The sequence below is a fragment of the Pinus tabuliformis genome, chromosome 4_2, assembly GCF_031772625.1.
Source record: "Pinus tabuliformis cultivar Carrire ecotype Pingquan chromosome 4_2, CPIR1, whole genome shotgun sequence".
NCBI classification, from domain to species: domain Eukaryota; kingdom Viridiplantae; phylum Streptophyta; class Pinopsida; order Pinales; family Pinaceae; genus Pinus; species Pinus tabuliformis.
Genome location: NC_142304.1, coordinates 1,141,808,652 through 1,141,880,740, shown reverse-complemented (window position 1 = coordinate 1,141,880,740; position 72,089 = coordinate 1,141,808,652). Strand labels below are relative to the sequence as shown.

Here is a 72,089-nt window from a genome sequence, read left to right as displayed (position 1 = left end):
AGTAGCTCAGTTGCAAAACACCTCTAACGCCATCACACTCGATCACGTCTAGCTCCAAAAAGGGGAGATTCAAGCAGTTAAAGGGAGAAATCGACCAACGAATTGGATGGTAATCGTGGAGGAATACTGTGGCAGAGGCGTGGCTTGATCAGAGGCATTCAGAGGAATCGACATTGGAGATATTTTTTCATGTCAATCATGACACCTCTTGTTTTCCATGTTTTGATAATTTTCCATTTTCAAGAAAAGAATCAAATCTGTTATGCAATCATTAGGACAACTAGGTCATTTCCATGCTTAGATAGCTAGTAGTTCAAAAAGCTGGATCATTTTGATATATTTTGTAATTGTTGTTTGAGCCCTCTCTCCCAATAAAAGGGAAGAGGAAATTCATTAGAAAGGTTCCCAAATTTTGTTCTCAGTGGTTCTGAATTATGTATTTTCAATGACTCTGAATTATGTTTTCAAAGAGAGGTTCCAAGTTTCGGTTCAATTTCTTGTTCCTGAGGTGGTAATTGCTCTAAAATTTTACCAGTTTGAACCTGTGATATGGGCTCCATTTTTGAAGATTAATGAAGAAGATATGGTGATTCCAAGCATAGGAATGTGTATTATGTGTTCTTCCTCTATATGTCACATCATGTTTGTTTTCCTTCATCAGAAATTGTGTAATTTGTAGTTGTTGGATTCACTCATAAATCATAAACTTACTTATGTTATGTTGCAGCAGACAATACATATGAGATTGCAGATTTACTATGTTATATTATAGCATAAATTAAATGTGAAATATCGAGTTGGAACTGTTAAACACACACATGGCAAAGACAAAATAGGAAAGATAAACATGAGATTGCATTTCTTATTCACAATGATACATATTTGTAATACATAGGAGTGACCCTTGGTTTCATATTCCAAGTGGTCCCTTGGACTCCTTTTGGTTGTTCAGCTTCCACACCAACCTTTATAGGATTAGGTGTCCAACATTCCCCCCCTTAATCTGAAGGGTTATGTATGAGTCCAAGAAGAGAGTTGTAATACAAAATGTGCAAAAATGCATGGCAGCACTAAGTTGAATGTGCTCTCTAAAATGTTGGTATGAGGGGTGGCGGTTTAAGGATGACCACCAACACTGGAATGCTTAGTGCAGTTCCCAAAACTCTTCCAAATCTAGCATGAAGCTCAGGTCTTCTGCCAGAGGAAGTGCTCCTGATGTTTTGAAGAGGGAAACCTTCAACCATGAAAGGGAGGTCTCACCCCGCATAAAAGGGAGAACCTCAACCTGAAAATGGAGGTCTCAACCTGTGATGGTTTAAGGATTACCACCAACTCTAGAATGCTTAATGTAATTCATGGAACTCTTCCAAAATTGGCAAGAAGATGAAGTCTTCTGCTAGAGGAAGTGTCCCTGATTCTTTGAAGATGCATCACCAACTGAAGGCATGCTCAAGGGCATCTTTGTCTCTGGCTACAACTCTAAATCTAGTGTGGCAGGTTGTGGCTCAGGCTCGCTTGATGTGACTTTGAAGCTTGGAGATGACCATCATTTCCCCCCTATCAGATACAAGGTGGGATGATGGAGAAAACTCAACTGCAAGATTGTTCAATACTCTAAAATAAGTTCTGACATATGACTAGAATATATTCTTGGCTGTTGATGCCCATTGCCAAGAAGCGATCCATCCAAGATGAATCTTTGTTCTTGCATGAGGTTTGTTTCTGAAGCATATGTTTGAAGAATGACTGGTTTTATGACAGTGCTTACATGGATGAAGATCAAAACAGTGATATTTAATATGGCCAACTCGGTCACAATGTTGGCATTTCACAACTTGTTGTTGCTGTGGAAGAGGAGCAAAACCTGGAACAGTTGAAGATGAACTGCCATGAAGAAATCCAGCACTCTGAAATTGAATGGGCTTTGAGTAATCTGGAATATGAAAGGACACGTCCTTGTCATATCCAAGACCAGTTATGTGCTTGTTGTGGACAAGCTCTTCCCAAGGTCTGATGATGGGCTTGGGAAGTGAAAACTGAACTTCTGCATCTGCATGTAACTCTGTTGCTTTATTGGGCACTGGATCTGAATCAACTGTAACATTATTGTCTTGCTACTTATGGGAGTTTGTTTCAATCTTCTGAACAGAAACAGGTTCAGAATGATGACTCCACTGTTGTAATTCTTCCTGTTGTAGTTGAGATTCAAGCTGCAAAAACTCAATATTCTCATGTGCATTTTGGAGACAAATTTTAATATTGGAAAGAGAGGTTTTGTTGATCTTAACCATCTCATCAATAGTGGAATGTATTAAATTATTCAGTAGTTTCAATACATCATCTATTCGATCCATTTCAAACCAATATAATCAGAGAAGTGATGTTATCTTCAGCTACAAATTGACCTATAAAATGATAAATAGTTGCAACTATTAGATGAGTAGCAGGATACCAATATCACCAAGTCACTGTAGCAAACAACCCAGTACTAATTTCAACGCAGCAAATGATGCTTCAATGCACTTGGGAAGAGATCCTAATGCACTACAGGGTCTCAACGAATTTATTGGAAATGAAAACCAAGAACAAATGAGACCTCGAAAATGAGGCCATCGAGTGCCACACCAATGTAGAACGGTCAATCGACAATATCTAGAGGCCCGAACTCAGCTATACTGGGATGAAAGAGCACCAATAATATGTGCATGTGCCCACTTACAACCTTATTCCTTCCCTACGTTCGCATTGTTTTCTTTTCATTTTTGCATCAACAGTGCGTGATCCATTTCAATTTTTTCATGTGGATCGGAGCTGATGTTGATGAGTTAGTGTTGATCCTTGGAATCCAGTAATTATTTAAAGATTTTATGTCTCGACTAATCTGTGCTGCAAGGATCACTAGGGGCCCAGCATTTACCAATAATTTGGATTAATTGGAGTTGAAGTCTTAGATCTCGGAATCATGACTGCCTTCATGAAGGGAACGCAACTGAGGGATATGATTCGAGCCATTCGTACATGTAAAACTACTGCTGAGGAGCATGTTGTTGTTAGAAAGAAGTGTGCAGCTATACGTACTGCAATTAGTGAAGATGATCAAGATTATAGGCATCGCAATCTGGCCAAGCTCATGTTCATTCACATGCTTGGTTATCCAACGCATTTTGGGCAAATGGAATGCCTAAAGTCTATTGCATCTACTGGCTTTCCTGAGAAACGCATAGGATATCTTGGCCTCATGTTGCTTCTTGATGAAAGACAAGAAGTGCTTATGCTGGTTACAAATTCTCTCAAACAGGACTTGAATCACATGAATCAATACATAGTCGAGCTTGCACTGGGAAACATATGCTCAGCTTAAATGGCCCGTGAACTTGCCCCGAAAGTTGAGAAAATTCTTCACAATAGCAATCTGAACATCCACTAGAAGGCAGCTTTATGCTCTGTGCGAATTATATGGAAAGTGCCAGATCTTGCAGAGAATTTTATGAAACCTGCTAGTTCTTTACTCAATGAAAAACATCATGGAGTTCTAATTGCAGGAATCCAGTTGTGTATGGAACTTTGCAAAGCAAGTGTTGAGGCCCTTGATCATATAAGAAAGGTCAAGAGTGTGTTTTGCATATCTATGTAAATTTCAAAAGGAGCTAGAGCTACAGATTATATCCATTATACAAAGGATTTAGTCTGTGTTCTGAAGAATATGGTCACTAGTGGGTACTCACCGTAGTTTGAATGTTGGTGAATATGAGGGAGACAGTTCATCCATAGTGCCCAACCCCATTCCCATGCCTTTTTTTTCTCCACTCCCTGAAGTGGTGTGGAATTGGAACCGAGGCAGAGATCTCACTGTGTTGTCTTTGCAAGGGATTATCACCTATGGGTCCCGTGTACTGTTAGTCGCTTCCAAATGGATGACAGCTCAGGTTGATAGGGACTTGGCGATTATTATTTGGGATGAATCAATCTGATAAACAAGAATTTCACTGGAATTTCTACACTTGAATCGAAGACTACGTGTGTTTCGTACCATCAATCTATCAGCAGCCTGAGCACTTAACCCAGAGAATCAGTAGAGTTGGTGGACAGAAAAATGATAAATTAAGACATGCAGATTTCAAAATACAAAGAAACCCTAAAAACTGTTAAGTGTGGCATTACTACAGAAATATGGTAGACCAACAAATATGTAAAATTAGGCTCACAGTAATTATACAGGTCAGAAATATGCCTGCAGCTCTAATACCATGTTAAACACACACATGGTAGAGAGAAAATAGGAAACATAAACATGAGATTGCATTTCTTATTCACAATGATACATATTTATAATACATAGGAGTGACCCGTGGTTTCATATTCCAAGTGGTCCCTTGGACTCCTTTTGGTTGTTCAGCTTACACACCAACCCTTAGAGGATTGGCTGTCCAACAGGAACCCTTAAAATGTGCTCCATAATTTTTTCACTTCATTTTCTTATTATTTCATGATTCTACTAGGATTTTCTACTTAGGATTCTGGGTTTGTCCAGCCCTTTGTACTTAGTTCCTTCCTTATATTTCTCCTTCCCATTTTTACTGCAGCGACCTGTTAAGTTGCATTACTGTGTGTAGTCTACCAGACATGAACATTTATTCTTGGTAATGATCTATATTGTTGATGTGAATATTTGAATTTTCCTATGAGAAGGGAAATTGAACCAAATTTAAGTCATTTTATATTCATCTCTTCAATGACAATGAATTATCTTCAAGAGGCACCAAGATGTCTTAGGCACTAGGCTCTCCTCAACCCAGGGGTTGTGTCTAGGAGCTAAAACATCTTATGGTTCCATTTGCAAGGACAAATAAGAATATTTTTCCCTAGGTATGACATTTGTACACCCCTTGGTTAGGTGAGCATAAGGGGGTGTGGGTTAAAGATCTCTCACCTTGGCGACTCCACTATTTAATTTTGTGTTTCATCATCTTGGCTTTCAAAAGGCCTCATACTCGTTTTGACACTTCTCTAGAAGGGTTTGGAAAGAGATGGCCCCTGTTACTCCATATCCTGCAATATCTTTTCCAAAAATGTTGACTTCCAGTGCTTAGAAAGCTAAGATAAACTGCTATGATTCCTCTTTTGAAATCCTTGGGATATTCAGAAGTACACTTCCAACTGTTTAGCTCATTTCCCTCTAAAGTTAAATCTGAAGAAGATTATGTCAGTTTTACTCCTCTCATATTCCCTACCTTCCTAGAACCTGAAGAATTCAAAGATATCCTCATAAATAGTCCCACTCATAGCATTGCTAGCACTCCATCTCAGCTCCATACAACCATAATCCATACATCACCTCAACTAGGCCATGTGGTAAATCTTCTACCACCTCCATTGAAAAACATGGTTGTCCCTGGTTTTCTACTTAATAGATATGCTCCACTCAAATTTCCACAGCCTCTAAATGGGATGCCACAAGATTACCTTAAAAATATGCCAAGGTTCACTGGAGAGGATGATATCTCAGCCCAAAAACATATAGAGGCTTTCTGTCCATTTGCTGAGAATATGAATGTAGAACATTTGGATGTAATATTGAGACTCTTTTTTCAGTCCTTAGATAGGGAGGCTAGGAAATGGCTCAAGACTCTACCAAATTCTTCAATTAATACCTGAGAGGAGAATGGAGAACACTTTCATGTAGAAATGGGGTGAGAAAAGGGACTATGGCTATATCCTTACAGAATTTAATGCAATGAAGAAAAATCATAATGAAGATGTTTCGGAAGTTATAAAAAGGTTTAATAAATTATATAATAGTATTCCTGCGAAAATTAAACCTCCACAAGTTGCAGTAAAAGTGGTTTTTGTTGGAGCCTTTGAACTAGAGTTTAGGTTTACCCTCAAAGAAAGAAAGTCTCGTACTCTGGAGTTGAAGCAAATTTCGCCTCTACTAGAAAGTGGAAAGGGAAAGTTGAATATGGTCATAGAAGGAGAGGAAAGGAAGAAGCCAGCTCTTCAGGCCATGTAAAGGAAACTCAAGAAAAAAAGTTAGAGGATATGAACAAGTTGATAAGGAATTTGTCTAACAAATTGGTAAAACTGGAGTTGGAGAACAAAATCCCCCTTGACAAAGTCAGCCGACTCCTAACAGAAATTTTAATCCTCAATAGAGTCAGCCACCTTTGCAACTCTTGCAAAGGGAGAGAAAGGATCAACAGGATCATATTCAATCTCCTTTGTACCTAGAAGAAGATCCTAAAGAGAATATTGAAGAAACCATAGAAGTTCAAGAAATTCAGTTCTCTTCTCTCTCAGAGGGAGAAAATGAAATAGAATCTAATGAAGGAGAAGGGGATGATTTAGAAGCCCCACTAGATGATGATGAGATAGACAGTTATTGTAAGCAGTCTGCTAACTTCATGCAACCCAGTTGCATAGGAAATATGATCTTCGGTCATCTAGGAAAAGGTCTAGGGGGCAAGATCATAATGAAGAAACTCTTCATCCTAATTCCCTTAAGCATCAAATAAAGGGAAGAAAGCATTCAACCCTGTCCCACCAACTCCGAAAGAATCCTCCCATCCCATTAAAAATGTGTTTGAAGCCTCTAAAATAGAGCGATTTCCCCCACCGATGAAGCCAATCTGTAATGAGGATAAAGCACCTATAAAGTTTTCTAAAATTGATAAGAATCACTCTACCTTCAGTCTCTAAAAAGAGTTAGAAAAAGTCAAGATAGTTGTTCCTTTGACTAAATTATTGAAAAAACCCTGTTATAAAGTTCAAGTGTCTCAATTTGTTCACCCACCACTACCCCTTTGCAAGATAGACTTAACCTTAAAGAAGAGAGGCTTATGGTTTTTTTGGACCCCATGTGGAGGAGAAAGACCCTTCCACTCCTCCATTCTGTCAGTTTGGTAATTCATGACTTGCTACTACATAATTGTATGCTTGACTCAGGAGCATCTCATAACTTAATGTAATTATATATGATGGAACAGTTGGGACTGAAAATAACAAAACCATACAAAGATATATACTCCTTTGATTCCAAAAGAGTAAAGTGCATGGGTATGATCAAGGATCTAGTGATCAATTTGGCTCAAATTCCAATAAAGAGTGTAGTAATGGATATTTAGTTGCTGACATCACTGCAAGATTTGGTATACTTTTGTCCACGTCGTGGGGAATGAAGCTTGGGGGTTCCATTAAACTGGATTTAAATTATTCTACCATTCCCATGTTTGGTGGAGAAGAGCATCGATTATACGGGGAATCCATATTTTTGAAGACATGTACAAAGGCAAAATGTTCCAACAATGCTCTTGTGTATGGTAAGGAGACATATTTTTCTTGTCTATTATTAGAAGAAGATGATCAAATCATGGGAGACACCCAGGTGGAATGTACAACTCAGCTGATAAACAATCATTGGAGCATGACAAGGTATGGAAATTATATTTTGATGGTGCTTATTCTAGGGAAGGAATGGGGCAAGTGTGTTATTGGTATCTCTAGGTGGTAGCTTGATCCCTCTCTCTTTCAAGCTAGAATTTGAGGCCACAAACAATTTTGTTGAATATGAAGCTTTTTCGTTGGGGTTGAAATTTTCTAAAAACCTTAACATCGGGTGTTTGAATGTGTTTAGGGATTCAAAGCTGGTGGTGAAACAAATAAAAAATCAGTGTCAAACCAAGCATCCAAGATTGAAGGCCTACAGGAACGAAATGTGGGAATTGATTGAAAATTTTTTCTTAGCTTTCAATATTCATTTTTTTCCCAGGGAGCATAATAGGATGGAAAACTCCTTGGCCATCATTGTTATCAATTTTAAGCTTCACCAAAATCCCTTGCTCATATAAGAAGTCGATGTTAGGTACAGGTCATTGATACCAGACAAGTTGAAGTACTGGCAGGTATTTGAAGATAAAGAACAGATCAAGCGCCTCATGGATGTTTTTTGGGAATTCTCGAACTCGGTGATTGATCAGGAGGATGAGGAGATGACATGTGAACAACATGCCAGTTGGGATGAAACCATTGTTGGTCACAAGATATTGCAGCTAAAGGGGAATACCATACCTAGAGGGTTGGTCTCGTTGGAAAGGATTTTCAACTCAAATGATGTGGCTACTAAGAAGATTGAACAAGAGCTTGAGGAGGAGGTGGAAGATTGTAATATTGGCACCAAAGGAGATCTGTGAATCATCAAATTAGCTAGATTTCCTAGGGAATACAAACAAAGTTACCTGGGCCTTTTCAAGGAATACATGGATTTATTTTCCTGGTCATATGATGATTTGAAGATGTTTGATCCTGGTTTCATACAACACAAAATTCCTTTAAAAACTGGAGTGAATCCATATAAGCAGAAGCTCAGGAAGATTAATCCTCTGTTACTTCCATCAATTGAAAAGGAGGTGAAGAAATTGCTACAGGCTAAGATTATTGTGCCTTTGAGGTACTCCGATTGGGTAGAAAAATTGGTTCTTGTCCGGAATAAGAATGTGGAAACAAGGTTGTGCATAGAATTTAGAAAATTGAATAAGGCCTCACTAAAAGATAACTATCCTTTGCCTAAAATGGATTATATGTTGTAGAAAGTGATAGGGTCCGCCCAAATTTCCATGATGGACGGTTTCTCTAGATACAACCAAGTCATTGTACACCCTAAGGATCAAAAGAAAACAAATTTTAATACACCATGGGGAATGTTTATGTATGCAAGAATGCCTTTCGGCCTCACAAACGTTGGAGCTACTTTCCAGAGTGCGATGGATATAGAATTTGTTGGAGAGCGGGATAAATTCATAGTAATCTATCTGGATGACATAATTATTTTCTCTAAATCAAATGAAGAGAACCTCAATCACTTATAGCTCACTTTTTCAAAGTGCAGAAGGTATGGTCTGTCCCTAAATCCAAAGAAATCACAGTTTGCTTTAAGTGAAGGGAAGTTATTGGGCCACATTGTGGAAAAGGAAGGAGTGAAGATTGATCCCAAAAGGGTGGAGGCTATTAATAATATTCCTTTACCAAGGAATAGAAAATAAATTCAAGTTTTCTTGGGCATAATAAATTTTCTGAGGAGATTCATACCAAACTATGATGAAATTGTCAAAGAAATCATAGAAATGTTGAAGAAGGATAGCGAAGTAAAGTGGACCATCAAAGCACGAGAGTAATCTCTAGAATTAAAAAAGATTGTGTAGAAGCCTCAGTCTTATCCAACCCAGATTATCAGATACCTTTCTTTATTTTCTCTTTTGTCTCTCCTGACATAGTGTCAGTTGTTTAATTGCTGAAAAATAGCGAAGGACAGGAACAATCGATTGCATTTTTCAGCCAAGTGTTACAAGATGTAGATTTGAAGCATAATATCTTAGAGAAATAGGCTTGCGCTTTGGTCAAAGCTCTGAAGCCCTTTCGAATTTATGTTTTGTAGTCTAATATAATAACTTATGTCTGTTATGAAAGACATTCTAGTGTAGAGAGATAGTGAAGGTAAGAGAGGCAAGTGGATTGCCAAGATTCAAGAATATGACATGGATATCAAACCCACTAAGTTGATCAAGGGGAAAGGATTGGCTAAAATATTGTTTGAGGCTAACTGTCAGGCCCTGGGTATGAATTTGTTGACAGATAAGGAAGGTGGAAGCATAAGAGAAGAGGAGAAGAATAATATTAAGACCTCAACACAGAGAATTCAGATGAAGTACCTTGTCTCACAATGGTATAAGTATCTCATTGATTATTTACTTTTTTCTGAAATTCCCATTGAATTATGACAAAGTTAAATATAGGGCCTTGAGGCTACAAGTGTAGAAATTTGTTATCTCAAATGGCCAGTTGTATTGTAAGGATGAAGTGGGAATTTTTTTATTATGCCTGGTAGAAGAGTAGATTCACAAGGTGATTGATGAATTTCACAGTTGTGTTTGTGGGAAACATTATAGATGGAGAGACACAACCCATAAAATCCTCAAAGTTGGTTTCTATTGGCCCAAATTGTTCGGCAAGGTGCATACATATGTTTGGGTTTGTGAGAAATGTTAGATTTTTTAAAAGAAGCAAAAGTTGGTACCCCTCCCTTTGATCCCTATTTTTTTAGAGGAACCCTTCAGGTAATGGGGGCTAGACTTTATTGGAGAAATATATCCATCATCCAAGGGTCAGCACAAGTGGATACTTACAGCCACAGATTATTTCAAAAAATGGGTGGAGGCCATCCCAACTAAAAATGCAACCGATGCAGTGGTCATTAAGTTTATGGAGGAGAATATCCTTGACAGATTTGGTTGTCCAAGGAAGATTATCACTGACAATGTTCAGTTGTTTAAGTCAGCCAAGTTTATTAGTTTCTGCCAAAAGTACAATATCATCGTGAGGCACTCCACCACCTACTACCCGCAAGGTAATGGACTAGTTGAATCTTCAAATAAAACTCTAGTGAGGATTTTGAAAAATACCATATCTGAAAATCAGAAAAACTAGGACTCACAACTGAAATTCTCTCTATGGGCAAACTGGGTTACTACCAAGAGGTTAACTAGGAAGTCTCCTTGAGTTGGTATATGGAAAGGATACAATTTTCCTTGTCCAACTAGCCATGCCAGTGGCTAAAATTTTACAGGATGTTGAGGAGGAGCCCAATCCTTTGACCAGGAGAATAAATCAGCTAGTAGAACTACAAGAAAATAGCGGATAGGTATCTTAGAATTTGATTGAATATCAGGAAAAGATGAAAGCTCTTTTGACAAAAGGGCAAGGGACAAATCCTTACAGCTAGGAGATTTGGTGCTTAGATGGGATGTTAGGAGAGAGGATAAAGGAAAACATGGGAAGTTTGATCCCTTGTGGTTTGGACCTTTCAAGATATCTGAAGCAAAGGGAAACAACACCTTCTTGCTGGAAAATTGATGGTGAGGTGCTTGAAATACCTATGAATGGGCATTTTCTCAAGCTTTATTTACAACATTAAAGAGGTCCATTTTCACCCACTGTATATACCGGTGAGCCATTGTACATACCAATAATGTTTTAAGTTCTTATTGTTTCTGTTTTTTCTTTTTATGTACTTGAATCAAATAACTCCATGCCCAATGGATGGAATGCATTAATCTACAATTTCTCAATGCATTGCTTGCAATACATTGTCCCCAATTGGAGTCGATGTTGTCACCTATCATACCATCTTGTCTTGTGTCAAATTGTCTTATTTTTATCCCTGGTACAGAGAAGGATAGGTGTTATCTAAATATGCTAAAAGGAAATGAGAAGGAAGGTTGATATTTAATCAAGAGCTGAAATCAAATGGTAGACTGGAAATTTGAAGGATGATATCCAAAGACAGACCCGAAATAGAATATCGGAGCAGGCAATCGAAAGGAAAGCACATCGGAACCTAAATTTTGATGGGTCAATCATTTCAGAACTTCAGGGATCAGAACCTCGTAAATCTTTAAAAATTGAAATTTTGTTATAAGCATCGAAGTGTGAGGAGAATAGAAATACAAAGGAGATCATCACAAAACCAAGGACCCCAAGGACCCTTTCTCTCTCCTCCAAGAAGACACATGGCTGGAGATAATTGGCTTCAAGAAGATGATGAGACAGATGACATCAGCGTGACGTGGTCGTGTGGTGGACACATGGTAGCCAATGTTGGCATTTTTAAAGGCCCAATGGGGAAAATCTAGGTATCTAGGTGACACTTGTCACCGCTAATGAGGCACCACGTGGAGATGATGACGTCAATGTGATGTCATTTTAGAGGTCAGTTTTTCAAAAGATGGAGTTCTCATAACTCCTGTCAAATTTTTTTTATCAAACGTGTAGATTCAAAGAAGGGGCTTCGATGTAAAGTGGCATTTGGTCATGAGGACTCAAAGGAATAAGGGCATAGAAAGGGTGGAGCACCCAAGTGCTATGAAGAATATCAGAGGTCGGATTTTTCAGAACCCCTTTGAAACTGCATTTTGAAAAAGTTCCGATGAGAGGGGCTTCCGATGTAGACTCGCACATGGTCGTGAGAAATCCAAAGAGCCTAGAGAGGAGAGAAGATTTAGCACCTAACTGTTATGGATCATGAAAGGGTGTGGATATCAAAACCCCAATCCTAATTGATATTTGAAAAAGTTCTAATGGAAGGGGCTTCTTATATATGATCAACACATGGTCATGAGGACTCAAAAGAACCAAGGGCACGGACCAGGGCCAAGCACCCAAGTGTTATGGAGCTCATCAGGAGAGGGATACATCGTAACTTTGTTATAATTTCAAATTCAAAGAAATTCCAATGAAAAGAGCTTTGATGCGTTGATGGCTCATGGTTGTGGGAGACTTAAAGGAAACAAGGGTAGAAGAGAAAATACAAAGGGAGATAGGACCCCAACAGGAGCTCGAAGGCTTTAGCACCCAAGCGCCAAACCACTAGTCACGACACCCGGTTCTATGGCAGAATCACAATAAGAGGGCTAAGAGAAAAGGGGATAAGAGCATCAGAATGTTAAAATTTCGTGATGTTCGTTTTAAATAGAGTTACGATGGATGAAGGCTCCAATACTTCAACCCTTAAGCGCTATATCGATGGTCATAGGCAATGGTTATATGGTGTATAATAAATAAGGGGCTAAGCATAAAGGGGGCTAAAGGCATCGAAATTTCATGTTTTCATAATGTCATGTTAAATGAAGTTACGATATATTTCGGCTCTGAAGTTAACTATGGAAATGTAACGGGATGTATTAGGCCCCAATGGCATAGCACCAAGGTGATAAAGGATGTATGAGTCTGTAGATCAGTTGTAGAAAACCTCTAACGCTACCACACTGAATCACATCAAGCTCCAAAAAGGGGATATTCAAGCAATTAAAGGGAGAAAGCGACAAGCGAATTGGCCGGTAATTGTGGAGGAATATCGTGGCATAGGCGTGGCTTGATCAGAGGAATTGACATTGGATATATTTTTTCGTGTCAATCATGACACCTCCTATTTTCCATGTTTTGTTAATTTTAAATTTTCAAGAAAAGAATCAAATATGTTATGCAATCATTAGGACATCTAGGTCATTCGCATGCTTAGACAGTTGGTAATTTAGACAGCTATAGCATTTTGAGATATTTTGTAATTGTTGTTTGAGCCCTCTCTCCCTATAAAAGGGAAGAGGAAACTCATTAGAAAGGTTCCCAAATTATGTTCTCAGTGGTTCCGAATTCTGTCTTTTCAGTGATTCCAAATTTTGTTTTCAGAGAGAGGTTCAAATTTTTGGTTCAAATTCATGTTCCTGAGGTGGTAATTGTTCTACAAATTTTACCAACTTGAGCCTGTGATATGGACTCCATTTTTTAATATTAAAGAAGAGGATATGGTGATCCCAAGAATATGTGTAGTATGTATTCTTCCTCTGTATATCACTACATGTCTGTTTTTCTTCTTCAAAAACTGTGTAATTTGTAGCTGCTAGATTCACTCATAAATCATAGATTTACTTATGTTATGTTGTAACAGACAGTACCTATGAGATTGCAGATTTACTATGTTATATTGCAGCAGAAAGTACCTATGAAATATCGAGTTGGAACCCTTAAAATGCGCTCCATAATTTTTGCACTTCATTTTCTTATTCTTTCATGATTCTACTGGGATTTACTACTTAGGATTTTGGGTATGTCCAACCCTCTGTACTGAGCTCCTTCCTCATATTTCTCCTTCCCATATTTACTGCAACAACCCGTTAAATTGCATTCACTATGTGTAGGCCACTATACATGAACATTTATTCTTGGGAATGATCTATATTGTTGATGTGTATATTTGAATTTGCCTCTGAGAAAGGATTTAACCAGATTTAAGTCATTTTATATTCATATCTTGAGTAGGATTGAAATGTCTTCAAGATACACCAAGATGTCATAGGCACTAACCTCTCCTCAATCTGGGGGTTGTCTCTAGGAGCTACAACATGTGGGATTAGTGAGGCGAGAGAGAATAAGACATGTAAATAAGACCTAGAATAGTGATCTCACACTCGTATAATATCAACACAAGCCAATAGAATGCACAACATCCAATATCAAAATGCATACCTTGAAGTGACAACAAAGTAACACTTATTTCTAAGTGCGACAATTGAAACGTCAATGTATGACACTTAAAATACAAGTTACGACAGGAATTCAAATACAACCAAAGAGTGCGCTAAGTTGTGGGAGAGCATCTAACACATATTATTATGATATAGGCGATTAGTTAATGAAAAAGAGTGTGCTAAAGTTGCCTCTAGTGATGTGCCAAAGTGTGACACATGCAGGAGTACAAACAGTTAAAAGCAACACTTGTGATAGTAAGAAAAGTGAAAACGACACTTACAAAAGCTCGAAAAAGTGAAAGAGACACATGCTAGAGCGAATAAAAATCAAAAGCGACACTTGTTAAAGTGAAAGAAATCAAAAGCGTCAGTTGTGAAAGTGAAAGCGACACTTGCGAAAGTAAAAGTGTTCAAAAGCGACATTTGAGAAAACTGACTAGAATGAAGATTACCAAGAATGAGAGAAATATTGTCAAGTGATATTGCGCATTGAATGTCAGCATAGATTGTGCAATGTATTGTCTACGCAGTCACTGTCCACAGGGACTACACAAACATTGTAACTAAACATTGCATAGGCATCATATCTAGAGACTACGCAAGCCTTACTTTCAAGAACTGCACAATTGTTATTCTCAAGGATAGACATTGGTTCATTAGGGGAATTTTGAGGTCTAAAATGGGCCTCCTAAGAAAAATGTACAACCAAAATAAACTGTATAAGAACCAATAGGATTCAAGATGATTATGTCAACCATGGGGGATGATTCACCATTTTTGGAGTAAAAAAGTAAAAAGATTAAAATATAATAAAATAATAAAACTACTTTTTCAACTTATCTCCTTAAGGTTTTACTCAAATTTCGAGCGAGAGTACTTGTTGGATGCAAAATTTAATTCCTCATCCAAGGAGTACACAGGTTGCATATTTTTGATGGACCCTACTACACGAAAAATGATAAATACATGAAAAAATGTGATTGCAATCACATTTTTCATGTATTTCTCATTTTTTGTGTTACTAGTAGGGTCCATCGAAAGCATGCAACATGGGTACTCCTTGGATGAGGAATCAAATTTTTCAACTCAAAATTTGAGTAAACCCATAAGGATATAAGTTGAAAATACGAGTTGAAATTATAGTTTTTCCTTTTTTCCCTCTAAAATTTGATGGTGTAATCTAATATTATTTTATTATTTCCACTATTATTTTATAATTTCCTTAGGAGGCCCATTTTAGAACTAAAAATTCCCCGAATGGCTGAGCTTGCTAGCAAGGGGTGTGCTTATGGATATATCAAGGACTGAGCATGTGTAAGCAAGTGGTTTCAATAGTTAGAATCTCAGCAGAAGATTTTGACACTTAGCGGAACATCAACCAATCATGAAGCAATAGTGCAGAAATTTGAAATGACAAATCATAAAGTCACGGGTACACTCCAAAATTCAAGTGTAAGAAAAATTTTGGAGGGTGTTTGTCACAACGACAACAGTATCATAGCCTTACATCCCTTAATAGCTCTAACTAGCACTTACTTTACAAGTAAGATCAAAACTTTAATGCATGCTTTGTTAAACAAATTCACTGCCAAACCATGTCCTTGTCTGCTCATTCAACAATATATCATACATACTTTATGCTCATCATTCAATTACTCAACGACCATGCTATGGTTAACAAATATATTAGTAATGCTGGAAAGGAAAAGGAAAAATTGGTCAATGTTTCCTATTATGAACTAACTCAAGCAGAAAATGAGGTGTTAAATAAAGGACTTAGGTTTGTCATTTCCCCTAAACACATTCCTACTAAAAACATCATCTGTGGTATTGAGGATAGTATTCAAAATGTAAATGAAGTCGATAAGGAACGTATCCAGAAAGACTGTGCACTCATTTTAAGAAAACCAGGCCTCCCAAACATAATCTTAGTCCCAGCCTTTTGATGGCTCCCAAGAGGTTAAGAAATAATGACAGTATCGCTATTTTGGAAGCAAACAAAGGTGGTGCCATGGTGGTTATGAATAAGTAAGATTATGACCAAAAAATGAAGGATCCTCTCTATAATAGTGGTTGTTACAAAAATCTTAAGCATAATCCCATACACAAAATTATTAACGAAGTAAAGCTAGCAATTAAAGAATCTAATCTTGATGATAATCTCAAGAAAAGATTGACACCATAGAATGAGATTACCCCAAGAATCTATGGCCTTTCGAAAATATGTAAAGAAGGAATCTCGTTAAGGCCCATTGTGAATACCATTGGCTCTCCCACCTATTTTTTGGCTAAATACATCGTTGGTATTCTTAGTCCTTTTGTTGGCAACACGAGTTCCTATATTAAGGATTCCAATCATTTTGTTGATTTGATTAAAGATGCATCATGGGAACCCGATGATCTTATGGTAAGTTTTTATGTGGTTTCATTGTTCACCAAAATCCCCCTTGATGAAGCAATAGAGGTTGTCCAAGGTGTGACAGACCCCCAAACCACCAAAGTTATTGAGATATGTCTTAGATTTCATTTTTCAGTTTTCAAGGAGACTTATTTGAACAAACCACTAGAGTAGCAATGGGATCTCCATTATCACCTTTTGTTGCTAATTTATTTATGAAGATGTTTGAAAATAAGGCCATCAATACCTACCCCTTGAAACCAAAACAATGGAAAAGGTGCGTAGATGACACAAATGTGAATTGGCCCCATGGAAAATTTGAACTGAACAAATTCTTGGAAGATATTAATGGAATTTCTATGGACATTAAATTCACTATGGAACTTGAGAGCAACCATTCCATCCCCTTCTTAGATGTTCTTCTCACTAAAAAATATGATGGAAGCATGGGATATCAAATTTTCAGAAAGAAGATTCACACGGATAGTTATCTCCATGTCGAGTCCCACCACCACCCTGCTCAAAAAATGGGGATCCTTAATATGCTTATCACTAGGGCATTAAGATTATTTGACAAGGATCATATTTAGCAAGAAATTGAACACCTCACTAAGATTTTCCATGGAATTGGATATAGCTACAAAGACATCAGTAGAGCCATCAAGAGAGCAAAAATAAAATCCCCCTCTCTCGATTCCCCAACCCTTAATGAGAAGGAATTTCTTCTGTATATCGGTGGTACTACTAATAAGATTGCCAGAATCCTCAAAAGATATGGAATTACCACTTCATTCAAACCCCTTGAGACCATCGGTCATAAAATGAGGTCCGTGAAAGACAAAGTTGACTCATTGCAGTTCAAAGGTGTCTACAAAATTAATTGTTCTTGTGGATTATGCTACATTGGAGAAACTAGTCGATCATTCAAGATAAGGTTGAAGGAACACGATGCGGATATTAAGAAGGAAATAATATGATCCTCTGCCCTTGCTGAACATTCATATAAAAACCGAACATCACTTTTTCCTTGAAGATACTAATATCATCACAAAATAATCTCACTATTTCAAACGCAAACTCAGAGAAGCTCTTGAAATCATCAAACATCCTAATAATCTCAATCGAGATGGTAGCATTGAAGTTAGTTGAAGTTGGCTTCCCCTAATCTCTAGCAACTAGTCTCATCCTTTCACCTCTTGTTTATATTTTCTTTCCCCTCTCACCTTCTCCACTCTCCTCATTCCCTCATTTTCCTTATTTCTCCCTCTCTTTTTTTATCCTTTTTCCTTCTCTTCCTTCTTTTCTTTCCCCTATCCCCCTTTTATGAGAACCACCACTTTCCCTTCCCTCATTCCTTTCCTTTCTCCCTTATGGTTTCTCCTCTTGTGATTGGTTTATTTATTTACTAATCTCATTCCTTTCCTCTTTATCCATTTTTTCTCTTCTTCTTTTATATTATTTTATTTTTACTCATTTTATTTTATTTTATTTTATTTATTTTGTTTTGTTTTGTTGTCCCTTATGTTATTTCCTTTTGTTTTGTCTCCTTTTTTTCTCCACTTTCTTTATGTTAATTCATTTAATTTCATTTATTTTCTTATTCCTTTCCTTCTTGTTCTTTTTCTTTTATTATTTTTCATAGTCGTCCTTCCTTCCTTTCACTTTCTAATTTCTTATTTCTTGTATTTATTAATCATTTTTTACCTTTCTTTCTCTCAGTTTCTTATTATCCTTATGATGGGTCCTGGTTGTGATCTGGAACGTCGATACAAAATGATAATTGTGGATTCATTTTCGATTTCTAAATCTTCAAGGACAATGTTATATGCTTGCAGATCTCAACATTATACAATGCATTGTTACAACAAGATATACAACACAGTTTTGGTCACCAATACATCAGAGAACCCTAAGCTCAACAACTTGGTCTAGATCAACCTCTAATTTCTCTTCTCTGCCTCCTTACCTATGGATGATACAAGCCTCATATCTCAGGCTTCACTGTTTCCAAGAATACCACCCTTTTAGCGGAATTTTTACTCCTTTCACTATGTTCTGAGCAGACCTAATTTGGCCTTATAATTCTCAAATATCCTCTTCCTCTGTGGCTAAAACAGCGTAGACTCAATGCTAACTAATATGAACTAATGAAGGCTTGATTTGTGCATAAATATGTATTTTCAACAACCCTAATTAGGTCCCTTAATTGCAGCCTTCACACAGCAAACAAACTAGCCCTAGCTTGGACCTTAGGCAACCTCAAAACAACTTCTCGACTTGACTAGCAATCTTCCTTAGGAGCGCAACCTAACTAGAGCTTATATGCCTTAAATCCAACCTCAAAACATGTGAAATAAACCTCAAGAGGAGGGCCAAAATTCAGCCTTAAAAAATGCAATAAATATCCACAGAGATAGCCTCAGGAAGGTCGAAAGATAGGCTCCATACATCCTGCCTCAGAGGGGCTAAATAAGAGCCTCAGAAGATATGTGAATAAGCCTCAGGACATATGTGAAATAGGCCTCAGAATGTGCCTCATGGAGGCCAAAAGTGCCTCAAAACAAGCCTCAAGTTTTTTCTTTGTCACACCAAAAAGCCATCAAAAACTTGACAAAACAATTTAGCCCAATAACCCTTGAAAAACTCTGCCTCTTCTTCAAATAAGAATGACAATCCCGGCCTCAAAAAATCTTAGGCAAATTTGCTAATGATAATTCATGAAAATGATGTTTTTTGGAGATGAACCAAGACCCATATTTATACTTGATGAAGGATCATGAAGGGGGGGGGTTGGGGTTTGATGACATATCCTAAAACCCCTTGAAAACAAAGCCGACCTGAACTCCACTTTTAGAATTATTTCCATAATTAAAATTCCCTTTTTAAGGTCGCCTTTAATCCTCCTTTTGACCTCATGAAAGTTCCTTTTCAAGGGTGAGTTTAGCCAATGAATAGTAACAACCATGACCAAATGAAATACATCAAAGATCACCCAGTAAGATATATTAACTTTTGTGCCAAGCTTTGGACCAAGTCATCAAACCAATTTGGGCATCATGACCTCACATTCAAGGCTTCATCATTGAGATGGCATATCTCCCTAACATGAGGAGTTATGTGATGTGCCACCGAACGTTGGAATCGACATGACAAGGACTACATAATGGTGATGGTCTTGCCTGCAAATTTACTAATATTCTCATCCAATTTCCTCATCAAACGTGAGGCACTATGACCACACCACAAGGGCCAGGCTTCCTTATCTTTCTTCCAAGGTTTCTTGTCCATTGGACCTTCCAATTAATGTAATCCATAGATGAACATTAAGAGTGTTCAAAGACCAACATTGACATCAATGACAACACCATTCAACACACTTTTCATAGCCGTTGTTGAAGTTATCACCAAGATTGAGACAACTTTGGTAAGCTCACATTTTGTCAACATTTCTCAAGAGCATATTGGTGAATTTGAAAAGCATACTATGTTGGATGGGTTTTGGTGTAATGGAAAACCTCAACATGGTATCAAAGCAATTTTGGCTTCAAGGGGATGCCTTTGTGGCCAAGGGGTTTCGCTTGGCCCTGTGGTAAACCATGTTATGGTGGGAGATCTGTAGAAGTGATTCTTGCAATGAAAAGGAAATGAAAAACAATTCAAAGATAGAGATTGAGAAATTCAATGGGTGAAGTTTTGAGTTGTGGAAACACAAAATGGAAGATTTTTTGGTGGACAAAGATCAATGGATTATTGTAGATATGGATACTGCACCAATAGGGATGCCACCAAAAACACTATACCAAGTTGGATCGAAAGGCAAAGAGCATAATGCAATTGTGTCTCTCAGATTTTGTATTATTAAATGTGTTAAGGGAAGCTACAGCAAAGGTTTTGTGGGACAAGTTAGGCGTTTTGTATCAATCTAAGTCCCTAGTGAACAAATTATTCTTACAAAAGAAGTTGTATAGCATGAGGATGAAGGATGGAGACTCAGTCACAAAGCATTTGAATGCCTTCTTCTTTTTGATCAAGTAAGAGTATGACCTTCTATTAAACTAGCCAATAATACATAATTTACATTAAGCCGCACTTACTCTGTGAGAGTTCAACAGATAGTAGGGCAGGCAGAAACTGAACCACGCACCCAAAACCATGAGAGGCCTAAACAAGAAAAACCGGGGAGATTCAGCCAAACAATTAGGGCAAAAAGCAAGCAATAGACCATCTGGTAGTACTGATGTGCACCAAATGAAACCTTGAACTCCTTGGAAGACGAGTCCACAGAACCGAGGCCCACAAAAAGCCACAAATGACCCGCCGAGGGTCCACAAGAAAGCCCACAACAAACCACACTTAAAACTTTCTTACGGACTCGACAAAAGCATTAGGCATAGCTCTCTAATATTTTTTGGGTCCGAAACACCAAACCAACTAACACGAACAAGCCTCCATCGTTGATCACCAGACTTAGATCCGACGGTCTTCGTAGATATCGGTTGGATGAGAAGCGCGAGGGTTAACCACCCAATGAGGGCAGTTTTCTCTCACCTCTCGCCGCAACGTGTCGCACGAAGAGTGGAATCGAGGGCCAACCTCAAAAAACCAGAAACCACTCGGACCCCGCCCAATATACCACTTGTGGTTTTGAATCGATCGTCTCGTGGAAAAGCATGCACGCTCTTTCGCCAAGCGATAACCGTTAATCCAGTCTAGTGGGCGGTTCTTGAGCCTTCCTCCCAAATTCTCTGTCAAACACCATCTAAGCAATATGAAAATGGACGACCAAACCTGTGGTACTTCCCGAGTCAGTCCTTTCACCATCCAACCGAAAGAAATCAAAGCTTTGGAATGCAACCAAAACCAAAAAGGGCAGACGGTTTAGGGATCTCCATCCTCCCTCCTGTCTCCTAAATCCCTTCGATCCATCCTGTTAATCCATAGTTCCATATCTTAGTTTGCCTGACAGAGACAGTTCCCCCACAGTTTTCCTGGAGGTAACAAATCCCAACCATGCCAAGAATCCCTGTCCCTATTGGTGACTCCTTCGTTCGCCAAACGATCCACTAACATGTTAGCTTTCCTTTTCACATGGACAAATCTGATAGTTTTTAGGGTTTGCAGGTGGGAGTAGATATGGTGAAAGACCTGCAAAAGCTTCCAATGCTTCGACACTTTATCTGGAGAAGTTCCATTGCATATTTTCTTGGCCGCTCTAATAATCAATTCTGAATCTGCTTTAATTATATTATTATGTGAATTTGAATCCACCAGGATTTCCAAGCATTGCTCTAATGCCATGAGCTCAGCCATGTTATTAGTGGCCTTCCCCAAGTGGCCATGGAATATTTTCTTTATTTTCCCCTGATCATCTCTTATGGCACCCCCAAAGCCAGCTAATCCTGGGTTGCCCTTAGATGCTCCATCTATATTAACCTTTAAGAAACCATAAGGAGGAGGCTTCCAAATGTTAACATCTGTATTTATTTGGCTCACTCCCTTTATTATTCCCTGAGGACTTATGGACTGGAGACCCAAATGAAGTATAATACTCTCCTCTTGGGGCAGAGGAGGATCCTTAGGAAGTGTCCTCAACAAGCTTCTTACTGTGTCTTTGAGCTGCCTTAGAATTTGATCAATTATGTGTTGGGGCTTGCTTGTTTTGTTTTTGAAGATCTGATTGTTGCGCTCTTTCCAAACATTCCAGATGACAAAGCCTGGAACCAGAATCCAGGCTTTATTAATAATATCATTCCCTGAGAAGTTCTTCCTCCAGTTCTTCAAAGTGTTGGATATGCTAAGACTATCCCTATCATTTTGTCTAAAGATTGAGGCCACCCAGTCCCACACCTTGGATGTGAAAGGATAGAGGTTAAGAAGGTGTTCCATTGTCTCCTCATGTGAGCCACAGAGGTAACATTTGGAAGGACCAATGAAGCCTTTCTTTAGGAGATTCTCCCAAGTTAAGATCTTCCTTTGATGCACTAGCCAGATGAAGAACTTTATTTTCATCCAATGGGGGCTTTGCCATAGTTTCTTCCAGACTTGATCAAGGTTCATATAGTTAAATCATGTAACTTCCTGTTTAGTTTCTTTGAAGTTAAAGTTACCTTCGGTGTTCTTTCCCCATCTTAATTGGTCAGGTGAGGAGGAAACCAAAATCCTTCTATGCTCTAGATCCTAGGTGAGAGCGTCTGCCTGGGCCTTCAAAGGACTCTCATCACTATGTCCTAGATCCTTCCAATTCCTCCATTTTCCATTATTACTTCCCTGGTCCCAGAAGTCTTTTACCAAAAACAGACATTTGCTATCTGTGTCCCTCTTGAGAGCTGCTAATTCATCTCTGTAAAGGTTGGGTTCCTGTTGCCAGTTTTCCTCCCAAAATCGAGCTAGGTCCCCTGCTCGGATTTCCCAAAAGCAATGTTGTTGAACAATAGTTTTATTTTCCCAGGCAAGGTTCAAAATATGGGAGCCCCTGATTTTCCCTGACATTCTAATGTGATCCTTCTCCTGCTAATACTTGGCATATTTTTGTTTCCAAAGCTTAGCCCAAGGAGCAGTCGACTCCTTAATCCATCTCCACCAAAGCTTAGCTCTCGAAACTCTGCTTAGGGTCTCAGGATCATGAAGCCCCAAGCCACCATGGCTTTTGGGCTTGCAAAGCTTGTCCCAAGCTACTAAATCCCACTTCTTTTTCTCTTCCCCTCTGCCCCACAGAAAGTCCCTTTGTATGCTCCTTATCTGCTGCTTAATGCCTTGAGGAGCAGGAAGAGATGAAAACATGAAAATGGGAATGGCCTGCAAGACCGCCTATGTGAGCACAAGGCGCCCTGCCAAATTTAGTGATCTACATGTCCATTTTCTAACCTTGTCCTAAAGTTTATTTATTATTGGCTCCCACACTTTCTTGCTTAGAGGTTTGTCAGTAAGAGGAATGCCAAGATATTTGGAAGGTAGTTGTTCCCTTTGAAACCCAAGAATTCTAGTAATGTTTCTCTGAATAGCAATATTAGTGTTAAAGAAAAAGACTTTGGACTTGTTGAGGCTTACCTTTGTGCCTGTTGCCATAGCAAAGTCATTTAAGATGTTTTTGATTGCTCTATCTTCCCTAACTGTGGGTATGCCCTACAACATTGTATCATCCACAAATTGTTGATGAGTGTTTGTTGCTCCATCCGAGGTGAGTTTGATACCCTGGATTCGTCCTTCAGCGTTTGCCATTTTGATCGTTCTACCAAGTCCTTCCATCATGAGGACGAAGAGGAACGGTGAGAGCGGATCTCCCTGTCTGAGTCCTCTGGAGGGTGTGAAGGTTCTTGTTGGAGCTCCATTAAGCAATATGGAAAAACTGGTCGTGGTGACTAGTGCCATAACCCATCTTATCCAATTTTGGTCAAAGCCATAGGCTTTTAGAATTGCTCTTATGTAAGACCAACTTAGCTTGTCATAGGCTTTCGCTAGGTCCAACTGAATGATCATACCAGCTTGTCTATTGCTTTTGAGAGAGTGTACCACCTCATGAGCTTGGATGATATTGTTGAGGATTTGTCTTCCTTCCACATAGCTTGTTTGCTCCTCCGAGATGAGAGAAGGTAGAAGGGGCTTGAGTCTATTGGCTATCACTTTGGAAATAATTTTATACACCACATTACATAAGGCTATGGGTCGAAAACCATCCGGAGTTATGGCATTTTCCTGTTTTGGGATCAGAGCTATGAAGGAAGCATCAAGAGCCGTCAGAACCTTTTTGGATTTTCTTAAGTCTTCCACAAACTTGAGGATATCCTGTTTGATTGTTTCCCAACGGGCTTTGAAGAAGTCTACATTGAATCCATTCGGCCCGGTGCTTTTCCATTTTGCATTTCATTAATCACTTCACTAACCTCCTCTTCTGACATTGGCCTGTTAAGATTGTGGTTGTCCTCTCTAGTAACCAGCTAAGGGATATACTGAGTGAAATGGTCAATGAACCTAGATCTATCCTCCAGTGGCTCCTTTGCAATATTGAAGAAGTGTTGTATAAGGACCGATTCCATATCATTGTGAGAGACAAGCTCAATCCCTTGAGAATCTTTGATCTTTGTGATTTTGTTGTGTGCCCTGTGAGCCATGGTGGATTTATGAAAGAACTTTGTATTTCTTTCTCCCTCTCTAATCCATTGTATCCTTGATTTCTGCCTCTAGAAAATTTCCTCTTGTAAGCATCGATCTTCCCATTCTTCCTGCAAAGAGTCAGTTAGTTTTTGCCGCTCTTCGGTGAAGCCATCTGTGATGTTGATCTGATTGATCTCCTAGAGCTTCTGCTCAGCTTCTCTTTTGGCTTTGAAGATATCGCCAAATTCCTTTTTGTTCCAAGCTTTAAGTCTGGATTTGATGTGTTTAAGTTTCTGTTGGAGCATGAACATTTTAGTGCCTTGAATGTTCAAATCCTCTCTCCACCATTTAGCAATGTTACCGGTGAATTTAGGGTGTGAGAGCCAGGCATTTTCAAACCTGAAAGGTCTGTTTCTCGGTGTGCCCATAAAGGTGGCTTCCAGCTGTACAAGCCAGTGATCTGATCCTCCAAAGGGCAGAATGGAAGTTGTCATGGCAAGGCCTGTGAGAAGGAGGTCTTCTGAAATAATAAATCTATCAAGTTTGGAGGCAACTTGTGAAGCCCCTCCCCTCTTGTTGTTCCATGTGAAGGTTCCATTTATTATTTCAATGTCCACTAGTCCCATGTTCATAATGAAGTTCTGGAAGGCCATGGAGTCTCTACCTAGCTGTCTAATACCTCCTTTTTTCTCTGAAAGAGATCTTATCATATTGAAATCTCCTACAATGATCCAGGGTATATTGGGATGTCTTGCTCTTAGTTCCTCCAGGGAGGTGAGAAGCTTGAGTTTGTCTGCTTGCTTTTAAGGTCCATAAACATTTGTGATCATGTATATCTCCTTATCACCTACAAGTTGACATACCAAGGAAAATATCTCCTTATCACCTACAGGTTGGATTCCAAATTTTTGTGGATCCCACAGCGTGAGAATCCCCCCCCGCCGAGTTATTTTCCTTAACCTCTAGATACTCATATTTTATTAACCACTTATTATGAATTTATCTTATCTTATCCATCGAACATTTTGTCTCCTGAATAAAAATCATATCTGGTTTTTCTTCTTTCATTCTATTACTGAGATTTCTTTGTTTCCTTCTATTTCCTATGCCTCTAATATTCCAGGTTGTGAGCTTCATTAAGAAAGGTTAGTAAAAGAATAACTGGTGAGATCTTTCATCTTACCTGAGTTGATCAATAGTTTTCCACATTCGTTTAGCAGCTCATTCTGTCTTTTTCTTCCTCTTTTCCTACCTGAGTTCTTAGGAGATTGTGTCTGTGAATTCTCCATCATTTTGATCCCACTGGGTTCCTGGCTTTCATGATTTCTTTTGACTCCAACTCCCTTCGCTTGTGACCTCCATAGAAAGATCTGTTGTACTATGTCATAATCCTCTTTTGGCAGGGATTCTACTCCTATTATCTTTCCTTGTTCCAGAAATTTCTCTAAATCTAGATTTTCCCTATCTAGAATCTCATGTAGTTCATGGTCCTCCATTCCCGCTTCACTTGGAGTTATCTCATGGTCCCTACTGATCTCCATATAGCTTGGTAGATCATCCTTTTGCTAGTTGTTTACTGTGATATCCTCCATGTCAGCTTCCTTATCCTGCTCCTTGGTTATGTTCTCCATGGCATGGACTATATCCTTGTTCGCCTCTTCTTCCTCTAGGATCTTGAAACTATTGTCTTGTATATCTGTCCTCATTTATCTTCTTGTGTGGACGTTTACCCCCTTTCCCTTTGCCCCCAACCTTGGTGAAACCCTCATGATCTCTATCCACAGTAGTTTTCCCATTACCTTCCATATTGATTGTTGGGAAATCTCTGAATAGATGCCCATGTTCATGGCATTTGCGGCACCTAAATGGGATGTGCTCATAGTCCACAGTCTGCACCCATTCTTCATCATACACTTCTAAAATTATCACTTCTGGAAGGGCTCCAGATAAGTCCATTTCCACACATATTCGGGCAAAGGAGGTATATTTTCCTTTCAGAGTTGCCTCTGAGATCTTTAGAAAATGCCCCAGCTTGTTGCCTATTGTTTTCAAAGATTCTGGTAGCCAATAATCCAGAGGAAGGGAGTATAGTCTGATCCAAACCAGTACTGATGTGAATGTTTCACATTCCGAGACAAAGTTCATCATCCATGGCCGCATGTAGAGTCCTATCGCAGCGTAGAAATATGGCCCCCCTTCAAACACTTTATCTTTGTCCTCTAGGCTTCTGAACACCACTGTGAAGAAGCCCTTAGAACCCAGATGTAGATGTATTTCCCCCTTCAACTTCGAATGGCTCCTTATCCAGACGTGTAACACCCTTTTCGTCGGCCATAACCCCATGAACTTGCATATGATCGCATGTTCCGTCATATGATCCCTATGTGCTTCTATTGCTAGATCGCTCAATATGACCCGAGGAATAATGCTCGACTTGGGTTTGCAGACCCCAGTTGTCCTTATGGAAGTCGGTTTTTCATTGTGCCTCCATTCTCCTTTTCTTTACTTGTTTCCTGTTGATTCCCTTCCTGATCTTGAAGTTCGTTTCTTCCAAATGTTCCCTTGCTTCTTGCCTCTGATACCTTCTCCAGAGGTTTTTTGAAATGCTTCTTTCCCACATCCTTACTTCCCTCTGTAACTACCTGACTGTAGGAGGGCACAGCACTCCCCCCTGCGCGTCCCGCCATGGTACCCTAAGTCAAAATCCTAGCTCCAACTCCAACCCTAGCTCAAGTTCTTCAACATTGTTGAGTGAGTTTGTCTTCTTCCGCATTTGAATGCCTTCAATATTGTGATATTTTAGATGAAAATAAGTGCATCAGTTTGTCATGTTCTCTACTAGACTTGTGGGATAGTTTGGTTGTTGCAATAGGTAGTAATGCAACTACTTTAACGTTCAATGAAATAGTCATTCTTGTTATTGGAGGAGATGAGACAAAAAAACACGGTATCAGAGCCTTAGCCCATGTTTGATTCCCTCAAGTTATGTCGAAGGGGGTTGTTGGACTAACCACCCACTCAAGGTAATGGTAAGGGTTTGGAAGTTTACTGATGTTTGTGGTTTTGATGTAATGGCAAACCTCAACATACTAGAGGAATTAGATCGAAATGATTAAAGCATACGTATTATAATGAAAAAGGAATATGCAAGAGAAGGCAAGGCATCCTAAGCTCCATTGTTCTTGAATGAAGGGTCAAGCATGGAGGCTTGGGTTTTTATGGCAAAGAGGAAAAGGTGATGAAATCCAATATCATGTCTGTGAAGGAAATGGACATCACGGAATTGGACTCATAAATAAATAAAAAGAGCAATAGTACATGAAGGTGGCTTCCTACTACCACCTCAACCTTCTTGTGGTGAATTGTAGACTGTTAATGTGGGAAGAGTTCAAAGATTCATCCTACTAATGCACTCAAAGATGATAATAAGCATATCAATTGGAAGAAAAAGAAGAACCAAGGGCATGTGTCAATAAGGCATCACTTGTTTGTCATTACCGTAGGAAGAAATGCCTTAACACCAAATATTGGTATTCAAAGATATGTTCATTCCATGTGAAGAAACGTCATAGTATGACATCTTGCTAGCAGAAGCAAGCCATGTGCCATAAGCTAGATTGCTTTCGAAGGAGTAATGGTAAGAAAATGTCCCCTAAACAATAGAGAATTCAAAGGCACGAAAAGAGGAGCGTGTTAAGAAATATGTATAACACTTGTTATGAAATTTATATATTTAAATGCTTTCAAGATTAGATCCTTTCTTTATTAAATATTACATGCTTGAACCACTAAATAAAATAAAAACAAAACAAAACAAAAAGCATAATCTAAAACTTATAATAAGATTCAATAGTTTTATGTAAAATTATATCAAATAGTAAAAAGTAGATGGTATTACATGTATTGAACACATGAGAATATTAGTAAATTTTAACTATGTAATTCCCTTAAAGAACCCATTACTAGAAATAATTAAGAGTAAAAAGGTTGTTCATCTTTCTTAAGTGGCATTTGCATGGTAATCTTACTTGTACAAATAGATAGACACAACTAGGCATATACCAAGATTAGTTGTTAAAAGGTCAAATTTAAAATTAGTGAGTCCATGCAATTTCCTTTAATCCTCACTCGATTTTGTGTTTTTATTTATTCAAAAAATAACAAATATGATTAATTCGAAAATGAAAATCATGTAAAAGTTTTCTTTGGAGAGAGAGATTTGATGCCTACCATGGTGTGCTACAACATTTCTATGAAGTTGAGTGTGGCAATAGTTGTTGGAGGGGAGAGGTGATACTCTAGCATATTGTGTGATAGCATTCCCTAGAAGGGGAGAGGTAACATGCCCCCTCCTAATCTCCTCTCATGATTGCCTTCGTGAAAATGCTTTTATTTCCTTCCACCTTTCCATGGGTTGCACTGGTCCAATAAATTGGGCACTATTTTAACTTGGAAATTTGGTTATATCAATTTGGTTAGCTAAAGTAATTTTAATATGCAGTTTACATAGTTAAAAGTAATTTGGATATGCAAGTTTACAAGACTATAAATTTATGACTATTTTTGGAAACCTAATTCAATACAATGTTTAAATATTAACCACTTAAAAGGGGTAATCTTCATTTTGCTGGAAAAAGGGTTGTACATAAGACGGTGATACCACATCACCACTTTTTAATAAAATGTCTAAATATGGAGATATTAGTAAGATTATTTTTCCTCTTAAGGTTGATGTTTGGGTTATTTTACCATAATCAAGAGGTTTTAGCATTAGTTCTCTGATTTTGATATAATAGTTCTTGTCAATTGGCTACCCATCTATGTATCTATAAGGAATGTAAACGGTTAGTTCAACCAATTGTTGCCAATGTTGTTGGCATTTGGCTAGTCCCTTGCTAGTAAGTGTGTGGTTTGAATCCACTTGGATGAGGTGTATAGCTTTATACCAATGGATTTAGGGGATGTCATCCATGCACGTGGGGAAGCATGCCTTCAAATTCCCCGCCACATATGTTTGTGTGTGTGGGCACACAAGTTTTACCAATTTGTTGCCTAAATTCAACATTTGAATATTTCTTCATATTTTGTTATGAATATATAATCTATTAATTTAGAATTTTATATTTGTTTGTTTTTTAAATCTATTATCTTCTTGTTTCTAAAGATTTTTTCTGGTCAGATTTTCATGATATCCTTCTTTGAAAAACCATACATATTTTCAATATTCATAAAACTTAACTGGAAAATGATAAAACAAAAATAAAAAATAAAATAAAATACTTATAAATATTTCCCACTGTCCTAAGGGGTTAGCTTAACTTATTGTCTACAATGTTGCTAAGTTGCTGGACATTTCGCCACTTCTGTGTTAGTAGATGCCTAATTTGAATCGCCTTAAGTGAGTTGCACTAATTTACATCGATAAATTTACTAGAAATGCTATGCACATATATAAAAAAACCACTCCTTATATCCCCTGCAAACTTTTAAAAGTGCTTCTCATTAAAATTCATGCTAATGAATGACAAAATACTAAATCCTTACAAACATATAATCTTTAAGTGGCTATAGTGAAATCATAAGCTTGTGCATGCCTCCCAACCTCATTAAAATGAGGGTATCTAATAAGATTTATGCCTTGTGTTTCATCACCGAAAAATAACACTCTTTGGTCCACGCCACATAAATACAATGTCTAAAATAACACTCTTTGGTACAAACCATCCAATATTTACTTTTACTAAAAACATGAAGTTACAAGTTTTCCTACTCCAATAGATCCCTCTCCTCAAAATTTCCCTTTTTTCTCCCATTTTTCTCATCACTTCATTTTGTCCTTGTGATGTATGGTATTCGTAAATTTTCTTAGTTTGCTCTAGATTAGCATTTCACAAAAAATGTGCATATCTTGTAATTACTCTGTGGACTCTGGAATTATTTGGGATGCTGTTTTCTCACTGCATGTTGGGCTTCACATAAATGTCTTTCTGAACGTACTTTGTGGCTGTCTCCACATGCTTTTTAAAGAGTTATTTCGACACAAGTATTTACAGAATGCATATCCATTCTGGCTCACAAGTACAAGTGTTACATTGCCACTTACCAGGAAATAAAAGATCCATGGACCCGGTAAATGGTATAAGATATGCTTATCAACTACAAGCAAAACATAACTGATTGGTCAATTTCAAGACAATTCAATCAGTTGACCTTGAGAGCATCGAGCCAGAGACTAAGCAACAGTATTTAGTTGAGGGGAAGAACCTCATAGACAAAATATGCTGAACATATCATGAAGTTTAGCGAACAACTTAGATTGACAATTTGTAAGAGAAAAACGAGAATGGGATTCAGGTTTTTTCTCGCTTTTCCTTCTCAATTTAAAGAATTGCTGCATGACATTGGAACACTCACTGGCAAGCACCCCTCGACGAACTCTAATATTTGGATGGAATGGATGAACTGGAGCAGTTGAAGGCGGCCCCCCATCTGTGCCATGCAACCTTTCCTCATCTGCTCTAGGAAAGAGACTGAGAAAACAACGATATGGCCAGTCAGAACGTAATAATTGGATATTCTCATTTGCATTTACTTTGCAACAGAGTAGCAATTTGATGTTCCAATCTGAAGGATGCTAAAAAACATGTCCAAGAATTAGAGAAAACATCCTAAAGATTCTAAGTTAAAATGAGTTTGAGGATATGCTCAATCAAGTATGAAAGAAGGATTAGCAGTTTCAAATATAATGTCATTATGAATCAAGCGCTCAAAAAAAGCTTAAATATGTCCTTCACAATCATTGGAAGAAAATAAGGGTAGATGCATTTTCAGTAAGTATTTCATCTGCCAAAAATAAGATGGGCATTCACTTTGAGAAGATCAGTAATGAAGTCAAAAGAACATTAACTTATACCTATCGAACTAAAAGCATCACTTTCATGCCACCTCAAACAATGTCTGCAAATAGCTACATTTTAAATGGTATAAGTTGTCTTCAACAAAGTCCTTGGGTTCATGTAAAAGAAAGCAAACTTTGACAACAAACTAAGGATATCAATATGACTACTACGCTTCATTCTATTAATAAGTGACGGTTGTCAACAACTGAGCCATTGTTTATTTCAATAAAAAATAAACAATTAAGAAAAAACTGAACCATTGATCAGAAAGGACACAGATGAAGAACTTATCACTTTTATCCTGTGTATGGCAGATTTCAGTCAGAGATATTTACATATTTTGCAATAGACTGACAATTTCAGAGTTTCTCTACTGACCTCAGTAACATGACACATCCTCCCCCACCCCCTCGTGTCACATATTATGATATTTCACATGTTGTGTCTGACACATGGGTTACACATGTCCAACACAAATTTGACTCGTGTCCGATTCGTAGGACACAAGTTTGACTGGTGTCAGACACAAGCCGTACTGTTGTCCCAAAATTTGGATATGTGTCCAGTGAAAAAAGCATCTTAAAATCGATCCATTGCCTCATTCTCATACAATTCAGTCACAGGTTTGGAGTTCTCAAAGGTTTTGGAGTGCAGCTAAGGGTAATTAAGCAATGATAGAAGGAATTCCAAGTGTTGGGAAGCGGATTTGTCCAGGCCCTGCTAATGCTATGCAATTAATCATAATGTTAAATTCTTAAATTAAAAGGATAAAGATTCATCCTTTTACTTAAATTTTTAACATTACCATTAATTGACTCGGGATGTTTGAGAGTGGTTCCGACCTCATCAGATTTCATATGGAGAAAGCAGAATTTTAGATCCCACTCAAAATCCAGCAGACTTACCAGTTTTCAGGATTTCAAGGATTGGGGGGATTGTAATGTTTCCATTGGGATTTGTCATGTATGAGGATATGGAACTAGCATTTCATTAAGAGGACCAAGCGCTCTATGTAACTTGATGTTGGTGGCATTGATTGTTGACCTCCTCTGTCATGACCCTAGTAACAATTTACCCATCACTCAAACAGATTCTCAATTTGACATGTTAAGCTTTTTCTATCTTATTGTAATGCTTAGAGGCTGATATGGATGATGAGGATCCCAATAAAGGCAATAATTTTGATGATATGTAGTACTAGTTATTTGTTATAGCATGATTATTTTGGACTCTACAATCCATTTAGGGTCTCTTTTTTGATGTACCTTTCGTTCAGAGATGGATTGCACTCAATGCTATTTTGGTTATATGCATTAGTAGTACGATTGAATTTGTATCATCGTCATGTAGATGTTTTATATATTTCATATTTTAGTGTAATTCACTAATTTGTTATAATTTTTAATATATAATGTGTCATCCGTGTCATGTTCCACAGGGTCACCATGTCACGTGCCGCATACTCGTATTTTTGTGTCCCCCATGTCCCGTTTACCGTGTCCTCATGTCATGTAACTTAGCTCCTGACCATAGCTTTGACCACATTAGGTCATCACAGATTCAGTACAAGCTCGTTTCACTTTTGCGAGGACTCTCAGAGTAATGAAGCTTTATTTGCCATTCTACAACACTGTTCAAAGTTGTTTTTTAAATCAACTTGTATTCTTTTGCAATGTCAACTTTCCTTTTGCACTTGTAGATGTCCAAGTTGAGTACTTGAGTTGTAGTACATCAATTAAGCCTAGCAACAGATGCTCCTTAATTAGTTTAAAGTCGTTGAACTTTATGCTGCTTACGGCTTTAGATTCTATTTGGTTGTTAGATGGTAATTACATGGAAAGATATGCTACAGTGGTCCCACAGAATCCCATTGTCTAGACTCTTGGCACCCTATATGAAAGGCCTATTGTGACCTAGCTTTACTTCTGAGAGTTATTACGTTGGCAGTTGAGAAGTATTCGATATATCATCAACACCACCATCATTGAAAATATACAAAATAACTACAATGGACTTGATACTGATAAACCAAGGAAAATGCTCCTATCAGCCCTTCTTTAGATTACAACACTAGATGTTACAAGTGTTCCTAAAGAATCAAGGCTATGATCCATGTGTGTTTATCCTGTGATAGAATTCTCAAGACATTCTCGATGTATATTACAATTTTCGGCAAACACTCGGCTCTGACATAGAGCATCTTAGTGAAGAAAAGCATGTATAAAATGACACAGTATTCCAAAATGAATTTTAGCATTCTAATCTTGTTCCTATCAGCCAATTGTATCAAAGTAGAGAAGGCTAAAAATATCCTAAATGCCCTCCAATTTTCAAAGCCAGTCCTAAAGATCTTAACAAACTGCTGTGATTGATCTGGCTTCTTCATCAATAGTCACAAGTAATTTGACTCATTTTAACTCTGCGCACTACATTTAATGCCTCTGTAAACGTTACATTGATCTCGATGCTTTCTTTGCCAAAGTACAGATATTCCATTTTGCCTCTAAAGATGGTAACAAATTTCTATATGGAAAATTCATACGGAACTCATATTCACATAATCAATTCTTCAAGCATATGCCTTAATGTGACTTAAGTCCTGTTTCAGCTGTAGAAATGTTTAACACATAGCTAAAAGCCAAAACAAATACAGATGAAATTCCCATTTAATTTTGAAAAAACTTGAAATAAAAAATGCAAGTTTTTCAAACAACAAAATAATAAGTGTTTGCATACCTTATCCAACTACCATCAGCTCCCAGAAGCTTGTTAGGTGCTCCCCAAACCACAGTTCCAATCCTAGCCTGAAGAATAGCTCCAGCACACATTGCACATGGCTCCAGTGTCACGTATAGGGTTGACTCCTAAGTTATGTAAAGCACAAAAATATAAGCACAACTATGCAGAAGAGGATGACTGAAAAGTTACCATTCACATAAGAGCATGCAAAGTTACAGTGGTTGTCCACTTATTATAAGCTTTAAACTCAGCAACAACATTGCCCACACCTTTGTGGTAGACATCTAACATTGGCTTCAAAGTAGGATATTGATTTATAATTCTCTAATCAAACAATGAATTACAGTATTTATGACTACAAATTCAACATCATATGAAAAAAAAAATCGATGCCACATTTGTGAATACCTTGTAATAAAGTAACAGTCATCTTTTTGATTTGACAGATATACGTGTTGAATCTATTAAGAATGAATTTGATAGAATAAATGGAACGAACAATGTTCGTTCTTCAAGTTAAATAATCCAGAAGACTTGGAATATGTAGATCTCCATTGAGATACAAGAATATATATTAAAATGTACGAATAAGAATGATGATGATACAATTGAGAGTGAAACGCTTGCTTATATACCAAATAGATGTCCCTTTAGGAACAGTCATGTCTCCTTAGACATGCCTCTTTGTTTAACTAATTATTACGTATTTACATATTATTATGTTTATTATTTATTACTTTTACATAGTTATATTCATAACATTGTCTTCCACTTCAAAAAGCTTTGTCCTCAAAGCTTGTTGATGAAAGGACTTAACCTCTTTTTCCTGCTACGAATGTTTTATTGTCTCGGGACAGTCATCTTTGTCGATACAAGTTGATATGATCCTTGGATTGATATATAAAATTGTCGCACAGAGGAAAGATCTGACCATCCTAAATTAATCCTTTGATTATTGGAAACTTGTGATGAACTGTTATCACTAAACTGAGTTGTGCACACTTCAGTATTCTTCGGAACATGAATTTGTTGTTTATGTTCTGAGTGATACGGATTCGTAAATTGATTGCGATGTTTGTTCTTGTAATTCAGATGATGATAAGGAGTTCTTCTGGTTGGACTTTCCCTTATCATGTTAAGGCCAATTCCCTGATTTCCTTTAGGTGTTGTTGTTGAGTTGGCATCACCATTTGGAATATTCATCATTTGAACTGCAACTTTTGAATATGTTTTAACTTCTTTTGGTTTCTCATCCTCTTGAGTCGTGATATTAAATGGATCGATATTTATTCCTTTATCTTCAACTTGGACTGACGACTTCGACACTTCTTTCGTGATAAGTTCTTCTAACTTGTTTTCCAATGATTTCCTATCATCCTTAAGTTTCTTAATTTGAGTGAGTAGACTTCGATTATGGTTTCTGAGACGTAAAAGTTCCTCATTTTCTGAGTCAACTTTATTTTGGTATTCAAGCTTCTCAACTTTTAAACACTTGATTTGTTTTAATAACCTTTGGTTAAGGTTCTTTAAGCATAAACTTTCCTCTTCTTTTCCTGATAGACTTTCGTTGAGTTTTTTTTCAGAAATTTCATTTTCTTGTTCTAACTGGTGTTTCTTAGCTTTACATTTTCTTACTTGTGTAATTAGCTTTTGATTATACTCCAAACATGAATTTTCTTTATTTTTGTTGGATATGACTTCTTCAAACTCTTTTTGCTTCTTAGATAGTATTTTTGGATTCTCTCAAAACATTAATTTCAAAATATCCTTAAGATCTTTTGTTGAAGACATTATCAATTTTGATTTCGTTGTCATGTCTTGGAACGTGACCATCTTCTTCTTGTAAGGGAACATCAAGAATTTGTTTTATGTGTTTAGAATGAACGTACCTAATTCCTTGAACCAAGGTTGACTAAGAATTATGTCAACATTTTTGTCAAGCATAGTTACAACACAAAATTAAGATATGTACTCATAATGATCAATTGTCACTTGTAAATCATTAATTTCATATTCTTTTCCTCCAAAAAGACCTTCTCGTTCATCTATATTTGGCTCTAGAATTAATAGTTGATTTGCCAAATTAATATTGATGTAATTATTTTCGGTGTTTGTATTAATAGCGATAATAATTTATTTCTCTTGGATATACCCCTTTAATGTAAATAATCTAAAATCTACAATTGGAATACCTTTATAGGAAAATCTTCCTTCCTTTGTTTCTGAATTAGACTCCATATTTTCTTCTTTGGATGAGCCTAGGGTTTTTAAAAGTAACCCCTTTAACTTTTATTTTCCTCAATTATATATTTTTTCCCACTTAAAAAAAGTTAATATAGCTCCACTATTTAAATAAACTACACCTTATATTTATTATAATGCTTTTAAAAAATACTCTTCCTTTGTTATAACTTGTTATCCTTATGTCTCTTTATAGTTCTAGATTTAACCCTTTATAAACTTTAATATATGGATCTTTCAAGTAACCTTTTATAATAATACCCGCTTTGTACTTATATATATTTTCAATAATTTTATGACTTGAACTTTTCTTTAAAATACCCCTTTATAATATAATACTTCTCTTTATATATCTTTTATTTATAATCTTTTTTTTTTTCTTTTTGAAAAGTTACAACCCTAGTGAAACGTGGCTATTCACCTCTTTGGAGTATAATATAAAATATATGTTCACTTATGTGCTTTTGACTCTATTAATTTTCTCCATGTAAAAAGTAAAACTTACCATTCACATAAAGAGATTTTGTATTCTTTTTGTTTTTCTCTTACCTAGAAAATACCATGGGCAATTACCATGGGTTGCTAAAACCACGAGATTGTAAACCACTTAATGAAGAATCAAGATAATATTATCTACTCTTCCTTCTCTTACTTATAGTTTTAAAAATATTTGGAAAAATTCCCTTTTAACTTTATCATGTACTTTTTATCAATAATGTAGAACCTTTTTTATATATATGAATGTTCTCCTTCAAAATTTACACTAGACTAAATATATCTTTTTTTAATAGTATATTTTTATATGATTTTTTTCTTTAATTTTTTTTTTAAATCTTTATATGTACTTTTTTTTTCTTTTCTCTTTTTTTCTTTTCTTTGACTATCTTCTTTAGAAATGGCCAAGGGCCTCTGACGAACTCAGCAATGGAAAAACTCCAAAAGTTTGTAGCGAAACGCTTCAACGGCAACGAAGTTGACGAATTTCAATGGTCAAAGACCTGGATCAAAGAATGAGCTCTGTGTAGCAATTGAGCAGCCAGAGGATCAAACTGCTCTAATACCAAATGGAATGAACAAAATTCGTTCTCCAGGTCAAATACTCTAGAAGACTTGGAATATGTAGATCTCCACTGAGTTACAAGAATATATATTAAAATGTGTGAATAAGAATGATGATGAAACAATTGAGAGTGAGGGTTTGCTTATATACCAAGTAGGTGTCCCTTTATGAACGGTCATGTCTCCTTAAACATGCCTCTTTGTTTAACTAATTATTACTTATTTACATATTATTATGTTTATTATTTATTATTTATATTTATTACTTTTACATAATTATATTCATAACAATAAACAGGAGATAATACACACAGAAACTGTGATGAGGAGATATTATACCTAGCAAATCTGAAATCAATTCATATAAATTTCTTAAAAAGCACGCATGCAGGGTTGCATATGGAATACACAGGTACATATCTAAGATAATCCCTTAAGCAACCAAATCAATCAATGTGTATGTGTGTTTTTGTGTTGTGAAATGATTGATAGTTGAAAACTCTATGTGCTCTCTGATGTGCATGATGAAAGGAGAATGGCAAGGATACACAATGCAGATTTGGTGAATAGTACAAGACTTGGAGAAGAGAGTCACCAAAATAACTGCAGCATTCAAGAGAGAGTAGCCTCTCTTCTCAACCTTCATCAACAATGTCCAAAAGTCCACCCAGATAGTGCATGCACAAAGGTCAAACTCCCTAACTGCAACTGGGAAAATCAATGAAGTGGGAATAGCTCTATGCACCAGTACATTCATGGAGTTTTGTTAACTCTATTTCAAGTGGCATTTCTTCCTTGTCTATACAACACAAAAAATTGCAAAGGGATATATTGCCTACATTCCTTCCCAAAACTCTATGTAGAGTTCCTAAGGCCAAGTAAAAGTGGCATTCTCCTTTATTTTTCATTTTCATCCTTTTACTTAAATTTCTAACATTACCATGAAATGACTCAGCATGTTTGAGAGTGGTGCCAACCTCATCAGACTTCATATGGAGAAAATAGAATTTCATATCCTATTCAAAATTCAGCAGACTTAACAGTTTTCAGGAATTCAAGATCAATGGAATTGTGGCATTTCATTAGATTATATCATGTATGAGGGTATGTGATTAGCATTTAATCAAGAGCACCAAGCCCTATATGTACCCTAGTGTTGGTGGTGTTAATTGTTGAACTCCTTTGTCATGCCCTTAGCAAAAAATTACCTTTCAATCAAGTCAAAATCATCGATCAAGCATGTTAAGCTTTTTCTACCATATTTTAAGGCTTGGATTAGGTAGTTTGATCAAAATTGGGCAACGTTGACTAATATCCCTAGACAATCGAGGTAGAGGCAAAGGCTAGACAAGAGGAGAAGAATCTAGATTCTAGATGGTTGATGCATCTAAATGGTTGATGCTCGAATAATTAATCATTAATGTACAATGGATGCCATATCTATCTTGATTTATGTACAAATATGCATGCTTCCATATCTTTTACAACTAATTTGGTATTTTGGATTTTTTTTTAATATAAATGCAGAAAAATATAAATATATATATATAGTAAACGCTTCTGAGACACTTCTCTTCCTAGATTTTTGGGAAATGGCGCTTCCACGTCCCTGCTTCGTGTAACATTGGTTGGAACATGAATGTTCCTGAAGGTTTGACCTTGGTAATAGCAAACTTGTACTAGTCTGTATACCATGAGGTTAAGGCACCAAACAGATCATGGTGACTAGTTGTTGTGCCTTAGACTAGCCCATATGATGTCACACAAAGTTGTTGAGTTGGTACCTTGGCAAATAGCCTTGATGGTACCTAGATCTTTGTTGAGTTGGTGCCTTGGCAAATAACCTAGATGGTACCAAGATCTCTAGGGTTAGTAGCTTGGTTGATAGCCTAGATGATACCTAGATCCCTATTAGGGTTGGTATCTTGGCTGATAACCTAGATGATACCTAGATCCCTGTTAGGGTTGGTATCTTGGTAGGTAGCTTAGATGATACCTAGATCCCTGTTAGGGTTGGTATCTTGGCAGGTAGCCTAGATGATATCTAGATCCCTGTTGGGTTGATACCTTGGCAATAGCCTAGATGGTACCTAGATCCCTTGATGGGTTGATAAGACGGTATCTAGATCCCTGGAATAGTATATGTTGGCAATAGCCTAGATGGTACCTAGATTCCTAGATCAACATGTCTTTTGGATTGGTGTCTTAGCACCTAGAGTGATCCAAGTGGATATTGGTGGCCACCCGCCAATTCGACTTGGACCCCCACCATTGTTTCTTTCAGTTTTTCAGTTTCCTTAATTGTAGCACAGTTTACTATTTTTAGCAGTTTTTTGAGTCCTAAACTTCTGAAGCCGTTTTGAGGCCCTAAACGACGTTTTTTTGGCAATTTACCGCCAGCGAATTTTTTCTAAAATCACCTTTTCCGTCGTAGTCCTCAGAGAGATCTTTCCAACGGGGTATCATGCACGTCAAACGGAGATAATATGTCTAAGTCGCGACCCGGGAAGTTGGTTGTCTAATTAACCCCAACGGGGCCCATAAACTCTTGGCGTTACATCTCCTCAGGTTAGGGTTTTGGTTGTTTAGGGTTTGCTCTTATTGTTCAATAATAAAAAGGCCCTTGAGCCTCATTGTAACGGAGTTTAGAGGCATGTAGCCGTCACATCTCTTCTCAGAGATAAGCTACCATTGCCCGAGCTACTCTTATTTCCATTCTGTTTGTAAGCATATTTCAGTATTTGATATTAATGAAATGAAGTGTTATTTCTACTGCATCTTTGTATTTATGGTTACATCTGTAATTTGTTGTGTTCCTGTTTAAATCCAGATCAATGGTATCAAAGCAGTTTGCTCTTTCTTTGTTTTTCTTTGCATGTCCCCGACGAGGTTGAGACATAAGGAGTTAGGGCTTGAACTGGTCAAACATTTGCAAGACCATACTTGCAAATCCCGACGGCCTCCCATGGCGAATGAAAAGAAAGACGAGGGGGCAGGAGATCCTATCAAAATCTTACTCGAAGAAGCCCTCGAGCGACAAAGGAACGCGATGATGGACAACTTTGCCTAGATCCTTCAGCGGCTACCCAAGGGCGACGCATCTACTTTCGGTAGCTACTCTGGAAGCACCACACCCTTTAAGGTACAAGTTAACTTTGACATTCCCATATTTGAGGGTCAGATAGATGCAAACGCTGTAGATAAATGGTTAAATCTGCTAGAAGGATATTTTTCCATTCATGATTTTTCCAGCCAGGAAAAGATCACTTTTGCACTTCTCAAAGCAGCCCCCCACGTCAAGGACTGGTGGGAAACCTACTATGAGCAAAAGGATGAAAGTACGAACTCACTGTTTTCAGTCGCACCCACTTGGAACTCGTTCTGGATGCCATCAAGGAGTAGTACTACCCTGTCAGGAGCTATGAGGATAAATACATAAAGTGGACAACACTGCGACAGGGAAGGGACCAAGATGTGCCGGAGTTTACCAATGTTTTTCATACCCTTCGCACGAAGTTGGGTATCAAGGATTCTGAGAAGCATTTGGTTCTCAAGTACCACGGCTGCCTGCATAGGTACATCCAGGACAAGATGGAATTCCTAGACATCTCCTCGCTCGGCACAACATACCAATATGCCGTCAAGATCGAGCAAAAGTTTAAACAGAAGAAGCGAGACTTTGGATCTGCGAATCCAAAGCAAGGGAAAGGTACCCCCAAACCGCAAAACAAAGGACAAAGCCAAGGCGGGGCGCCCAGGACAAACCCGCCAAAGCGCAAGCAAAGAACAATGCCACGAAGCCGAAGAAGGACACGGGAAAGTGGTGTGAGTTCCATAAGAGCTCTACTCACAACACAAGTGAGTGTCGGGCCAAGCAGTCACTGGTGGCCGAGCTAAAGGCTTCGAAATTAGATGCATGTTCTGACTCTGAGTCAAAACCCGACAAGGGAAATGACAAAGGGAAGCAGATTATCGATGAGGAGCTCAACGCCACCATTGCCACCACGAAGATCCAGAAGGAGGAACCCGAAGATCCAGAGGAGGAGGAGAGTCTCTTCCACTCCCAGATGTGGGTGAAGGGTTCCTCGCTACAGTTCATTGTCGACAGCGGGAGCCAGAAGAACCTCATTTCAGCAGAGGTCCTGAAGCAGCTAGGCTTACTGACCACAACCGTACACCATCGAGTGGCTTCACCAAGGACGGGATCTTCGCGTGAGCCATACAACATCAAGCCCTTCACGGATGAGGTATTATGTGACGGTGCTCCCCTTAATGTTTGTGATGTATTATTAGGCCAACCATACTTAAGGAAGCGACGTGTTGTGTATGAGTCAAGGCCTCATGCTGTTATTGTTACTTTGGGAAATATGTTGTACAGGATACCAGAGGTAGCACCGCCTACTGCCATCTCTTTGGTTACTGCAAAACAATGCAGTAAGCTCATTTCCAAAACTAGGAAATTTGTTTTCCTGATGATACGCCCTCAAGGAAAGAAGAAGATGGTGTCCATGACCTCCAGACAGGGCCCCTCCGCACGACAACAATAGATGGACAAAGTCGTGGAGGAGTACGATGACATCTTCACCTCCCCCGCAGGGGTGCCTCTGCACTGTCAGGTCAAGCACTCCATCGATCTAACCCCAGGTGTGTCGCTGCCCAATGGACCAATCTATCGACGCTCCATTCTAGAGAACGACGAAATCAAGAGGCAGATTCAAGCGCTGATGCAGAAAGGTCACATTCGTCCCATTTCATCGCCCTATGGGAGCCCAATCGTGTTGGTACAGAAGAAGGATGGGACTTGGAGACTCTGTATTGACTATCGGGTGCTAAACAAGATCACTGTCCGAAATAGGTACCCGATCCCACGGATTGATGACCTTCTGGACCAACTGAAGGGGGCAAAATATTTCAGCAAGATCGACTTGAAATCAAGATATCACCAAGTACCAATCGAACCCTCCGATGTGTGGAAGACTGCCTTCAAAGCCAAGGAGGGCCTTTTCGAATGGTTGGTTATGCCTTTCGGGTTGACAAATGCTCCTGCAACCTTCATGAGGCTAATGGATGACATCTTGCGGCCATTCACCAACTCATTTGTAGTGGTATACTTGGATGACATCCTGATCTTCAGCCAAAGTTGGGAAGAGCACCTCCACCACATCCGACAGGTTCTCCAAACACTGCGGTTTGGACAAATGCAATTTTGGCATGACCCAAGTTCAGTATCTAGTATACATTATTGATGAACGGGGGGTGCATGTGGATCCAGCCAAGATCCAAGTCATTCGGGATTGGCCAATTCCAATCACTCTGACAGAGCTCCGCATCTTTCTGGGTCTTGCCAATTTCTACCACAGGTTCGTGTTGGGATTCTCTCATATCGCTTGGCCCTTGAGTCAAGTCACCAAGGAGGAGCGAAAGCAAAATTCTTTTGGTCTGAATCTCAACAGAAGGCATTCACAAAGTTGAAACATCGCCTCTGCTCTGCACCAGTGCTCACATTACCATACTTGCAACAGCCATTTGAGATCGAGACAGATGCCTCTGACTATGCTATTGAGGCAGTCCTTACTCAACAAGGGCATCCAGTGGCATATCACAGTGAGACACTTTCAGACACAATCCGGAAGTATCCCACTTATGACAAAGAGATGTATTCCATTGTGCAGGCCTGCCGACAATGGAAGCATTACATTTTGGAGAAGGAAACGGTCATCCACATAGACCACCAGCCCCTGCAATTCATACAAACGCAAGGGAAGTTGTAGAATGATCGCCATCAAAAGTGATCCACATACCTGCAACAGTTCCATTTGAATATCAAGTATAAGAAGGGCAGCACCAATAATGTTGCAGATTGCCTCAGCCGACCACTGATCATGGCATTAACCACCGTGCTCAACTCTTGTGGGCACGAGACTTCTGATTGGCCACTTCTCTACAAAAGCGACCTAGAATTCGGCCACACATACCAAATGCTCTTGGAGGGTCAGCAAGTTCCAGATTTTCACCTCCAGGATGCCCTATTATGCCACCTGGGACACCTTTGTGTTCCTTCAAGCGAGTGTGCCAAGATGATTTGGGAAGCACACTATAGTCGGGTCGCTGGGAATTTTGGGGTCGAGAAAATGGTGGCAGTACTGCAGAAGTATTTCTATTGGCCGAATCTTCGACAGGATGTTGGGAAGTACATCAGATCCTGCACTGCCTGCGCCATTGCCAAACCGACCATCAAGAAGCAAGGCCTCTATACTCCGCTACCTACCCCTAGTCGACCTTGGGAATCCATCTCCATGGATTACATGTCGGGCCTTCCTTCTACTAAGCATGGCAACGACTGTGTTTTTGTGGTCGTCGACAGATTCTCGAAGATGGCCATTATGGTTGCCTGCAAGAAGAATATCACAGCGGAAGCCACTGCTAAACTCTTCTTTGAACGAGTGTGGGTACACTTTGGGATCCCACAGTCTATCATCTCAGATTGGGACAGCAGGTTCCTCAGTACATTTTGGTCCAATCTCTGGTCGATGCTGGACACTAAGCTCACTAAGTCCACAGCTTTCCATCCCCAAACTAATGGCCAGACAAAGGTCGTCAACAGGATGATCGTACACATTCTGCACATGTGCAACTCAAAAGCATCCACGCACATGAGATGAGAGCCTCCCCTATGTCCAGTCGGGCTCTCCACAACTCGACTGGCCACAACCCTTTTAAGGTGGGCTTGGGATTCTAGCCACTATGTCCCATTGATGTGGCCATGTCATTTGCAGCTACTCATGCAGATTCGGCTCATGTCCAGTCCGAAACCGATAAGGAAAACAGCTTCATTAAGCACATCCAACATATCCACTAGTAGATCCATGACATTCTGGAGAAATCAAATGCCAAGTACAAGCAGCGACATGATCAACATCGGGTGCCACACAAGTTACAAGTGGGCGACAAAGTTTGGTTGCATTTGCAAAAAGAACGCCTTACTGGAGCCTATCGGAAACTCAGACCACTCTGATATGGTCCTTACACCATTACCAAGGTTGTGGGAGACAATGCATTTGAGCTCAACATTCCCCCATTCCTTGGCCTTGTTGTGGCCGCAACCACCACCCTACTAAAACCTGCCTTGATAGCAATTTTGAATGGGTCCTCTTTCACCTCTCCGAATGATCTGTTTTATCCCAGAGACTTTAACTCGTTGCCAAGTCAAATCTTCAATGCCTAATGGTTAAGCCCCCTCTTCAAATATTTGCCGCATGGTTCATCTCTAACCCTTTCTAGCCCCTCATTCATACCCTCCATCGGGACCTTTTCAACCCTCAAAAACCTTCTATCGCACCTTATTTCCATTAGAACTCTTTATAATGGAAATGCTTCACAAACATGCATAAATCACCCTTTTTGCCTATCGCAATCAACACTGCGCACCGCTGTCTTCCAGACCCGATGGCATTATTAACCCAAATATATATATTTCGGGTCCAGAGCCATATCACATATCGCAATCGGTGGGGTCCGGGGCTTATATATAAGGCGTGCCACTATACTCCGAACCCGACGGCATTATTAACCATATTATATATATATCGGGTCTAGAGCCCCATCGCATATCGCAATCGGCCAGCTCCAAGGCTATATATATATGGCGCGCCACTGTCTACCAGACCCGATGGCTTTATTAACCGCAATATATATATTATCGGGTCCAGAGCCCCAATCGCATATCGCAATCGGCGGAACCCAAGGGTTATATATAAGGCACGCTGTGATATTCTAGACCTGCCGACAACTATGAATCCGGGTATATAATATTTCAAGTCCAGCCCTATGGCCGGACGCGGGTTTTCCCGTATATTCCTGTGTTTTTCAAAAAGTATTGAGGTTGGGGTTTTCAAAGGGAAGTCTTACATTGCAGACCTGCCGGGATCATTAAACATAATGCATATATTATCGGGTCGGAGCCCCAATCACTTATCGCAATCGGCGTAGTTTAGCATTTAAACATAAGGCGCGATGCGATTAAGCAAACCCAACGATAACTACAGGCCTGGGTATATACCATTTCAAGTCCGGCCGCAGGTTTTCCCGTGTTTTCCTGTGTATTGCGATGAAAGGCTGTGGTCCGGGTTTTCAAGGGAAAATCCCGTAAAATGAATAGGTTTGTCCTGGAAACATTGTTAAGGCAATCCTTGAGTAAAATTGAATATTAGGGGCAACGAGAATACGTGTCACAGCAAGGTTCGGTGGTTTGACAATTATAGTTGCTCGGAGTTGCAAGATTAAATAGAAACTGTGGCTGAATGCAAGGTTTGTGTGTGATCATGTTGTGTTGTTTCATAATCATAAAACTAATGTTAATTATCTCTACAGGCAAGGAGTAAAAAAAAAAAAAGCATGAGCAAATTCAAAGAGTCCATATATGCAGATGTGTCGTTTAAAGAGGCAGCCTTAGGCGTTTTCAGTCGAGTTCCATGCGTTGCCTGTGTATTCCGAAAGTGAAATTGCCCCAGGTTTCATCATGAAGAGATGACACACAGTCATCCTCTTCTAATCAACATCTATTCATTTCCCCAGGAAATGAAGCGCTCCAGTGACAGGAAATGCCTTCTACGTGTCAGCAGTGACACCAATTGTTCTACATCTGTGTATTCTGATCTATATGTTGAAAAGAACAGGGGGAAGGCGAAAGGTTAAGGGAAGACCGAGAGTCATTTCCAGCTAATATAAGTATTACCTCCGGATAGGAGAAGGGGGCTTTTTGTTTGGAGAGAACAACTTTGATTTATTGTGAATAAAGAAGTCTGTTTGGTTCAAGAAGGAGCCTGTTGTTTCAAATTTATTTTCCTTTTCTCTCATATGTTTAGAATCAGTGTGTTGTTGTTGGCATAAAGATAAATGTGATTTGCTTTGTGCATATTGATAACAAGCAGTTCATGGTTATTCCTGGTTATTTGAATATGATTCAATAGCATTGTTAATTCATGAAAGGTTGCTGATTCGAGACTTTGTTAAACATCAGTTGCAAGTGTTATTTGTAAGAAAATGAATGTATATTCCTGTATAAGTAATTGGATTGCAATTAGGATTTAATACAGCCTTGTTCTTATTGAACCAGTAATTGATTCATTTGGACTTGGAATCTATATATGATGTTTAACCTCTTTTGTTATGCTCCTGCGGGATAGTTAGGACTAGCCTAAGTAGTGAGAAGTAGTGTAGATAGGATTTGATACATATAGGTTAGTTGTTTCTTTTGTTGATTTAATTGAAGTCTTCCTCAAGGAAGCAATCTCTCAACACCTTTAACAGTTTACGGGATCCTTTAAAACCCGTTGGAGCTAGCCATCCCAAACGAAAGCAGATCTAATTGGGGTCTGTGATCGGGTTAGTTCCTCTTGTTGGTATAGCGAAAATTCGCCATGTCAACAAATTGGTGCTAGAAGGAGGGCCTGAACCGCCGTCCACAGCTTTTTATGATTTCATCTATAAATGTCATGGATTCAAAAAGATTAATGCATGGATTGTAAAGGTCGAAAAGATACCTCCTCCCATTTGGAAAAGCCTCATTTCGAAGAAGAGTATCCTGTCATTCAAGAACAACCAGTCAGAGTACTTACTCAGGCTTACGCTCGTTCCCTCTCTTAGCTCCTTATCTTTCACTCTTTACCTCCGACAACTAAAGAAAGCCAAGGATCTGTTCCATAAATGAAGAGACCTCTACAGCGTCGTCTCTTGAAGATATTGTGCTAGAGTCCTTGCAAAGTATCGACACTCCTTGGGAAGAAATTCCTGAGGATCCACTCTCTGAAGGTAATCCCTGGCCCGATTTGGGAAATCCTAATAAAGAACACCTCGAAGACACCTTCAACCAGAACCTCCTTATCCATAATATGGCTAACATTCCTCTTCCAGGTGGGAATCAGCTTCAACCGGGTGGGAACCAACTCCCACCTCCTCCGGGAGCACTCCCTCCCTGGCTCGCTCAAGATGCCATAGCGGTACCTGGGCAGCAGCATCCCTTACCCAAGAATGCAGAAAGAGTACTGCCTAAATTCGACCCTAAGAAGGGAGACACCGCTGATAACCATATTCACTCTTTCTTCCTGGTCGTGCGCATGTTGGGGGTAGCCGATGAAGATATAGTATGTTGCCTATTCCCTTTTACCCTGATTGGTGCAACTTCCACATGGTACTTTAGCTTGAGAACCGGATCGATCACCTCGTGGGCTGCCTTTCAACAGGCCTTTTTAGACAAGTATGGCGATGACAAAACACCTGTGGCCTTAGTTTTAGAACTATCCTATTTGAAAATGGAAACCAAAGAAAAGGTCAAAGATTTTAACATCCGGTTCAACACTTTGTTCAACAGAATCCTAGCTAACGCTAGACCTATTGAGGAGGTGCTCATGGAATTCTACATCACTGCTCTCCCTGTCCCTACTGCGATGTGGGTCAAAAGGAGTAACGCACAAACCTTACAGGGTGCTATCAATGAAGCAGTAAAAGTCGAGAATGAAATGATCAGTCTCACAGCATGCCATCATACAACCGGAGAAAAGAAAGCCTCTCAAGCATCCAAGAAGAATAATGGGAGTGATAACAAAGGGGCTGAAATCAAGGAAAAGGATACCACAGATGTGGAAGGTTTCCATCAGATCATTAAGAAGTTGACAAACACAGTCATTGATATGACAAGGAATTCTAGAGAGAGTACAAGCTAGAATGGAGGAGAGTATAACAATAGAAAACACTTAAAACCTTTCTATCGTAAGAAGACAGAAGGTGGTCATGGTCAACTTGGGTTGCCTGCTCCACCCAATGAAGGGAACCTAAATATGGAACAGTTGGCTCTTATCGAATCGCTCCTTAAGAAAGAAGAACCCATAGTGGAGCTGGAGCCAGAACAAGAAAATGAGGAAGAGTACCAAGTAGAAGAGCCCTTGGACAAAGAATCTCAAATCAACGTACTGTGGGATTTCTATACAAATGAGAACGATGATGACCAAGGAGACAGTATGGCAGAAATCCACACACGAAGTAAGGGGCCACTTGCGGGTGTGATGAAGCCTGTAGACCAGACCAAGAAAGATGTTCACCCTGTGAAGGCATCCGCTCCCAAAGTTCCTGTCGAGAAGGGTAGACCTAGTAGTGAGTCCAAGAATACTCTTGTTGCAAACTATCCAGAGAAAGAGAATACATCTCCGACTACAACGAAGGCGACTCAAAATGGTAAACCCCCACCTAAGAACGGAAAAACCAGTATGTTTACTCTGCCCTACCCTGTTTATAACATTGATTACAACATTGTGGATGATCTTAAGAAATCTAGGGCTAATATCACATACTTTGATTTGCTAAAATTAATGCAGCAAAGAGATTTGCTCTTGAAAGCTATGAATGAGCGGAACTGCAAAACTCCCACCATCCCAAGCAGCCAAACCAAGAAGTTGGTGTCCAGACCTGTTAGTACCCCCAGTACAGCCCAAATACCATCAGCTATGGAAGCCACTCTGTCTAAAATGAATCGAAACCCCCAAGATGTCAGTGCAACCATGATAAGGAGGAAATCAAAATCCATGACTCCACCTTTCCTTATCACATTTGAAATCCTCAACATGAACGTACACAATTGCTTGGTAGATTCTGGTGCCTTGTCCACTATGATGCCTTATGTTGTTGCTAAAAGACTGCATGCGATACCCGAGAAAACTGGGACTCGAATTATGCAATTGGACAGGACAAATGTAAAAGTAATTGGGGAATTGAAAGTTGTGCTGATTCGAATGGTTGTTAAACCACAATACACACAAGTCATTGATATAGTTGTAGTCAATATACCCGAGGCTTATGGAATGCTGCTTAGTAGGGATTGGTCAGCAAAACTGAACGGATATTTCTCACCTGATTGGTCCCATCTCTTGCTGCCTCAGAAGGGGAAGGGTGATATACTAAGAGTTGATCATGAAAGATACATGAAGTATGTGGTGACAGAATTAAACAACCCCAATGAACCTGTAATGTTTACCAACTCTATCCTTGGAAATTATAGTTTCAATGTTTGTGCCACAGAAACTTGTTTTGAAGAATTCCATGCAGAAACAATTGAAGGAACTACAATAAACACACAGTTGGAAGCTCTCCCCTATAGTCCAACTGATGAACCACCCTATAATATAGTAGATGATAGAACTAGTTTCGTAGGAAGCAATTCAATTGATGTAACATTAGACTCTATATTTTGGACACTCTATTTTGATGGCTCTAACTACCTTGAAGGTGCAGGTGCTGGGAGCATTCTCATTGACCCACAAGGGAACCAACATCTGATGGCCAGCCAGTTGGAGTTCACGTGCACCAACAACACGGCAGAATACGAAGGCTTGCTGCAAGGCCTGAAAAAAGCCATTGATATGAAGGTAAAAAATCTTAAAGTTTTTGGTGACTCACAAATAATTGTGGACCAGGTAAGGAAGAGGATACACTACCATTCACCACACCTAGTAAGGTACCAGCATGAGGTATGGAGCTTAATTGACAGTTTTGATTCTTTAAATATCACATACATACCTCGAGGGCAAAACCAAGATGCCGATCTGATGGCTGGTATGGCTACAAAACTTCTGCTTGATTTTAGATTAAAGAAGAATAAATGTTATGTTGAATTGATTTTCAGACCATCCGTGCCTGATAACATCTCAAATTGGCAAGTGTTCGAAGAGGACGAGCAAATCCTTGAGTTCCTGCATTGCGAGAAGACATTCAAGAATGTAGTCATTGATGAAAAGGAGCATGACAGGCTTATGAACGAGAGGGAAGATGAGGAAAAGGATCAATCCAATATAATTCCCAAGTCAGTTGTCAAGATGGAGCACTTGTATGACCTGTATGATAAATTCAAAAAGCCAACTAATTGCAAAACGCATAGCTCATCCATGAAGTATGAATCGGTCAACCTTGGAACCAAAGAAGACCCAAAAACTGTTAATTTGGGCTTGGGGTGCTCTCCACAAGAAAAGGCTGCATTTGCCAAGCTATTTAAAGAATACAAGGACGTCTTTGCATGGACATATGGAGACCTAAAAACCTTTGATACCAGCATTATGCAGCGTATAATTCCTTTGGAAAGGAGGCTAAGCCCTACCAAAAAAAGCTTCGTAAGATGCATTCGAGCCTAGAACCGTTGGTGAAGAAAGAATTAAACAAAATGCTGGATGCTAAAATCATCTTTCCGGTCAGACACACCCACTAGGTAGCCAATCTCGTGCCAGTAAGAAAGAAAAATGGAGATATCAGGCTATGTATCGATTTCAGAAACCTGAACCAAGCATCGCAAAAGGATAACTATCTGTCCCTTTTATGGAACACATTCTTCAGTGCATTTCTGGGTCTGAAATGTTGTCCCTATTAGACGGGTTTTCAGGATATAATCAAGTGTTGGTATCTAATGTGGATCAGCTTAAGACAACCTTCAACACTAAATGGGGCACCTGCGCATATTGTAAAATGCCTTTTGGAATTATTAATGCGGGCGCCACATTCCAGAGAGCTATGGACGTAGCTTTCCGAGGGTTGATTAACAGATCAGTGGTGGTTTACATGGATGACATCACTGTGTATTCATATCACAGAAGGGATCATATTTATCACTTGAAACGGATTTTCGAAAGATGCCGAAGGTATGGAATATCGTTGAATCCCAAGAAGAGCGTCTTTGCAGTCACAGAAGGGAAACTACTGGGTCATCCTCTCTAAAGAAGGGGTTGTTATTGATCCTGAAAGAATAGAGACCATCATGAAAATACAACCCCCAGCAAATAAAAGGGCAATGTAATCTTTCTTCGGGAAGATCAATTTCGTTAGGAAATTTGTCTCAAGCTTCGTAGAAATAGTGTCCTATGCAACTAATCATGAAAAAAGACGTTGTGTATAAGTGGAGCGATGAAGCTAAGAAATCATTTCAGCGAATCAAGGAGGCCATCGCAAAAGCTCCTGTGTTGGTCAGCCCCAATTTCGGCAAGGAATTCTTCTTGTACACTTTTGCTTCTGATGTTTCATATGCCGCAATTCTCACTCAAAAAAATGATGATGGCAACGAAGTCCCTATTTCTTATATGAGCTCTAACCTTCAGGGAGCAGAACTGAACTACCCAGACGTGGAGAAACAAGGCTTTGCAATTTTCAAAGCCGTAAAACACTTCCGCCCTTATTTATTAAAGGCTAGGACTAAAGTAATCGTTCCCCATCCTGCTGTAAGAGCCCTCTTCGTGCAGAAAGAAATGGGTGAACGGAGAGGGAATTGGATCACCGCACTTCAAGAATTCGACCTCGAGATTAAGCTGGCAAAGATAGTTCGAGGGCATGGATTGTGCAGGCTAGCAACAGAAGCCTTGGCGGACAGAGAAGGGACATCCGAAGAACCAGAAGCGCGAAGCATGCAAAATGAACAAGTAGAATTCAGGGAGGAGCCCCTATGGATTAATGAGACGCTGATGTGTGAGCGCGAAACATCGGAAGCCCTTTTGGATCCTGAGTCGTGGTATTACGACATACGCTTTTATCTCACACGGGGAGCATGCCCTGAACACATGGATGCATCACAGAGGAGAGCGCTCAGATTGAAATCTAATCAGTATCACTTGGTCAATGACACATTATACAGAAAAAATTATGATGGAATCTGGCTGAGGTGTTTAGAAAAGGATGATGCCGACCATGTCTTGAAAGAAATGCATGACGGCCCAGCAAGTGGTCACTATGACGGAGAGACCACTACTCACAAAATATTAAGAGCCGAATATTATTGACCCACAGTGTTTAGAGACTCGCATGCCTACACTAAAAAATGCAAGGTATGTCAAACTGCCGCAGGACGAGAAAGAAAGCCAGTCGTTCCCCTCAGGCCCATTATGATTTATCGCCCATTCCAACAATGGGGCCTGGATGTCATAGGCGAGATCACTCCAAACTCTTCACAACAGCATAAGTATATACTCACAGCGACCGACTACTTCACCAAATGGACCGAAGCCATCCCGCTTCGGAAGGTGAACGAAGATGAGGTAATATCATTTATTGAGAAATTCATTATCAACAGGTATGGCATTCCTGACGCTCTCATATTTGATAATGCTTCTTACTTTTCATCACTGAAATTGACTGAATTTGCTATTGATAAATCAATTCACATAAGGTATGCATCGAACTATTACCCCCAAGGAAATGGAGTTGCAAAGTCCTCAAACAAGAACCTCATACGCATAATCCGTAAATCTGTCGTTGACAACCAGAGGAACTGGCACAACGCTCTAACAAATGCCCTTTGGGCCGATAGGGTCACCCCAAAAGTGGCCTTAGGAAACTCCCCATACTTCCTCGTCTATGGACAGGAAGCCATCTTGCCTCCAAACATTACCCTTCCCTCTTTATAGCTCTCCCAAGCTTCAAGAGGAACCCCTTCAGCCTTGCTTCAAGAAAGGATCAATCAACTGGTGAGGTTGGAGGAAGAGAGATAAAGCCATAAATAAATTCAGAAATCACCAAATGATTGTGAAGAGGTGGTTTGATCGCCATCTGGCAAGAGATAAATATTACCAAATAGGAGAGCTAGTCCTGAAATGGGAAAAGTTGAATGAGCCAAAAGGTAACCACACGAAATTCCAACACTTATGGTTGGGCCCATTCCAAATTGAAGAGAAAATTGGTCAGGGAACTTACAGACTGAAAACTTTACAGGGAGAAACTGAAAAACTCCCTGTTAATGGCCAGCATCTTAAGAGATACTTCCAGTAGCCACCACATGGTGGTTACCTCCTGAGTAAGTTAGGATTCATTTTATTTTTGCTGATAACTTAGTTACATTTTCGTCCTGTCCTTTCCTGTTTTACGCAAAGTTTATTTTCCTTTTGAATTTCAGTTCTTTTCAGCCAACGGATTTCGGTCCTCCACTCTCGTTTTCACCTTTATAACTCCCTTTAGATTGTCCTCATTCGCCACCTTCAGCTCTTGCCTCCCTCATTAACCTGCTGATGAGTCTGCCGATCCTAAATTCATCGTTACCTTGCAAATCAAACAAACTTTCAATGAGCCTATGAGAACTTGGAAACCAGCTGTGGAATTCAAATTGAAGCCACTCACTAGCATCTGTTGGGAACTAGGTAAGATCTGTTGATAACCTGGATACCTGGAGCATGTAGGGGCATCTTTATAAAACAAAAATGTGTAACTACAGCTGGACTGGCATGGAGGAACGCTGCATTTTAAATAAATCCCACTCAGACCTAGCCTATGCTTGCCTACAAGGTTTGCAGTTATTCTCCATTGGTCCCATCCACCACACTAAATTCTCCAATACCTGTCATCTACAAGTAAATCTCCTTTCATGGGCTAAACTCACTGTCATATACCATGTGGAAAATCCAATTGTGCTCTAGTCCTTGTGCCTGAAATTGGAAGGACTTATTTAAAAGAAAATGAAATGTCAAGTCCTTGTGCCAATCTAGAAGGACAAGTTGTTTGGGAAGCCAATTAGAGTAAGGACTATTGTTGGGCTCAGAGTACTGGTTGACATAGCAAGCCCAACCTTGCTTAAGCGGTTTAAAAATATGGCATGATCCATGACTGCGCCCCATTCAATCATATGAAAACACGGCACTGAAATTCTCATATAAAGTGCAGATAAACATATCTACATCAAGTTTGATGAGCAATAAAGCGCTGAGGTACACACCTAAACAGGTATTGACAAACTAGTGATGGCCCCGAAAGGATTTTTGAAAGTAGGAAACAGGTAAAGGAAGGTCAATAAATTCCATAATATTACCATTGGAGAATGCCTGTCAAAACCCTATCAGTAAGTAGAAGTTATTTGTCTTTATCCCACCTGAAGCAATTAATGTTGAAGTGGAACCCATGCATGTCCATCTATACAGTTTGCATTTCAAGTTTATCTTAACACCCTGATGTTCTATTGATCCAAGGTTTATTTGGAAACAGAGATAACTGGTTTCGCCCAGCGGTTCGCCATTTGTTGTGGCCACAACCACCACCCTATTAAAACCTGCCTTGATAGCAATTTTGAATGGGTCCCCTAAAAAAGTTGATCTTTCACCTCTCTGAATGATCTGTTTTATCCCAGAGACTTTAACTCGTTGCCAAGTCAAATCTTCAATGCCTAATGGTTAAGCCCCCCTCTTCAAATATCTGTCACATGGTTCATCTCTAACCCTTTCTAGCCCCTCATTCATACCCTCCATCGGGACCTTTTCAACCCTCAAAAACCTTCTATCGCACCTTATTTCCATTAGAACTCTTTATAATGGAAATGCTTCACAAACATGCATAAATCACCCTTTTTGCCTATCACAATCAACACTGCGCACCGCTGTCTTCCGAACCCGATGGCATTATTAACCCAAATATATATATTTCGAGTCCGGAGCCATATCGCATATCGCAATCGGCGGGGTCCGGGGCTTATATATAAGGCACGCCACTATACTCCGAACCTGACGGTATTATTAACCATATTATATATATATATATATATATATATATATATATATATATATATATATATATATATATATATATATATATATATATATATCGGGTCTGGAGCCCCATCACATATCGCAATCGGCCAGCTCCAAGGCTATATATATATGGCACGCCACTGTCTACCGAACTCTAGGGCTTTATTAACCGCAATATATATATTATCGGGTCCAGAGCCCCAATCGGATATCGCAATCAAGGGATCCCAAATGTTATATGTAAGGCACGTTGTGATATTCCGGACCCGCCGACAACTATGAATCTGGGTATATAATATTTCAAGTCCGGCCCTATGGCCGAACGCGGGTTTTCCCGTATATTCCTATGTTTTTCGAAAAGTCTTAAGGTCAGGATTTTCAAAGGGAAGTCTTACATTGCGGACCCGCCGGGATCATTAAACACAATTGCATAAATTATAGAGTCTGGAGCCCCAATCGCTTATCACAATCGACGGAGTTTAGCGTTTAAACATAAGGCGCGATGCGATTAAGCGGACCCGACGATAACTATAGGCCCGGGTGTATACCATTTCAAGTCCGGCCTTATGGCTCGGCCGCGGGTTTTCCCGTGTTTTCCTGTGTATTGTGATGAAAGGTTGTGGTCCGGGTTTTCAAGGGAAAATCCCGTAAAATGAATAGGTTTGTCCTGGAAACATTGTTAAGGCAATCCTTGAGTAAAATTGAATATTAGGGGCAACGAGAATACATGTCACAACAAGGTTCGGTGGTTTGACAATTATAGTTGCTCAGAGTTGCAAGATTAAATAGAAACTGTGGTTGAATGCAAGGTTTGTGTGTGATCATGTTGTGTTGTTTCATAATCATAAAACTAATGTTAATTATCTCTGCAGGCGAGGAGTAAAAAAAAACGCATGAGCAGATCCGGAGAGTCCATATATGCGGATGTGTCGTTTAAAGAGGCAACCTTAGGCGTTTTCGGTCGAGTTCCACGTGTTGCCTGTGTATTCCAAAAGTGAAATTGCCCCAGGTTTCATCATGAAGAGATGACACACAGTCATCCTCTTCTAATCAACATCTATTCATTTCCCCAGGAAATGAAGCGCTCCAGTGACAGGAAATGCCTTCTATGTGTCAGCAGTGACACCGATTGTTCTACATCTGTGTATTCTGATCTGTATGTTGAAAAGAACAGGGGGAAGGCGAAAGGTTAAGGGAAGACCGAGAGTCATTTCCAGCTGATATAAGTATTACCTCCAGATAGGAGAAGGGGGCTTTTTGTTTGGAGAGAACAACTTTGATTTATTGTGAATAAAGAAGTCTGTTTGGTTCAAGAAGGAGCCTGTTGTTTCAGATTTATTTTCCTTTTCTCTCATATGTTTAGAATCAGTGTGTTGTTGCTGGCATAAAGATAAATGTGATTTGCTTTGTGCATATTGATAACAAGCAGTTCATGGTTATTCCTGGTTATTTGAATATGATTCAATAGCATTGTTAATTCATGAAAGGTTGTTGATTCGAGACTTTGTTAAACATCAGTTGCAAGTGTTATTTGTATGAAAATGAATGTATATTCTTGTATAAGTAACTGGATTGCAATTAGGATTTAATACAGCCTTGTTCTTATTGAACCAGTAATTGATTCATTTGGACTTTCTATATATGATGTTTAACCTCTTTTGTTATGCTCCTGTAGGATAGTTAGGACTACCTTAAGTAGTGAGAAGCAGTGTAGATAGGATTTGATACATATAGGTTAACTGTTTCTTTTGTTGATTTAATTGAAGTCTTCCTCAAGGAAGCAATCTCTCAACACCTTTAATAGTTTACGGGATCCTTTAAAACCCGTTGGAGCTAGCCATCCCAAACAAAAGTAGATCTAATTGGGGTCTGTGATCGGGTTAGTTCCTCTTGTTGGTATAGCGAAAATTCGCCATGTCAACAGGGTTGCACCCAGTGTTCAATGTGGACCACCTTCGACCATACTTCCCACCATTGCTAGACACATTAGACATTACAGAACAATTCACACCTATAGAGTTAAATCCAGATTGCATGGAACAACCCACAACGGATTGGATCATGGACACGTAGATCAAGCACACTCGCTAGCAGAAGATCCAACTGTATCGAGTTGTCAAAGTAGGCCAACTCCTTCACTAGGGCAAGTGGCTCACCAGGGACCAAGTTCAACAGAAGTTTCCTCATCTCATGGAGGAACTCAACGCAATGGGGACCATTGCTTCCTAAGGGGGGAGGAATGATCCAGGTGGATATTGGTGGCCACCCGCCAATTCCACTTGGACCCCCACCATTGTTTCTTTCAGTTTTTCAGTTTCCTTAATTGTAGCACAGTTTACTATTTTTAACAGTTTTTCAGTTCCTAAACTTCCGGAGCCGTTTTGAGGCCCTAAAAACATTTTTTTTGCCAATCTACCGCCAACAATTTCATTTCTAAAATCATCTTTTAGGTTGTAGTTCTTAGAGAGATCTTTCCAACGAGGTATCATGCGCGTCAAACGGAGATAATATGACCAAGTCGCGACCCCGGAAAGTTGGTTGTCCAACTAACCCCAACGGGGCCCATAAACTCTTGGTGTTACATCTCCTCGGGTTAGGGTTTTGGTTGTTTAGGGTTTTCTCTTATTGTTCAATAATAAAAACGCCCTTGAGCCTCATTGTAACGGAGTTCAAAGACATGTATCCACCACATCTCTTCTCAGAGATAAGCTACCATCGCCCAAGCTAGTCTTATTTCCATTCTGTTTGTAAGCATATTTCAATATTTGATATTAATGAAATGAAGTGTTATTTCTACTACATCCTTGTCTTTATGGTTATATCTGTAATTTGTTGCATTCCTATTTAAATCTGGATCATAGAGTCCTGTAAAAGAATGTTTGTTGGATTGGCACCTTGGCTGTGACTCTTCTTATGAGAATATTTCAATTTGAGAATATCCTTGCATCGGTTGTGCAATTATGAATACCTCCCTAGTTAAGAGGGAGTGTTGAAAAATGTAACTATGTTTGGTCTTCATAATTGTCTATGTATCTATATCATTGTATATTTATTGTAAAATAGTGAAAAAGAAGAAAAATAAAAGTATTGTTAAGTATGGGTTTCATGCTCTTTTATTTGTCTCCTAGGTCAAAAAACATGCATTTCATGCTTCTAGGGTTTGTCATGAGTCAAAAGATTTTTTGTCATATGTATTAGACCCTTCTTGGGCTATTTGTATCAAGAAAGATAATTTATTTTGTGTCAAGACAGTCAGATTTGCCTCCAAGACCAAGTCGGCCCTACCTGTGACAAGTCGGCCTTGATGTGGTTATTCGAACTCCTCGAAAAAGGTATATATTGGAGGAAACTTCGACCTATTTGTGCATCTAATGATCACAAGTTTGATCTGCAATAAAAGAAGGAGAAAGACTAGAGCAAAGGACAAGAAGTCAAGGAGAAAACAAAAGCAAAGGGAGAAGACTTGAAATTTGACCTTTTTTTCACTCACATGTGCAAGTTCTCTAGGGTTTCTGGGCAGATTGCAGGTCTGAAGTTGTAGGCCGAGATTGCAGACCTGATGTGAAGGATGAAACCCAGATTGAGGCAGAATTTTGAAGCGTTGACTTTCGTTGTCTTTGAGAGACCTTGACTTGTTTTAAGGAGAATCCTTGGGAGGGTTGACTTGGTGCTTGGAGGGAATCTTTGTCTTGGTCTAGAGGTCTTGGATGTCTCATTTTGTCTTGGTTCTATAAGAAGAAGAGAATTTTGATTGGGTTTTCCCCTAGGAGAGGGGTTTTGCCCAGGCTGAAATCCTACATACTATGTTCTATTGTTCTTGTGACCTTCATGTTCTTTATGGTTTGATAGTTGCTTGATGAAAAGAAGACATAAGAAGATAATATAATTCAAATATATCACAAGCTATTATCAAAGTAAGAAAATCTTTTTTGCCTTTTGATTTTCTAATAAATCAAAGAGAAATAGGGTTTGAATATTATAGAGAAGACATAATTAAGCCATTTGTTGATGTGCCATAATTAGTTCAAAACAAACTTTCATTTTATGCAAGAATAAGGGAGAATCTTTATAGATGCACACCATCACAATCATGAAATTACAACCAAGTAATAACATGCAACAATGAAGTAGTACAACCTTCTTATACAATAAGCAACCAACAATACACCAATTTATCAATATGATTTCACCACAAGATTAAGATACCCATAATGTGCCACACTAAACTTTCTTCCTTAGCTAAACCAGCCCTGAAACATGGAGTAAACAGCCCTAACCAGCAAATTACAACAGCAAACTCCAATTGTCCAACGTCACATCAAGAGTTACGGAGGATTTCACCTCAACCCTAACATCCTCTTATTGAAGCAAGACTACCCTTCTTCAAAAATTATTTCAGCAACAAAAACAATGGCAATCATTGCAAACACCCTGCTCATCCATGAAGGAGAAAAAGAGATATTGAAAACCTCCTGAAAGATCTTCATATAAGCTTGGAGGGAAACTCCCACAACTCCAACCATGCCTTTAGCAAATGAATCTCTCCAACATTTATATCATTCAAATCAAACCCCAATTCATAAAATAACATTTATTTCTGAAAAGCCCTAGAATCCTCCTTGAGTATGCTTTTTGAGTTAATAAAATAAGCCCATATTGACACTTGTCATCTTTCTATTTCATAAGATCCTTTTAAAACATGCATTTATTATTCATTTAAGGGTTTGACCATGTCAACAATGCCAAATGGCATCTCTTTAGGGAAAGATCTTTTCTCCAAATATGCAGAAATGCCTCAAACAAAATGTTGTCAACACAAAGCCCTCCTAAAAGGTGAAATATGCCTCCAAATATGTAGAAAATGCCTCGAACAATGTGTTTTTAACCCCAAATAGCTCAAAGGGTGAAATATGCCTCCAAATATGTGAAAATGGACTAAATAATGTGTCTTGCCCCCAAACTTTCTCCTCAAAAGGGAAATGTGCCTCCAAATATCTAGAATATGCCTCGAATAATGTGTGATGCCCCGTCAAGTCACTTTAATATGCTTTAAATTCTTTCTTGCCAAAACATCCCTCTTTAAGGGGATATATTCATGATCAAGCAACCAAATGTTCTTCTTTTTACCCATGGAGTAGGATGCCCCACATCAAATGACCCATATTTGACCATCCAAATGCCTTCAGTGCCATATGTCATCATTCTTAGCAAGGCATTCCTTCTTTAGCTTCTTTCTTCACCACTTGTCATGCCTTGGGCTTCATCTATGATAGTGTGTTTTGCTCGTTTGGACTTTGTCTTGCCTCATGCCATGCACTACACCTCCCATAATGTAGATCATTCCTTTTCTAGGGTTGTTTCTAGTCCTTACATCACAATAAATCATACTTTGACACTTTTTGAGGTAGGGCATTCATCCTCTAGGGTTTTCTTGCTTTCTCACATCCTCCATCTACATGGTCTAGGATCTTGGGCACAACTAAGGCACAAGGCTCCTCATTAATGATGTGACAAAGGATAGTGTAAGCCATGCCTCCAAATCAGTGTTAAGTGCACTAAAGTAGAACCTCATGATGAAATGTCTCCGAAAATGTCGTCATTCCTACCTCTCAAGTCTCTTCCTGCAACCTATGACAACCACTGAACTCCAAGGATCTACTCTGCTGGTGATAGAAGTAAGGCCCATGAAAATACTAAATGAACCATGCATTTTCAAGGGGTAACAGAATGGAAGGAATCTTGACCAAGTTTTAGGAATTCAATTGGGAGACCATTGATAATAGCAATTTATTAGTTTGTAACTTATAAATAGCTTCATAAATAATGTGATGGAGAAAAATATGAACGAGAGTGTGTGTGGCCAAGTATGATAATGGATGTTTTGTAGTATCTCCAATACATGGTCAATAATACAACATAATTAATGATGACGATAAGATACACATATGATGATGATAAAGATTTTTATAGGCTTCTGCTGCAGAATCATACCCTTTAGAACAGTCATGACAAGCAGACTTGCTTTCATCCATTTGTTGTATACTCATCAAGTGGGACTATTTATTATGGTTTTGGCCTGTTAGGTCTATTGCAGGTGGTATATCCTTACTCTTATTAGTCAATCCATTTTTCTTTTCCCATTGGTCTTTTAAAACAAACTTCGTTTCCTTCACTCCTGGTTATCTTCCACTTTGTTCTTTGCCCTTCCTTTGGATTCATACTTGAAAAAAAAAAGGAGCAAGAGAATGAAAATATTGAAAGAAAAAAGTGCCACCCCCGCCCCATAAAATTAATTAAAAAAAAAAAAAAAAAAAAAAAAAAAACTCACTTCCAGCTGCATGAAGTGTTAAATTCCTTGAAATTCTGCAACTGCTATGATGAACAATCTGAAACTAATTTCCTTTCACCAAGACACAAAATTTCTTAAAAGTTAACACCCATAAGCAGCGGAATAAACACAAAGATAAAAAAACAACAGTCACAGACACACCCTGCAAAACCTCGACCTCTGCTCCTACTTCCTTGTGGCTTGCCAGGCCCTATTTCCTTGCGCTGGTTCCTCATATTTCCTAGCACAGTCTTGGCCCCTATTATTTAGGAAAATCCTCCTAAATCCTAGTACAAATATGGCAGCAAGAAGTCTCTCTATCACAGCATATAGGCTCCTCCAAGGAACGCTCTCACAGCAAGGCTCTCACACACAAAAACTCGTGCATACAAGATTGAATAAATCTGTGCCTTCGCCCTTCCTTTATAGGCTCGATCCATGCTAAAATGAGGCAATTAACAAATTTAGAACAGCAGTTGTGATTGACAAGTTAACTGGATTCAAACTGAACTCTCTCCAATCATAACTTGGAGTTATAACTAAACTGAAGCTCCCAACTCGTCTTATTCCAAACTCAAACTGCCACTTGAACTGTAGTCAAACTGAAGGAAGGATCCTCATGACTGGTCCTCCAACACTACGCATGAATTTACCAACTCCATGAACTCGTCCATGGTCAAAGGAAAGACAAACTCAGCCTTTCCGGCTAAGGCACAAGCCAGAAGACCTTCTCTCGCTACAATTTTCAACATGATGCACAGTCCATCTCTGACAAAAATTTTATCGTATCTTTCAACTGCATTAACCACAGTACATGTCTTCTAACTTCACAATTCTATCTTTCGTCTTCTATTGTATTTGGTCCATCCACTCTGCTCAGTGTTCTATTTTTCTAAATTAGTAAATTAGTTCTCATATACTTCTATTTTTTGTTGTTCTCATCTTTAGCTCCCATAAGTCTTGTCTGTTTCCTCCATTCTACACTCTTTCTACCATCTGTTGCATCCATTACTGCATCTGCCACTATCACAGGATCAACATTGTAACATGGAATTAGAATGGAAAGGCTTTGTTATTGTCATGCACAGTTCAAACTTGACATCATTCTTGGAGGAAGATGCAGGTGGCCAGTTTAGCCCAACCAATCTGCAGGCTGTCTCTAATTCAACCATGATACTTTATAGTTGTTGCTCACTTGCCTTGTATATGTGATAATGTTCGGTGATGAATCTGTAACTGTCCACGCTAGTATAGCCACAATTTGCGGGATTTGGTAGCTATTAACTAACATTTGTTCCCTATTGAAGTTCACCTTCACAATAAGTTCAACGTTGTCAAACTGTTGGGGCTCTGGACTATTTGATGACTAATGATGCCAAATTAGGGCAACTCACAAATAAACATGAACAAATTAGAAGGAAGTTGGAATTTTTGTGACACAAAAGAGGTGAGGAGGAGGATATTAAACACATAGTACCATAAAGCATAAATATTTGACAATGACACAGTAAATAAAAGAAAACCAAGGAGAGAACAATTGACTTCCAGCTTCAATGACCTGCTAAAAAAAGGCACTAAGAAGAGTTGAACACATCTGAGACCAAACAATTTCAACAGATACGAAAACATGTTATTATATTCTATTTTATTCCAAAACACCCAAGTCCTATGAAGAGGATCTAGGACTGCAAAAGCACAGTTCATGGATAAAACAACTGTGAGCAATCTCCCAAATGCATGTACTAATGTATGTTCATCCACTGATGCAAAGGATCAAATCACCCCTAAAAACTAAGAGTAAGACCATAACATAGTTAGTGTCAGTGTATCGAGCCTCCTTGTAGAAAAGAATGAGATCAGGGAAACTGAGTGAAGTACCGCAAGGCGCCATGTCTTAAGTTGATTCGAAGCATAACGAATGCAAAGCATTTCTGCATGTGCAGTTGCATCTCTGTTCTCCTCCACTCTGGAATATGCAGTGTCAACCAATCATAAACAGAAAATCTCAATTTGTGAAGGGTACTTTCAGGACTGTAAAGAAACAATTTAATCACTACAACAGAAAAGCTAGGATCAAATGGCATCACTGAAATGCCATTGCAACATTGCACAGTCTGGTACTCACAAATTATGGGCTCGGGCAATGATTCTTCCATTCTGAACCAAAACAGCACCCACAGGTACTTCCCAGGCATCTGCAGCCATTCTGGCCTCAGAGAGAGCCTCTCTCATAAACTTTTCATCTTCTTGTCTCTGCTCACTTTGCAATATAAGTGCTTCTTCCCATAAAATGAAAGTTTCCTTGGGAACTTGATTGGTTAGCTTAAGTTTGCTGGTCATTTTTTCCTTTTCTTCAATTTCTGAACTTTGAACCAATTCCTGGATGTCGTCATGTTCCTCTATTTCATCCTTGTTTACCAGAGATATTTCTCCCTTTCCCCTCTCCACACAATCATGTTCTTCATGTGACCCACTTGGAACGCGTCCAATAGAAACTGCTAATTCATCTTCTAGTGATCCTTCTGAAACCCATTGTATAGCAGCCTTCTGCATCTCTACCTGTTTGGTTCCCTCTGTTTTCTTTGTATCTGCAATAGCAACCAATCGCCCTCCCTTTCCCCTTATCTGCCTTTCATGTCCGTTTCCTGCACTTGAGACACGTCTCCTTGTTAACTGTGAATAATCCAAAGAACTTTCTGAAGTTGATTTTTTAATAGGTTTATCTGCCTTTTTTGCTTGGGGGCTCTCAGTTTCTTTCAAATCTACAGTTTTACTTGGTCCTGTACTCGAAATAACAGCATCTACCTGTCTCTTGGCTGATATTTTCTTTTTATCCTTGCCTTTTTTTTCCTTTGAGGTGTACTCCTCATCCTCCAACTCTGGAACAGAAAACCATTCCTCACTATCTGGAGATTCAGTAGATGGTCTTCCTGAACCTGATTTCATAGTAGAGTTTTCTGAGTCCACATGCGAACTCCAACCCTTACTGCAAAGTTCTGCTATAGAGCTCCACAGCCCCCTAGAATGTCTTCCAACAATAATCTTTCCATCTGATTTGGAAGCAGTAGAGTTACCTTCCTCCAATCCAGCAATGTTTTTTTGCAAATTGTCTGATGGCTCTTCAGAAGTCAATGTTTCAGAACCCCTTTCTTCTTTTTCATTACCTGAAGAATGTAGTTCCTTGGATTCTTCTCGTGAAGAGCACCCTGCAATAGCCCAGACTTCCTCTGAGGGACCTCCGGCAGCAAAATTCCCAGATAATAGCTGAGAATTGTGTGATTGAGGGGGAGATTCCTCTGAAATTTTTTCATTCAATCCATGGTTCTCAGTTCCTTCAGCTGAAAACATTTCCAAGCTACATTCTGATTCATCAGAAAGTTTTCCAGATGCCGATTTCCCAAACATTGCCTGTGTGTTCGTGTCTGTGGTGTATTTCTTCTTTTCCAGTTCTGTGGTCATTCCTAAGATCTCATTACTTGAAGATTTAGAACGGAGATCACCGGAAAACTGGGAAATTTTACTGCTTGTTTTATGGTCACTAGTGGATCTTATTTTCTCCACTTCTGTAGCTGCACTGAGGACGCCATTGCGAACCAATGTATAAGATGAAGTTTGCAACATATTCTCAGATGTATTATCAGCTTTTCCAGAGCTTGTAGTGGATTTATTTTTCTCTGCTACTAAAGCAGAGGCTTCACCATATACAGGTTTAGACGATGAAGTTTTAAACAATCTCTGGGAAGTTTTGTTGCCTTTCTCATAATCCACATTAGAGATCTTTTCATCCAGTTCTATCCCTGAGCTCAAGACATTGCTGCTTCCAGATATATGAGAGGATTCTTTGAAAACCTTCTGAGAATTACTATTGGAGATTGCCAGGAAACCCGATCTCTCAGATGCAGTTTTTGCATTCTCTTCTGTTGTGCCCCTTTCTTCCTGCAACTTGGCACTGGAACTTCTCCCATTTTTACTAATAAAATCATCCTGCTGTGGAAAAACCAACTTTTTAGTGGTGCTCTCAACTCTCTCTTGTTCTTTCAACTTTGTAAGAGAACTCAACCCAGCAATCTCACTTGAATAATTTGACAGCATGCCAGGAGCCAGTTCTCCCCTCTCCTTTTGCAATATTTGAGCTGATTTCTTCCTTGAGTCCAACTCATCCTGTTGTCGGAAAACCAATGTTTTGGTGGTGTTCTCAACTGTCTCTCTTTTCGCAAATTCTGGATCCGAACTCCACCTAGCAGTATTCCTGGAATGATCAGATGACAAACTGGAAACCAATTTGCCTCTCTCCTTTTGCAATGTTTGTTCCATCAAATCCAATTTATCTGGTTTGAAAACCAACTTTTCAGTAGTGTTCTCAACTGTTTCTTGCCGCACCATTTGATCTAGATGCTCCCTTGAATGTTCACCTAAGCCCAAACCTACACCAGAACTTTGCCCTTTTTCCAATGAACTTGTTTCATCCTCTCCAGAGTGTGTCATAGAGACCTGTCTCATATTCTTCGAATTATTTGAAGGCAGCTCAAAACCAGATTTTTGGGTACTCTCTTGTACTGTTTCCTCCTGCTTTTGGAACTTCACAGCAGAAATCCATTGCACATTTCTTCTCAAACTATCTAACATTTTTCTAGGACCAATTTTTTCAGTCTCATTGCCCACAGTTTCCTGTAGAAGCTTTGTGAATCGACTTGAACTGTTTAACGATGTATCAGAACCAAACTTCTCGGTACTCTTTTTAATAGTTTCCTCCCTCTTTTCGGGATAAACTGTAGAAGACCATCTCACACAACTGTCCAACTGATTCCATCTTTTCCCCAAAGCAGTTCTCTCTGCGCCATTTTCAAATGATCCTTCCTGCTTTTCCATTTCTAAAGCACAAATCCAGTTTAGCCTTCTGTTCTTGGATTCTAATGCAGAAATCCAATTCAGCCTGTTCTTCCATCCATTCATCGATGTATCTAAGCAGGACTTCTGGCATGTTCCTTTCTCACACAACGACTCTTTCTTAACATTTTTCTTCTGCGCAAAACCGGTGAATTTATCCCACTTGTCCTCGAACTCCAATGGTTCAAATCCCTTTCCGGCATTCTCTTTCTCCGCAGAACACGATGTCTGTTTCCCAATTCTTTCCCCAATTGCTCTTTTTGCATAACATGATTTCTCCTTCCAAACTACTCCTAACCCAGACACTGTCCCGGAGACTTCCGAAGATCTTAATATTTCCCTTCTCTTTGATCCCTGAGCCCTTCTGCGTCTATCTTCTATCAAGAAACTCAACATCTCCTGAACCTCCCCGGTTGGCTCGTAACCCTGCAACCCTCCAATACATGCTTCTTCTTCCTCCTCCTCTTCTTTTTCCTCCCCCCATCCCAAACATCTGCAAATCCTGTCCTGGCCTGGATATATAACACCAGCACGCTTTTTCTGTATGTGACAACCATTATTCCCTACAACTCGCCTATACCTAGAGCTACAGATCAGGGCAGACTGTCTCAACCCACATGAAACTTTTAAACACGGTGAAAAAGAGTGAATGCCAGTTGATGTTGGGGTTTGTTGTTGTAAAAAATGGTTGCAGCAACAGTCATTCAGATAACAGTCTATACTTCTTCCCCTCCTCAAACTTGTAGTTGAGCTTATATGCATATACATTTTGGCTTCATAGGGGATTATATTCAATCAAAATTTCTACCAATATGGAATCTTATGAAACTGAAAGGGATCAGTACAAGCAAAAGGCGTATAATGAATATAGACGTGAACTTACCTTGAACTGCTTCTGGTTGATAACCTTGAAAGCCCAGAGAAGCTTTAATTGTTTTCTTCTACAACCCATAAACATTTAATATCTATTCACATTTTCCTGATGCAGAACAATTGATCATAGCACTTTTGATGATAGATGCATCGTATATATGACCTTTTCTCGAGGATATAGATTACGACTTTAGACTTGTCGAAAGTCTCACAACTGTTGCCTGGAACATTAATTTTAAGAGGAGATACTGTACTTTTTAGTGGTCAAACATGTTGAGTTACAGATAGAAATGCTGAGAGGGAGAAAAAACCATGCTAACATAATTTTATGTTATTGTGTGCTCCAGTACACAAGCAACAGACGGTCCAGCCAGAGCAAAAGTATTTTGTCAGGTGAGCACATCGTTTTCCTAATTCTGCGATTACACGCAACGTTAAATCAAATATGGCTTTTCCGTTTCCAATAGAGATTCCCTGGTTTCCATTAAAGCATACAGGTCCTTGTGCCTTCCACAAACTTGGGCTGATAGGGAGGACAGTAACTGAGGGTGCTTTCATATTTTAATAGATAAGAGTTTATTTCACTTTTAATTATAAAGATGAGATAGATGTCGAGGATCATATTTGTACTTTCTGTGATTCTTGTGTGAATTGGGGGAAATTTATAATAATTTAGTGATTTATCACACTGGTTGAATGAAAACTATACAGTTTAGAGCGCTATTTGACTTTTAATTATAAAGATGAGATAGATGTTGAGGATCATATTTTTACTTTTTGTGATTCTGGTGTGAATTGGGGGAAATTTATAATAATTTAGTGATTTATCACTCTGGTTGAATGAAAACTTTACAGGTTAGAGCGCTTTTTAATTGGTTTTTAAGGGTGTTTTTAATTGGTTTTTAAAAATTAGTTTAGATTTATTTTAATGCTAGATTTATTAAATGTAAAGAAGGATCAAAAAAATTTACTCTAAAAGAAGTTTGTATTTAGAGAGATTTGATACTTCGGGGGTTGGTAGATCTGATATTAAGATGGAACTAGGCTGGTTTAATTATTAATTTTATGTTTTTTTATTTTATTTTGATTGAGTGAAAATGTTAAGCAAGACATTACAACATCTTTACCATATTGAGTCGGAGATTTTTTTTACCAAGTCAAAATGTTAAACATGACATCACAACATCTCTACCATACTAGGCTAGAGAGTGCCTCTCAGTGTAATTAGGAAAAAATTATGTTAGAGCATTTTAGTTTGAGTGGTTTGGTAACAAATTGTTTCCACAACTAGGTGAGTTCAAGTCTCAAGAAACATGAGGTTTCCCATCTCCTAGGAGTAAATGTCACTTGTGAAGTATTTTCTATTACAGATTGTCTCATATCATGGGCCCAGCATGCCAAGCCTTATAGGGTTGTCCCATTTTATACATTTTGGGGGATTTGGCGAGCTAGGAACAACCTCATTTTTTAGGGTAAAGTCCCATATAGCAAGATGGTGGCCCTCAAGATCGTGGAATTCCTCAATGAAATTGGTCCATGGCATCCCAAGGTTCCTTCTTGATTAGTCACATTGGTTGATTTGGATGGTATATTCCCCAAATGTTTCTTTCATTGTGCATCTACAAGGGGAAATTGTGGTTGTGGTGTATACCTTCGTATTGAGCCCTCTTCTCTATATCATTTTTTCTGGTCTGGTGGGTCTAGAGACAATTGCGGGGCAAAGATGATTGCTTTATCGGGTGCTCTTCAATTGGTCTCTTGGATTGGCATTGAGAAGGATGTGATCATTGATGACTCCCTCTCTATAATTTATTGGATACAGGGCAGGTGTGATATGGATGTCCCTCCTCTATGCAATTGGATGTAATGAATCTGAGATCTGAAGTCTACCATACTTGATGTGTCATTTCAGCATGTATACCAGGAACAAAACCTAGAGGCGAACACTCTTTCCAAGCACGATGTGGCTCGCTTAGATGGGCATATGGTTAATGAATATATGGTCGATGGTATCATTTGCGGCTAAGGTTATTTTGAGATCTGATGGAGAGACATTATGTTCTCTTACCCATAAATTTTGTACTTTGTCTGTCTATCCCTGTTTTGTTATGTTTTTTGCTCCCAGTATGAGTATTTATTTGACAGTCTTATTGTAGTGTTCTCTTGACATATCAGTGGGCATTTTTCGGTTATATGTCTGGACTTTACAATCCGGCTTGGGCAAGGCCTGTGATAGATGTAAGCTGATGTAAATCAATCTTCGCATCTAATGAAGACATGTTAAAAAAAACAAAACAAAACAAAACAAAACAAACAAACAAACAAACAAAACAAAAACAAAAACAAAAACAAAAACAAAAAACAAAAAAACAAAAAACAAAAAAACAAAAACAAAACAAAACAAAGACTAGCTCGATACTACATTTATGAGTAGTTATATCTGGTATAATAGTGATTTTTCCAAGTTACCAAAGATTATGTTAGAGGGTCTTAGTTTGAGTGGTTTTTAGTTATCTTTACATCTTAAATTGTTCTCCTTACATTTGCAGGGCAAAGATGATTGCTTTATCGGGTGCTCTTCAATTTGTCTCTTGGATTGGCATTGAGAAGGATGTGATCATCGATGACTCCCTCTCTATAATTTAGTGGATACAGGGCAGGTGTGATATGGATGTCCCTCCTCTATGCAATTGGATGCAATGAATCTGAGATCTGAAGTCTACCATACTTGATGTGTCATTTCAGCATGTATACCAGGAACAAAACCTAGAGGCGGACACTCTTTCCAAGCACGATGTGGCTCTCTTAGATGGGCATATGGTTTATGAATATGTGGTCGATGGTATCATTTGTGGCTAAGGTTATTTTGAGATCTGATGGAGAGACATTCTGTTCTCTTACCCAGAAATTTTGTACTTTGTCTGTCTATCCATGTTTTGTTATGTTTTTTGCTCCCAGTATGAGTATTTATTTGACAGTCTTATTGTAGTGTTCTCTTGACATATCAGTGGGCATTTTTCGGTTATATGTCTGGACTTTACAATCCGGCTTGGGCAAGGCCTGTGATAGATGTAAGCTGATGTAAATCAATCTTCACATCTAATGAAGACATGTTTATGTTTTTTCTTTAAAAAAAAAACAAAAAAACAAAACAAAAACAAAAAAACAAAAAACAAAAACAAAAACAAAAACAAAACAAAACAAAAAACAAAAAACAAAAAAACAAAAAACAAAAAAAAAAACAAAAAACAAAAAACAAAACAAAACAAAAAAACAAAAACAAAACAAAACAAAAAAACAAAAACAAAACAAAACAAAGACTAGCTCGATACTACATTCATGAGTAGTTATATCTGGTATAATAGTGATTTTTCCAAGTTACCAAAGATTATGTTAGAGGGTCTTAGTTTGAGTGGTTTCTAGTTATCTTTACATCTTAAATTGTTCTCCTTACATCAAACAATTTTAAGTGTGTAAATTAGTTCTTATTTTTTTTTCACGACATTTTGAAATTTTGAAATTATTTTAATTTAAAATTAATTATTACCCCGATGGGCTTAATAATGGTTGAGCCAAACCACACTAATGCATATCTTCAAGTCATTGAAGAGCCATCCAGAGGAGGTACTCCAATTGAGACACCAACAGAGATTCGGTCAACAACATTTAACGTTTAAGCATGTCAAGGAGCAAGGTGGTGGAGTGCATGGCTCCGATATTAAATTCCCATGCACACTCTCTACCCTTTAGCCGTCAGTCACTCTATTCCATTTACTCTGTGCAGTCAAGTCTGAAGATGGTCATTCACTATGACGATATTTTCATCAAGGGATTGGGAATGTTCGTGATATATATATAGAAATATAGTTATTTGTGAGCACTCTTACCTTTGCTTCTTTGATAGATTTGGCATTCCAGAAGGCAACAACACTATGAAAGATAGTCTAGTCATGCATCGAGTTGAAGGATCGGGCCCTCCTAGATTGGTCCCTTGGTCTCTACGGACTCTACTCGCTTCCTATAGTCAACATCCTCGTGCTCAGGTTATCAACTGGCCTCGCCACGAGGGGAACCTAGTAAAATGATTGTTTTCTTTGCACTTTCAATTAAACAATGCTCAAGTTTATTTCTCTAGTTCTATTTGGTCTCTCCTTTCCATAAGTCTCTGGTTATTTATGGCACTTTGGGGACTTCTAGTTGGTGGCCTAACTCTGGTTCCTTCGGTTGGTGTTGCACTTTTGATCTTTTCTCTCCCTTTCTGCAGCTCTCCATGCTCTCTTCTCACTCTCCAACATAGGGATCCATTCTCCTTACCTTTGGCTTCTTCCCAATTAATGGTTCATATCTTTGCAGTGTTTTTTCTTCACTCCTTAGTGATGTTTGGGCGAGTTTTCTTGAGGAGAGGTGAGAAGGGGAAGTTGTGGCCAGGCAAGTCACCCTGCCCCCATACCTAGGCTCAAGCATTGACAGCAAGATTCCAAGAACATTTTCCCTTGGCAGCACCAAGCGACTTATCAGTCTTGGAGCACGAATTTGTTAAAGAGTAACAAGAGTTGTCAACTTCTAAAGTTTTGGCAAAGGTTTGAAATTGGGTGCCAAATTTAGGCACTCCCAGACCGAGAAGAAATAAATATTTACACATGGTCAATTTGTACTAACTCATCAAGAACTTATTCAAGAAGGTCATGTTCAATCGAAGTGAAACAAGAGATGAGCTCCTCCTCAAGATGGAGGAGCTCCATTTGTTGTGTAAGATTATGGATGGGTGATTACAGTGACTAGAAGAGGCTCTGCTCCCAAACATAGCACTCCCTCCTCCTGCCAATCTAGAGCCTCCCGCTCCTGCAAGCTAGTGCACATGATATCCACATGGCGACATGCCACCAGTAGTAAGCTCAGAAGTTCTATCTGGTTTTTAGTTTTTCTTGCATGTTAATTGTTTTATCTCAATCAATATGGCTCTCATAGCCT

General features: G+C 38.9%; 1 protein-coding gene across 2 annotated transcripts; it reads right to left on the bottom strand.

Annotated features, from left to right (window-relative positions):
• Positions 1-30,541: 30,541 nt before the first annotated feature.
• On the bottom strand, positions 30,542-67,677 carry TADA (tRNA arginine adenosine deaminase). 2 transcript variants are annotated; one of them, XM_089424707.1, is made up of 5 exons: positions 67,129-67,677; positions 63,484-67,018; positions 63,237-63,324; positions 34,197-34,324; positions 30,542-31,091 (listed from the first exon to the last, which is right to left on the bottom strand). In XM_089424707.1, the coding sequence occupies exons 2-5, from the start codon at positions 67,011-67,013 to the stop codon at positions 30,827-30,829; spliced, it is 4,011 nt and encodes a 1,336-aa protein (XP_089280833.1). In that variant the 5' UTR covers positions 67,014-67,018; positions 67,129-67,677; the 3' UTR covers positions 30,542-30,826. The 2 variants fall into 2 exon arrangements, with proteins under 2 accessions (XP_089280833.1, XP_089280832.1); XM_089424706.1 differs by having other exon boundaries at positions 63,484-67,677.
• Between the last annotated feature and the right edge of the window lie 4,412 nt (positions 67,678-72,089).

What these genes read in the sequence shown, in the direction of transcription:
- TADA (XM_089424706.1), bottom strand. Translation starts at nt 67,013, where the DNA reads ATGTATATGCATATAAGCTCAACTACAAGTTTGAGGAGGGGAAGAAGT. An exon ending in ATTGCCCGAGCCCATAATTT is followed by an intron (nt 63,325 to 63,483) that starts GTGAGTACCAGA and finishes TGCATATTCCAG; the next exon opens with AGTGGAGGAGAACAGAGATG. An exon ending in GCTGATGGTAGTTGGATAAG is followed by an intron (nt 31,092 to 34,196) that starts GTATGCAAACAC and finishes TTGTTTTCTCAG; the next exon opens with TCTCTTTCCTAGAGCAGATG.